Source organism: Diadema antillarum, unplaced genomic scaffold (genome assembly GCF_040938485.1).
Source record: "Diadema antillarum isolate AM-2024a unplaced genomic scaffold, OU_Dant_1.0 seq00000455_RagTag, whole genome shotgun sequence".
NCBI lineage: Eukaryota > Metazoa > Echinodermata > Echinoidea > Diadematoida > Diadematidae > Diadema > Diadema antillarum.
Genome location: NW_027271427.1, coordinates 1,427,081 through 1,499,169, shown reverse-complemented (window position 1 = coordinate 1,499,169; position 72,089 = coordinate 1,427,081). Strand labels below are relative to the sequence as shown.

The window sequence follows — 72,089 nt, the reverse complement described above, 5'->3', positions numbered from 1 at the left end:
CATAGATCACAGTGTTTGAGTCTGGCTTTGAAGATTTCATCATCTTGTCCATTTATTATATAGCCTGACACGATTTCTTAATAGTTTCAATTTTGTCAATTTTGCAGTTTTTTCGTGTTTACATTCTTTATTTTTGCCCTATAGTCATCATAAAATATGTAGCACGTTGGCGATGTCTTGTCAGTGCAACTTGTAATACGAATAATCGATAGTGGTTTAACCTTCAAGTTACAGACATACTATACAGGTTACCTTTTTTTTTCGTTCTCTCTCTCTCTCTCTCTCTCTCTCTCCATCTCCATCTCCCCCTCTCTCTCTTTTCCCTCTCTTTCACCTTTTCTTTTAATCCCCATGTTGACGTCGAATCTGTTGCCCAGTGTGAACGCACCCGTATCCTCGCTGTGGTCTCTTGTTGGGGTGCCTTGACCCCACTGTATACCGCCTTGTTGACATTTTCAATTCCATTGTCATGTTCAGGCACCGATTCGGGCGAACTTCCACATCGGGCCGTGTTTTTGTCCTCCTATCATATTTCTGTATTATTGAGCTCGACAAAAACCCTCTGATCATACTGAACTCTGGATTACGGGCAGATTCCATTATTTTGTCCCCTAACAAATAACTGTATGACATGCTGTTTGCATGCCTGTGACTGACAATATGAATAGACGTCTAAGTGACACTTGCCTATCTGACATTATAGCCAGTGTCACGTGACTCCCCCTACCTTCATTAAATTCCGAAATTTGTCTTTGAAATATCTCTCGTCTCTCGTACATCGGTTCCTACATAATACACGTTTTAAGACCAGTCTATACTTTTAGAAATCCAGATTTCTTAATTTTACGTAGCTGGTGAGCTCTTATGAGTCTCGCCTTTGGAAGAGTATTTTTTTGTCGTCTACCGGATGTCCTGAATTACTGGCAATATGGACATGGAAACCCCCAACCTACACTGAAGCGATGATCCAAGACCAGCAATTTAAAAAGCGGCCATCTTGCCGATAAAGTATAGTTACACTACACTGGCGTTTGATCGATGTTCGTCGATTTGCCGTCGTATCAAGAGTAGAGCTTAGAAAAGTTGTAGACAATTGGAGCTCAGCTCTCGACTTACTCTCATTATTAGAGATGATATTAACGTAAAGAATAAAGACTAAACAAAATTGATTCACTGTGAGAAGAGAGAGATAGGGTGAAATAAATAATGAGCAGATCGAACTGTTTCCGTTGCGAAGAAATGAAAATGCGAAGAGAGGAAAGCACAGATATCAAATATCTACCATCAGCAATGACAAGCGGGGGTAAGGTGTACTTGGCAAGGTCGTGTATACAGTGCCCAGAGACGGAGATTGGCTGCGGAAGTTTAATGATGTTTGATGCAAGTTTTGAACCTGACATTTATGACTAGTCACGGGGACGAATTCAGGGGATAAAAGCCTTTTTCGTCATTTAGCGTTTTCGTACTATATCTCCATTGACCTCCAGGATAGCCTTCGACTTGCTGTTACACGTTTCTGTGGACCGTAGCTTCCATATGATGCTTCTCTTCCTGTTTCTTCGTTTGCTTACAAGACAAACTGTCTTTCAAATGTAGGCCTACATACCTGTAGGTGCATGGCACATACGTCTATCTCTGCAGACTGGAAGAACTTCTTCTTCCTAAAGTGCTAAAACGTCACAGTTAAAGATGTTGATACAGAGAGCAGCCTGCTGTAATAAAAAATTAATAATTATGTTATTATACAATAAGATAATCAATGTTCGATTAAAATTAATTGATTGAATTAAAGCACTGCGCAGAAAGGTTTTCACCTTGCAAAAATGTTATTGTTGTTGTTGTTGTTGCTGCTGCTGCTGCTGTTTAAAAGCGCGTCATTCGGTGTTGATTGACGCCAGTGTTAAAATCCGCCAAATGCTGTTGAAAAGTGAAACTTTCCTAAACTGGCAAAATTTGCAATGTAGGCCTACTAACTGCTGTTCGTAGACATAGGTGTTACATCTAACCGGTCGGCAACGGTTTGATAACATGGCGGTATTTTTTTTGCAACCGGTTTACAAACTGCCATTTTATTGACGAAAATAAACACCAATCATTCAGTGTTTTAGTTGCAGCTATGGTAAAGTAAAAATAAAGGAAGCAAATGTAGCAAAAAAAAAAAGCTGCTGAAAACTGCTTATCCAATGAAGGCGAGCCAATGGAGTAAAGTGGAGTTAAAAGGGGCCTGATCCTACGATCAGAATCTTCGTCAGAGGCAAAATGACAAACAAGCAGGGAAAGCAATCACATATAAGGACTTTGAAATAAAGGACATACATACACGAGTGGGATTTGAATCCACTACCTCCTGACAGGCCTCATAACCACTAGACCACGAATAATCGCTGTTTGTTTACATCAGTGAAAGGATGATTTATCAGTCAGTTGCAATAAAAACTCGCGACAAGAAATCATGTATTTGAATGGCGATTAGCAAAATCTCAAGACATTAACTGCTATTTCTGAAAACATCTGTATGCTTGATCTTTTTTATACCTTTGAACACCACCATACAACTTGTAGTTACCAAAGTGTAACATTTTTTTTAATATGTGTGTAATTAAGCCACCACAATATTCAACACTCATCCACCGAATAAGTTTGTTTTTTTTCAATTCAATTCAATTCAAACTTTATTTTCACTTTTTCTTTTCAACAGAATGTACAAGAAACAATATTATGAGTTTGACATGGGAGTAACAATATACAGTGTATATATATATATATATATATATATATATATATATATATATATATAACCAGACAGGATTAACAACATGTTCATGTCTGCATGATCAGTACAAAACAGATACATAAATTCTATATACACTCTGCAAAAAAAAAAAAAAAAAAGTGGAGGTACCCACTCAAAAGACCACGCTTGTATCGTGTGAGTACCTCTGACAATGTCTGAGGGAAAGGGGAAATAAGGGGGTGAAAACCTTACAACTACAAAGAGTGCGGGAAGCTGGGAAGTTCCAATATGCTCTAATCTCGACACATCAAGAAATGAAATGGACTAACAATACCATCCCTGTCCCCATGCGTGTGAATTCTAACGTAACCTGGGTCAGTCGTCATGAAACTTTGACGATGACGTTTGGAGGCTAGCTCGCTCCCCCCCCCCCCCTCCCCCCACACCACTCCTTCCCCCTTATTTTGGGTGTAAATCAGAGCAAACAGCCTTTTACATGTTTTAGTTGTTTTGTCACATGAGGAAATGGCTATCATTTCATCACACATGATGTTCATTGTGACTGCTGAGTGAAACGTGTCATGAAAGAAATATGCATCAATTTCTTCTGTTTTCTATCTAAATGATCTAATATTTGATTGTTGATGAAACCTAACTTGTCTCAGAAAATCTAATTTTACCAAAATGTTATCGTTGCATTTTGCGTTGCGTTTTTAAGCTGTATTCGTGAAAGAAAAAGTTGCGAAGTAAGTTCAAATTGAAATTGAGAAATGAAAATATTGAATAACACAGAACTCAAAGAAATCATTTGGGTTTTTTCATATTGTCCTTCTTTCCTGCTTTTTTAAGTTTTTCTTGACTTCCCCCTCTGTCTTTGCTTCTCTCCTCCTCCTGTCTGTTGTTTCTATGAAGAAGTAAGTTTTATTTCTATATTGAATAAATGAATAATATTTCATCTGATGGCGACTTAAAGTAAAAAGCAGCTTTCAGCTTATAACTTTCCTTAGGTCCAATGTGCAAGAGTCTTCAATCTGCCCAAGTTAGAACATGCCGACTCCGTGAAAGCAGGCAATGATCGGAAGACGAGGAAAAGCCATGATTTTACTTGCATACTTGTTAATTGAGGGTGAATTTATGCCGTTAATTGAGGGTAAATTTATGCCTATAGGGGTAAGCTTTATACAATACCATTAAAACGTGTAATTTCCTGGGTATTTGTTGTGTAACCGTGTAGTACAGAAGGAACGTGGCTGGACTTTAATACCCGAAACTGCTTAATTTTCTTCTATTTTGGGGGAAGTGAATAGATTATAAGACATTGGTATTTTTAGCTGATTTCATAACTCTGTTCCATTAGCTGGAAGTAATGGAAGCTGTATTCAAAGAGCGAATATTCCGGGACGGATGATCGTGTGCGTCATACAGGGAATCCCGCCAGATTAGTGTGGTGTTATGAGCTTCAGAGTCACGCAGGGTGCACATTAACGGGTGGACATGGGAGGGGAGGGGGTAGAAACGTATATAGTCTCTGAAACAATTTTCAGGCCTTGGAGGTCATGTTCTCTTATTCCTTACTAGACAAATTTCAGGACTTGAAATCAGTCGATATGCGGCAAATCTTTGAGGTATAATTCCTATGGCTATGTTGCCTCATTTTGTTTATTTTCACATTACGACATTTGAGGCTTAAATGAAGATACATGCATTAGTAAGAATTATACAAAAGATTAAGCCAAGCAAACCTGGAAATTGTTGTAATAAACGCAGTAAAACAGGAGCAAGAAATCATGGGCAATTTCAATATAGATCGAAATTAATTATTCATTGTAAGTCATTTTTTTTCAACTCTGCGTTCAAAGACATCATCTTTGCATTATCTTACACATTTTTAACGGAGCATTCTTTTATAAGCAACACAAAGTAAGCTTCCTGGCCTGAAAGCAATGTTACATCATTGTTTTAAGTCAAAATGTATGAATTCATTTCCTTGGTTTTAAAGCGATATTGCATATAGTTATGTGTTGTTGTTGTTCTAATCATTATTTATGTTATTATTGTTATTATCATTATTACTATTATTATTATTATTATTATTATTATTATTATTATTATTATTATTATTATTATTATTATTATCATTATTATTCTTAGTATCATCGTCATTATTATTATCATCATCATCATCGTCATCATCATCATTAGTATTATTGTTATTATTTCTGGATTATTTCAGGCAAAAGGCAGCTGTTATCGCACAACACATAGGGGTATAAGGGTATCATTTCCAACAAGTCTCGTGTGTGCTTTTTTATGATTCCTCCATTCAAAATGTATACATTGTAGCAAGGCAAATGTATTCTGAATTTTATTTTGTAAATGTTGTTATGTATTGAAATGGAAATAACTGAATGAATAAATAACATAAGCACCTGCACAAATTAGGATTTCTGAGGCAAATACTCGTATACTGCGTGATAACATGTGAAAGCCGTTGAGCTGTAGGATTTCTTCAGTATACACATGAGGTTTATTGCCATATTTTGGTCTATTATCAGATGGTTTACTTCCCAGATCGTCTAACACCACTATACGGCTAAACTCACTTAGTCTACTATTATTTTCTTCTAATGTCCGTTTGGTCTACTTCTCACTTGGTCTAATGCCCCAGTTTGGCTACTTAAGTATCGTTTCGTCTAATGACCAGATGATCTAATTTACTTATGGATATGCACTGAAAGTCGTTGAGCTACAGAAATTCTTCTTCAGCACATGGTTGTATGGTTTCATTCAGTTTTGCTAGGGTTTTAAAAGCATATAGAACGTAAGTCATTCTATCAATATATATTTCTTCAGAATAACACGGGATACTGTAAGCTGCTCAGAAATTAGAGCAGACACACAGTTGTATGATTACGTGCATTATCTGCGTTTAGTGTGTTTTGTTACATTTTCCCAAAGAAAGGAACAAAGGAGACACTATCTATTATAGAGACAGAGTTTATTCCACACACAGTGGGGTCATGAGACCTGCTTTTGTCTAACTCCTATAATGAGTGATATAAGGTATAATCAGTGTCTAGATTTATACATAGTTGTATGATTATGGCCATTATCTACTTTTGTTGTGTTTTTGTTATACATATTATCCCAAAGAAAGGAGATGGGGAAAATAGACACAAAGATAATGTAAAGAAAGAGAGGTAGAGATTGAGAGTGAGAAAAGGGGGATGGAGAAAGTAAGAGTAAGAGATATGATTTAAAAAAAAAGAATCAAACGAAGGACAAAATCGTCCGACCCAAATTCAGATTCACCTCTAATTAGGTCGGAGGCAAATGCGCCGTGTTCTTCGGAGAAACCTTTTACATATAGCCTTGTTACACCACGACACACCAAGGTACTGTCGCTATGACGCAAAACTCGTCGAAGGTTCAAAATATCAGGCCGGCGTATATCGCACTGGGTCTTCACACTGGACTTGAGACATCGGCTCTTTCCAATCCCATAATGCCTATCGTTTTTTGTGTTTTTTTCCCTCTTTCTCTCTCACAATCTCACTAATGACACACTGCGGAGATTGTTATTTAATCCACGTGAGGTAGTTATTGGAGGACGGCAATGCCGATTCGCAAGAGACCCGGAGAAAGGGGGCATCGTAGACGAAGCGAATATACATGACACATCATGGTTATAGGTTCACTCGAAATGAGTGTGAAACTTCTGAGTGTAGTGTTCGCGACCATTTCACATCATAATCCAAAGGTTGTTGTTTTGTTATTGTTGTTGTTGTTGGTTTTGTTGTTTTACTTCTACAGATGTGAAAATACATAGCAGTAAATCAGAGCAATAATCGATAGAGCAATGTGATAGTACAAGAAAGACTATATCGCGGATTAAGGGATACTGTCACGATCGCAAAAGTGAGATTTCGAGGGAAGGTCAAATCTTACAACTTAAGCACAGAATGTATTTAGCTGCCTTGCCTTCTTCAATAAAAAGAAGATGAAATGACCTAAATACGCCGGTACCTATTGCATGGAGCTGAGGATTTGAGATGGTTAAGTCTTAAAAGAAAATGCAGCTATTATATAGAGTGACAGGTAAACGCCTTTCTTCGGCTTCCAATAAAGCCAGTTCACAGTTCCACTTTACCCATGAGCAGAAAAAGGGTCATTTTTGTGTGTGTGTACAATCGGGCATATTGGTTTGTTGATTCACTGAGATCAGATTTATGTAATGATTATTCACATAATCGATGCTTGCTATAGCCCATCCACCTCACAGCAAGCATGGTACTCATTGGTAGTGGGCAATATTATAGAAAAGGTTTTAGATGCATTCAATACAAGACAATTAAGATAATGGATTCCTGCCGAAATGTTATTTGACGGAACAATTTGGTCACCTGCAGTATACGCAAGTTCATTATTTTTTTCAACGTGAATTGTTTAAATCGTTACGTCGGACAAGCTTATGCATTATGCCTTTTTGAAAACCTGTGCGGTGCCAAACAGTTATAGAAAAAAAAAGAAATGTCATTTGTACCAACGTACGTGAGCTATAATTGTGAACTGAAAAATACATGTAGCAAACGTTGATTAAAAACAAACAAATACCTATCATGGCACTGCAATATGGAGCACCTTCATACACACACACACACACACACATACACACACACACACACACACACACACACACACACACACACACATACACACACACACACACACACACAACACACACACACACACACAATTGTACATATATATTGTATATAATATTATATACATACATACATAAGAGCCTATTTTTGTAACTGCATATTGTTCTGTAATTTCAATAACAGCAGAGCAAAGTCCGATAAGTGGGAAAAATTGTAATAATGATTATCGGAAATGAACCATTATTGATGGTTTTGCCTCATAAACATTCTTCCCCAGTTTTACCCCTGTATCCGCTAATACGAAATGGTATGTGTATGAAATGAATCACGTGCGCCGGAATATTTCCAATCTATATATTCATAATCACGAGTGATTGCATAACTTATTTGAAGTTACATTATGCAAGCCATACACTTTCTGTTCTCCATACTTCTAATGGTGGTATAATGTATATTTGTGTGTGTGTGTGTGTGTGTGTGTGTTTCTTTATTTTTCTTCCATCATGATTTCATACATCAATCAAAGTTCTTTTCTTTGTAATATCACAGAAAATATCAATACACAGAATACAATATGCGTCATTCGAAATATTAATCGATTTACCGAATTTCCAAATGATTGCCTGAGAAATTATGTAGAAGAATCAAATATGATTACCGATTATATACATTATTATATTACATAACTGAAAGGTGATAATGCAGGATCATTTCAAATCAAAATGTGATTGACATTGTTCAGTTTTCTGGCGAAATATATTTCTCACAGTAGAGCCTATCTCTTAAATCTATGTGAACATTTCTTCACACAGAGCACGTAAATATCCAATCACACTCTTGTCACACTGCTTTTGTACATTAACGATTAACGAATTCTCTAAGAATTTGAAACCAAGTTTCCACAAACAATAGGTTTAAGATATTATAAGTATTATGTCCTAACTTTGTTGCAGTTACTGCCTTTGTTTCCTGTTGAGTAACAAAATAACCATCGCACATGTCATATTGCGAAACAAGTGGATATTTTGAGAGGCGATCTGGCTGATTTCTATGATGGGGTGTACCCTAAGGTCTCATGGATCTCGGACTGTACAGCTGCACAGGAAGGACCAGGGTTCGAGACCTATCACTTGTAGTACGTTTTACCCCGGGGAAAAATAAAGAGGGAGAGGCTGTACAGATGAGGGTGCGAGATATGAGTTTGAACGATTGATTCATAGATTATCGATTTTGGAATCAGCACGTGAGTACCTGATAGAAGCGGACCGATTAGTAAGAACATCCCCATCCATGGAGTGGGTTAAAATAGAAAAGGAAGGAAGGGGTTTGACCGAAACGACTCGGGTAATGATACGCCGAATCACACATCCAACATTCAACATGGTAGACAATCATTTTGGGATGGGGGGGGGGTAATATTTTAATATTGTTGTTGTTGTTCATGTCAGTATTTGTTTGATAGCGATATGTGATAGGTCATTTTATGATTCACCTTGGACGTACAGCCAAATCAGAGGTTAGCAAACAAAGAGTTTTATCGCAAAAGAATCAATTCCATTCGTGTGAATTTGAGATATTTGAGATTAAAACTGATAATGTAATACAAGGAAAATAATAAAGCAATATGAAATCATTTAAATCATAACTTAAATGATATTGCTTGTTATGTGTAACAAGTGAGGTGTCACTGGAAAGATTTCATTTTCCGCTCAAGATCTCCGTCATATTCGACGCATCTTGTCTTTGTCCATCTTTGTATAGGTCGGGGGGGGGGGCATTTCATGAAGGAACTTGTCGGACAAAATATCTGACAAGTCTCTTTTATCCGACAAGTTTTGAGAAATTCGTTAGTCTGATTGGCTGGTTCCTCTGAACTTGTCGGATATAATTGACTTGTCGGACAGTTTATCCGACAAAGTTCCTTCATGAAATGCCCCCCTGGACACGAATGCAGAAGAAGAAGGCATGATGTATTGCGCTAAAAGTCGATCCAGGATGTGAGATTACTCTATACTTTAAGAGAGCTTGACTTGTGGCATCGTGATTGGGGCAAAGGCTTCTTCCTAGTCCATCATGATTCCCTTTCTATCCGGTGTGTCGGATGTGTATCTTGAGAGAGACGGCACTGTGGCGTGATTCTAAACACGTGCGTGGTGGCAGCGTTTCGCTTGACCCCTCCGCCTATACGAACACGGACCATTGCTGCGCAGTTATCCTTCCGCTGGACTCGCATACGACGAGATTTTCAATTATTTTTTTTTTCATTCCGTTGTAGATTTTACCTCGTTCGGTCATTTTTAGATTTCTAGATTTTAGATCCGTAAGGCTTAGAAGATATAGCCACTTTCTATCATGTCTAAAGTTTCGTTTTCTTAGATGTTTTTATGAGCGTTTGGTGCCTTAGTACACACATTAACAACAACAACGACGACAGCAGCAACAACAACAACAAATGGACGCCTGCATTTCGAGTAGTGGCAACTTTGTGGCCAAGTGCAAAAATGTATAGATAAGACTTCACACCTGCACTGTCGTTATCAACATTATAAATGGGTAGATATTAAGTTACTAGACACCACAATATGACAAGCGTATAACATCTATTGCTTCTGTGTATTCCGTCTAATCAAGGAGATTTACTATTCTACGCAACATAAACGTGCATGACCCACATTTTCCTCACACCTTATAACAGTTTCTCAACGGTATACTTCCCCATTCACGATACTTTCAGCTTTTTTATTCTAAAAAGCATATTCCCAATTTTCTTATGAAAAGCAAATGCTACATATGAATAATCATTACGATCTATGGTCGTCTACTGTTCATGAAAACATATTATCATCACTATGCAAGCCCGTGTCGTCCATGCATAAGTCGCCGATAAATACTGGTGCATAAGCTTTTCTTTTTTTTTAAATCAGTATGATACTACTTTTTGCTCATCATGTGCAGTTCGAAAGGACTATCACTTAGGGCCAAATGTTCGATTCCAACTTTGACTTGCATTTTGTATTTTGTTTCATCTTACTATTTACTTCATGACCTAATTTCTCCTTTCTAATTCTTATACAATTACAAGATGCTTTCATTTTTGTAATTATTATTGCTTTATTATCATAAATATTATTATTATTATTATTATTATTATTATTATTATTATTATTATTATTATTATTATTATTATTATTATTATTATTAATATTATCATTATTATTACTGTTATTATTATCATTATCATAGTTGTCATTATTCGACGGTCCTCTCGTCAATACTGGTTACAGTCATTTAAAAGTCTTTGTCTATCAATATTGAAAACTTTTGAAATTAGGGCAGTTTGAAAGTTCTCGGGTTATGATATATTCGCTCTCCTTTTATTATACCACTTTAGTGTCATCAAGTAATAATTTTCCGAGGTTTTCGTGTATAATCGATTAGATGCTCTCCAATTATCATAATCTAGCAGCTCTCATGTTGTACCCATTTGGAAGTTCTCCAGTTACATCATGCTGCTGTTGTTATTTTGAAAATTTCCAGATATCATAAATCAAATGCTCTCAAATTATTATTCCAGTTGAATTCAATTCAATTCAAAGTTTCTTTCATTATTCAATAACACATAAGATATGTTTCACTTCCTTCGATAACAGAGAATAAGGTTAACAGAGCATTGTGAAATGAAAAGACTGTACAATAATGGAGGACCCTATGGTAATTACACATTGTAGTGAAAAAGAAACAGAAGTGGTCGAAGTGAAGTACATGTATAACATTGCTTAGAGTGCGAAAAATGGAGGGATCCATTCCACTAAAAAGACAGAGCTTGTAGAATGTGGGCCCCTCTGGAAAAGAACATCGACGGAAAGATAAATTGAAGCATCGTAAATACAAAAAAAAGAGGAAGAAGTCTGGAAGTCCACTGAATATTAGATTAACAGATAAATACACTTTCATACACGCGAACAAACATGAAACAAGACTAGACGACAAAACAACTATACTGAAGAAAAGGCTGTATACCCAACGGGACAAAACGGAATGAACCAGACTAACAAACAGAAGACAAAATAGCAAACAAAAACGCACAACGGAGACAGCGATCTTCGGCAGAAGCATGTCAAGAGAAACAGATGATAGTTGTGGAGAAAAAAAAAAGTAATATTGTAACGCCTAAAAAAAAGACAAGGTCTCTTTGGTGGGGTTTATTCAGCCGACCCCGATTGGTATGCACTTAGTAATAAAACTAAAGGCATGTACATTTCTTATGTAAAATTGACACAGTTTGGTCGAAATTCAGCTGCTACAATCTCATTAAAGTCAACTCAGTTAGTAAATATCTACTAAATGATGCGAAGAAAACAATATTTCTTCTTTTGTAATGCACCCCTCCCCCACGCCCGCAATAAAAAAAAAATAGTGAAAACTTGTCTTCTGGTCAAGAGAAGACTAGCTATACGGTGAGGTGCTTAATATGTGATCATCGCCATGCATAATTTGTATGGATTATCATGAACAATATTACTGTCCGCGAAAACATGTTGAACTCTAATATTCAGTACCTTTCTTACATCGTTGAATGATTTAAACCATAATAACTCTTCTGCTTTTTTGTCGGTTTATATGCTGCTTAGGCAGAGTTGAACACGAGATGGAATTTCAAATCAAAACGAATGCAACCAAGTGCCAACAGAAGATAACTACTTAGCACTGGGCGATCGAGAACCCCAAATGGCTTACTGATTTCTTCCCCTCTTATTCTGAGCCCTGATCATCCAGGTACGTCATCTGTGACGCAAGATAGTAAACCCTTGCAAACGAAGCCCTAGTTTGAGAATTGCGTCTCCAACGGAATGATCTTCTTGGGTTTTGTCCCTTCTTTTTACTTGATTTTTTTTCTTTTCCCCTGCTGTCTTAAGTTTGTGTTAACTTCTTTTTGTTGTCGTTTTATAAGCGTATGCCCCTCGATATCCCTGATTTCTAGTGAAAGATATCACAATGTAAGGTGCATGGTGAAACTGAAGTAACAATTAACATCAAATCTTCACGCTGCAGATTAGGCCTTGATACAGTACAACCTGTGAATAAGCCAAGAATAGTAGCCCCGGAGATTTGAAATGATTTTAGGGAGTAAGTGCATTCTCATATGAGATTTAGACCTAATGTCATATCATTTCTCGTGCTCCTCGCGTTCCCCTTTTTCCTGATCTGGTACAGTTTTTTTGACAGACATAAATGAACCAGCCCAACCAGTCTGTAAACTAGCGGTCTAACTCTACACGCAAGCCCATATACACATGCACACAGCAAATGAGACGAATGTACAATGAAGACATTTCTCAATGATATCTGCATCATGTTGCAAGCCGCTCTTGACGATAAACCAATAAAATATATCGTTGTTTAAGATATAAAGTCAGCAAGTCAGTGCCACCGATTTTTCATCGTTGCTACTATTATTGTTGTAATAATCGATTGTAGCGGTATCGTTTCCTCTATCGTTCTCTTTAATAAGTATTACTATTATCATCACTCTTATGATCATGATAAATGTTGAACTGCGAACACAAAGTAATTGCAGAGATTCATGTCCAACATTCATCACTGTTTTTGTGTTTTTGTTTTTGTTTTGACCACACAAAGGGCATTTCCACAAGACATTGCTAATTCATATAGACATTCTTAAGTGCAGGGACATTACTTTCACACACACACAGACACATACACACACATATACACACAAGTTATGGAACTTTCCAATAAACTGTTAGCAGGTACTGAAGTACAATGAAATCATTAAAGTTTCTACCAATTAATCTGTTTGACGTTGTCATATGGCGGTGTGTTTTACACTTCGGCAGAGCGAGAAAAAACGTAAGGCCTATCAAGTTAAATTATTGCAACACGTCAATTACTAAATTATTTCCATTTTATGGATACTCACGATGAAGTTGTTCCTTACACTAGAAAACTTGTTTTCCCGACATAGCTTGGACTAGAATCAAAATATCGAAAGTATATAAGAATGATAAAATTGATCATTTCCTAACTAGTTTTCATAGGGGAATATATCAATGAATTATTCGACATAAGTAAACCTGCGATTTGGGTGTCGATCAATATGTACGCATGCTCCCCCCTCCCCCCGAAAAAACCCCCATCATGATAATAATAATGATAATTGAATCAGAGTCAAAAGACTGGCGTCATACCACATAAGAAGTTGGCAACCCGTTCATAGTTGGTTACCACACCTGTACACATGTGTGTTCCCTCGCCCCCGTGTAGCCAGAACTATCAGTCACGTGTCAGCTACGCAGCGTGATAATGAGCGGAATCTATGCCGCGGGAAATCAGTACACGGTAGGTGTGTCCCATACACGTGGTTTGTATCAATTCTGATAGATGAATAAGAAATTAGACAGATTGGAAAGAGAGAGAGTGAAGGAAGCAGAGAAAAAGAGAGACAGATAGATAGATAGATAGATAGACAGATAGATAGATGGATAGATAGATAGATAGATAGATAGATAAATGGATATATATATATATATATATATATATATATATATATATATATAGATGGATAGATAGATATAGATAGATATATAGATATAGATAGATAGATAGATAGATAGATAGATAGATAGATAGATAGATATAGATATAGATATAGATATAGATAGATAGATAGATAGATAGATAGATATAGATAGATAGATAGATAGATAGATAGATAGATAGATAGATAGATAGAGATAGGTAGATAGATAGATGGATAGATAGATAGATAGATAGATAGATAGAAGCTAAAACCACTAACAAAATAAATAGAGGAAGACACAAATTATAACCAATTAAACAGGTATAAGAACTCCGAATTGTCGTAAACCTGAATCAGTTTCGAAAAACAATAAAAATTCAAATCAAAGTTTGTTTCCAATATCACGTTTTTTGTTTCAATACAATTATAAAAAACAAAAATAAAATGTCCATTACGGAGGGTATTATTCCTAGTATTCCTAAAATATGTAAAAGAAACTTGTTTGTTAGTTGTTGTTTTTTTTTTACAAATGAAAAGACTAGAATTTATATTATCAGCAGTGATAAGTATGCTTAAATTATCAGTTTTTCTAAAAGCAATGTTCTAATTGCATGAATATACCAATATAATTTCTTTTCTATACGAGATTTGACTGGTTTGAGTGTTTGGCCATTCTTAATTAGCTTTTGGTTTAGCATCATTACTCAGTTTCAGTTATATATATCTTTTGAAATACATTTTACATATAAAATACGTATGTATAATTTCGAGTTTTTAGAGTCGTGTGGCACAAGAGTTCAGTTATATTTGCTACAATTTCTTTTATTTTTTTTCCAACGATAATTTCTTATGTATATAATATGAACACGTTAGTAACTCACACTAACTTTTTCCTATTCAGAGATGATTATAATCTACAACTTCACAAAGATTAGCTTGCTCTTTTTCTTTGCATAACTCAGTGTACTTCTTGAACTTTGATGTCCCTTGATGCCACATTCATTCCAAACTCAAATACGATATAAGGAAAAGAGAGAAAACACGATAAACATACAACTCTCAAGATAATTAGACCCCTGATAACATAGACCCAAAAAAAAAATGAAAGAAAACAAAAATCCAGACGAAAAGGAATGCAGACGGGAAGAAGGGGTGAAGGAATGAAAGAAAAATGAATGAAAGAGGTGTGAGAGATGGAGACGGCGTGATCTTATCATCTCATCATCAAAGTGACGCATAAAAAAAAAATACCGCAATTCATGAGCAATTGAGAAACTATAAAAGATGTATTACCAGAATGTTGCCTGAAGCCAACATTGATGTAGCTCTGCTCACGTCAATGCTTCGGCTGTGGCAGAGTTCACGCATGGCATGGCGCTCGCATCCGGACTGAGCAATAGACGAGCGGTTTCATTTTGAATGGCGAGAAAACGACAATGCGTAACGTCTTCGGAGTGGCGGCTCGGACGGCGCCAACAGTTCCTATCACATAGTCTCATTCATCCAGACCTTATTTTCATATCAGCCTCACTTTGAAACCCACAAATTGAGTGCCAAAGAGGTAAAAACTCTCCCAAAACTTGCAGAGTTTCTAACAAAAAAATGATAACTGAATTTAAAAGGTAAAGGTTTTAAGACAAAGGTTTTACAAGTATGGAGTATAGGTACCTCCATGTGTATAGGCCTACTGTATGCCACCAAAATATTATGACGTATGCGTGTAGGTATATAGCCATATTGTAAATATGTTACACTGTATATTTCAATACTTTTTCCTGAACTTGTTAAGTATTTTTATTGTTGTTGTTTGTAATACACTTATCATTGTTGAATTGTCATTTTTCAACAACATTAACAAAACAACAACAATAACAACAAAATGTACAATAGACTCATTTCACACATGCAAACAGTAAATCTTATCTTTTGGAGCCTGAAGTTTACAATGAGGAGACTCAAATTTCGTAAAACTGAAGAGGACGCTATAAACAGATGAAACATTATTTATTGTATATATCTATAAGTCACGAAATGTTCCCTCTATAGCTAGGATTGATATCAAAAGAAACTTCGCACATAATCAGCCAGGCTCCTCCCGTAGACAGGCAGCCGGTTGCTTAGCCTTGACACCGGTCGTTTTCTGACGTGATGACACTCACGTCAAACATCATGAGCTTTAACAGCATGATTCTCTGTTACCATGGGAACGCATCCTGGCCATATTAGGTGGAGACACGTTACGCTTTTGAATATTCAGATTCCACAAAATTAATTCTCAATCCGACCATCCTTGTGCGGTCGATTATCAATCGATCCTATCATCAAGAGATCCATGATGAAATAAGTCCCATGTTGAAAAAGAGTTCGCTTAAACAGTTAAATGATTGATTCTGAACACTATTATTATTATTATTATCATTATTATTATTATTATTGCGTATTGTGTATATCAAGTATGATAAATTCGAAGCATTTTTGCTTTGTTTTCAACCCTTTTTTTCATATCCTTGTAATTACACAAATATAGGAGACTGGTAGCATGTAATGTAAGACCATGCAGAGCAATTAATTTCAAGATTGTTAATTCGAGCCTTTATGAAACTGCTTACCAATAGGACTAATACTTGAAGAAATTAGCAAAAAAAAAAAAACCGATGAGACTTTGTGGAACTGAGCTGCAAATTGATACTTAGGTGGATGACAAAGAATCATACAAAATTTATATCAGACCATCTGCAAACGAAACAATTATCATGCTATAAATCACGTTTCGTTAACTGCTTACTGAGTATTATAGCACTACTATATGAAAATTAGTTTGGTAAAATGTGGTCACTGAAAGATTTGTCAATAATTTTCACACTTTCAGAAGATTTGGGAATCATTTTAATTTCTAAGAGAACGTCTTCCATACCTTCATGACAGCAACATCACAAACATTCGTATCATGTAGATTAATAGGGCAATACCGCTCTGATATTTTAAACCGAAAAAAAGTGCCTTTATGCAGAGACTACGTGGATTAAAATGCTGCAAGCGAAATATGTACGACCCTTTCAAATCGAAGTCGACTACAATAACGCAAATACTGGAAATGACCTATTTATTTATTTCTCTCCCCCCCCCCCCCCCTTTCTTTTGGCTGTATCAAGCCATGTTAAAAAGGAATATTGCTGTTTTGAAAAAAGAGAAAGGGAATGAGATACTATAGGAAATAATAGATCTCTGTTCCTTGGAGGAAGACACGAAAATATTAGCTTATTTAATGAATAAAGCGTTGCTTTGTGTCTTAAAGATCACCAGATGGTTGTAGATGTATGTTGACAGATGGCGCGTGCCTTCAGTATCATAATAAAATAGGCAAAGCTCTTCCATGAACAGCATATCTAAGTCTGTACCAGGTGTTTCTCTCAATATGGGAAGGTAAGGAAAGGCTGTCTGTCAAAAATTAGCCATTTTAAAGTTCCACTTTAATTTGCGCATGAGCAAAAATTTGCTAAGTCAGTTATGTTGGATTTTAGATTCACAGAGAAAAGCATGAAATGATTACTTATGAAATCCATATAGTGTTTGCTATATTCCACATCCACCTGACAGCATGCCTGGTATGTGTCAACATTAATTGATAACGTCTGTAGATACAAAGCGATGAAATGGATGCCTGCCGAATAAACGTGTCAACTGGCGGACGTGGTCACTTGGTCTGTAAGCAAGTTCGCTCTTTGTATGAACATAATTTCAATCAATTGCTACGTTGGGCAAGCTTTTGCATTATGCCGCTCTAAAAACGAGTGTGGTTCCCTACCAATTGAGAAATGATAAAAAAAGAAATAAAGGGACAATTGTACCATTGTGCATGTGAGCTGATTATGAACTGGTTTATTGGTGTCGTTACTAACTTCCGAATTTAGTCCTGTCACTCAGAAAATATTATGATATATTGTCACCTCTCTTGTCTCTTATGTGTCAAAAAAAAAGTGCGAAGGAGACATATATGACAGGATTTCCGTTTACAGATATCATATCGCCGATAAGATAAATTATCATGGTTTGATGTGCTACAAATGCTCCAAGGCGATACTGGACGTCGGTGTTAGCTGCGAATGGATGTTTGGGAAAGTTACTCAGTTTTGCGATTGATAATTGACAAGTTAAGCTTTGAGATGTCTTATCAAACATCAGGTAATATCCAAGAATACTCTTTTTGTGCTTCAGTTCGTTTCGCATGATGTCCGTTAAGCAAACTTTGCCTTTTGATGTCTCTTACGCTCTGATCCGAAAGAAAAAAATGAAATAATGCTTGAATTGAGCAGGGAGGTGGGATTGAGCGATGCACAAACGAGAGCCCCATGCATAAATGATGCTTAATAGCTTGAAATTGATTTCCCCACTTTTATGAATTATGTACCAGCCAAAACTTTATGATATTGTTCTATATAACCATTTAGCCAAGATATGAATGAATAAATAAATAAATGATATAATGAGAAAGATCATACTTATCCGACAAAGTTTGATTTTTTGATGTAGTCATTTGTTGTTTTTAAATCAATCGTAGCGTTATGAAATTCAATATAGACGCATGCTCACCATTACTGTGGGGAAGTCAGGTTGCCATATTATGACCGGCTAGAAAAAGAAATTATGTCTAATCGGCTGGATACAAATCAATGCAAATGAAGAAGAAAAAATATTGAAAAACTGTACAGCAATGGATGCCCCTTACATCGAACGGCTATTTGTGTGGACACTGAGTTAAAGTTATGTGTCAGGATCATTCTGAGGGCGTCGAATTCACAACCGCAACTTACGGGGCAAAATAGAAATGAGCAGAAGGATCATTTTAATAACACGTTCTGGCGACTCCTGAAGTAGCAATTATTACTGGGGGAGAACCGATAGGTCGGTATAGTATGGAGTGTTTGGCGTCACATCGTTCCCTTACCAAAGTAATCTCAACCTCTCTCTCGTCTCTTCTCTTCTATGTTTTTTTTCTTCCTTACTTTCTCTCCCTCTCTCATCATCCCTCTCCCTTCTTCTCCCTCTCTCTCTTCTCCCGCCTTTCCTGCCTAAATTAATGCCACGGGTGAGCGCTGGCGTGATGAACTAGTCGGTCATTAACCTCCCTGCTTCTTCGTAGAAGCTGCCCGATTCGTTCGTTATTGATATAGCGGAGAATCAGAGCTGATGGCAGTGCACTGCTTTCTAACGTATCCGGATCATAACCCCCTCCTCCACCCCCCCCCCCCCCCGCACACACAGCTTTTCCCCTCCCTGCTTTCTGTGGGTTCGTCTACATTGTACGCTACAATAGTTGTGTCCTTATCAGGCCATTGAGCCATTTTGTGTGACATTTTGCTTAGATGTTTATGCAAATTCCAGGAAACATCAATTCACAATGATAATTAATACTCCCGATTCTTTTCTTCACGTCACCCGTCAACGGATCCATAGAGCGTCTTTCTCGGAACGTGATACCGGAGTTCATTACTGGAAAATGTGAAAATGTACTTTCATATCTGTAGGCTAAGTGAAACTAAGAGTAATTAAAAAAATAAGAAATCAGACAAAAGGGAGGATTGGTTTGAATTCCCCTCCTTCCTTACAATATCCGGACTTTCGATTACACAAAGTTAAACCTCACGGATGCTTTTCCTCATAAAATTCTAGTTCCATTTGGCTACTGGGTATCATGGAAATATATATCGTGGTGCGTGCAAGAAGAGAAGGATGGGGAGAGAGAGAGAGAGAAAAAAAAAATAATGGTTACATGTCGTCGTTGAGGGCGCGTATCTCTATTTCGTCTTCGTCCATGAAGTGGCTAGCGCGGAAACTGGGTTGGTACTGTGTAGGTTTACGCAAAGGACTGATACAAATGATTATGTACAACTATACTTCTTTGCAAAAACAATGGTAACTGATTTCATTTTAATTCATCTTGTCCACCTGATAGACAGGCACAATATCAAAACCATACAAAAATACAAAAATGTGGCAACTCGTCCGTATATAGGGATTATGCACAATTATACTCTTACAAATGCAGCAGCAATTTATCGTCTAAAAAAAAGAAAGTTTATATGATTAAAAAAAAAAAAGATATTCGACTATCCCCACTGAGAGCGAAGGATGATAATCAATGACCTATAATAACTAAAGGGGCAGATGAACACGTGATATAAAGGGAGTTAGCACTGATTCGGCACCATTTGGGAATGGGTCATGGGGACTGGGGTGAGCGGCAAGTCGCATCTTTATCTATTTCTGTAGGGTTTTTTTTTCCCCGCCCAAACAAAGATTTAGAGAGACGGGGGGGGGGGGGGCAGATAGACAGAGAGGAGGGTAGGAGAGAGAGGGAGAGAGAGGATTTAGGGAGTCCTTATTTTTGTTCTTTAAGATCCAGATTCGGTCAAGGGGTTATAGAAATTAATGATAATGAGCGTAATGGTATCAACTTTAATGATAAATGCTAGAAATATTTACTCGTATCTCTCTCTCTTTCTCTCTCTCTCTACAAAGCTTTACACAAATAGATCTACTCCCGCATAGAGCTCACGTGTTTAAATAGCTCCTTGCTACACGTGGGCGGTCGGCGGAATGGCAGACGAATGCAACACTTCTCCGAGACAAGGCCAAAGATTTGTGATTCGGGTCGACTGGGTTTGTTTGATTGAACCCTGTCTGCCAATCAGGTTATGTTGCCATAACTTCGACATGAATCAGTGACCCGGGGCGAAAGACATTCCAAAATATCCTGCCCTCATGGTTTAATAGTCACCCCCGGTATATTGCATGTTGCATACAAGTAGGCCTACCCTAAAATTTAGTTTCACGATTTACCTTTCTAATGACGAGTACGAAGGTATGTGTACATAATATTATCATGAATTTCATGAAACACACAGCACACACACACGCACGTACGCACGAACACACACGCATATATGTCAATGTATAGATAAGACTTTATACATACAAACATACACATAGGCCTATACACAGGTAAGTAGGCCGGACAAGCATAATTGTCATAGGAATTACGATCATATTCATGAATTGTTTTGTTATTGTAAGAGACGAAAGAGAGAGGGTGGGGGACAAAGAAAGAAGCACAGATGAAGAAAAGCTGGACTCTAGATAGTGGAAAGTGGATAGATAAAAAGAATACATCAACCGAATCAATACAATTCTGTAATTGCATAATTATAACCGTAAGGACTGCAAATACTCTGGGATGACGTCATACAGTTCATACACTAGAGTCTGTCATGAATTGACCGAGGTGTCCGTGTAAGCCCTTGTTCTTTTATTATTTTAATGTCTATGCTACCGATCGGATGTGATGACAATACGGCCATGAATGTTGGACGGATCTCCGCGCATACTGCCCTGTGGCGAAAGAACTTACAGGACGTATTTCATGTTTCATTTGCCGTAACTGAGTGTGTTATAACATTTTCCTCTTCCCATGAAAGAAAGAGAAGGTATACAGAGTTTATATTAATTGGGCCAACAGAGCAGAGAGCTTCATTTATCTAACCCCATCACGAGAAGAAAAAAAAATAATTACTGTCATTGTTTGCCTTGGTAAAGGAGCATGAATGGAGGTGATTAGGACGTGTAAGTTACTGGATTTTATACGCAACTAATATATTGCACGCGCCATCCTCCGGCTAGCGAGCGTAGTGTATCGAAGGTCATACACGCGCAGTGAAGATTAGTTTTTGCCAACCTAAGCGTGCTAATGTGACCTGGTTACTTCGAGCTGGGTTCAACGCCGCCCTACATCCAAATAGCAGACGGCTTTGTACGCCGTTTCTGCGATGTAGCCTCGCCGCGGTATACCATTATACAGACTGCTCGCACTCCGCTCGGTGTATATCTTTCTCTCATTCGCTCTACACTCTCCATCCGAGGCGCACGTACACGGAACATAATTGCCAGTGCATGTTCACGCAAGCGTACACTACCAAGGCTCGGCCTTCCAGCGAAAGCCACAATAGCTTTGCCCACAGTCCACCTAAAGTTCATGGCTCTGAATAGACGTCATTGAAATCCATTCTTCTCTCTGTGTGTGGACTTTGCTGCGTTCAAATATTTCCTCGATATTTCGCATAAACACCCAGAGCGTGCTGAAATAGGCAGAGAATCCACTAACGTGCGAGTCAACTAGAATCAGCTGGACTCGAGTTCGAAAGGAGTAGCGATCGCATAGCAAGGTTTCAAGCATTACCTTCCATTTGGGATATCTCAAGACTCAAATCCATTGCCCGATATTCCCTCAAAGTCCAGGAAAACTTGTCGGTCCAACAACCACCGGTTTTTCATCGATAATTGTCGATTAAAAACCTAGAGTTTGCACACTATTGGTCTATACACGGTAAGTGGAGAATTAATATGCCTTTTATCACCCGTAAATTTTGCACACATCGTTCTGTGGGCACAAATTGGAGTATCCGTCCCCCTTTTTTACTTTCGAATTTTGCTCACATCCTCCACATGAAAGTTCATGTAGAACCATAATATGATCATAAAACCACTTTCAACTGAATGCAATACAATGTTGAGATGAAAATGGCACATGAGTGATAGCACTGTGTCAACAAAAAAGAGGGGAAAAGTTTATCATCTATAGGAGGCATATTGTGTCGAAGTGAAGTCAACCAAAATGTCAAAGTCTCTCACTACAGATTTGATTCGTGTTCGAAGTACGGAGGTGATGTGTTTGAGGCAATCTCCTTATGATTAATATATGAATATACACGATAAAGCAAGTAAGGCTAACACCATTGCCTTCTTTAACCCTGTTGCGGATTATTATGTTCCTTGCTGTGATATGCGATGTATGCAATTTTTGTCATCAGTGTCATGTACTATACAAAGACTCATTACTCCTTCCACTACTTCTACTACTACTACTACTACTACTACTTGAATAATTCTGCTACTACTTCTACTTCTACTGCTACTGATCTACTACTACTAAGTACTACTTTCTACTACTACTGACTACTACTACTACTACTACTACTACTACTACTACTACTACTACTACTACTATACTACTGGTGCTACTACTTCTACTGTGCTACTACGTACTACTACAATACTACTACTAGTGCTATTCGACTATACCTCCACTACGTACTTCTTGATCTTCTTCTAGTATTTCTACCCTTTTCCCTGTATCACCAAACCATTGCTAATGCATTACCGACTCACTGGCGGCTATAGACAACACGGGAGAGGTTTGCTCTTTCATGTGGTAAACACAGAAAGCCACGAAGTTGGAAAGAGAGAATAATATGCATAAGACTATACAGCAGCTACCATGCGTGTGGACCATTATGCAAAATGTTTCTTAGCTTGTGTGACCAAGACATCTTTGCGTCTTTATTCAACAACATAAACATTTAGGTCTTCCTTGTCTTTGATATTCTTCTTTTCGACGTATGTATAGTTGTTCTCACACATATACCCATTTACTTCATCCATCCCCTGGCTCGTTTCTGCATCCGAAGAAGATGACAGTTTGATTATGCCAATAACTTTCCTCGTATGTTTTTTCCAGCTCTAGAAGCGATCGCGTTCCAAAGATTCATTTAAAAACTATCAACTTTGTACATAACCTCCTCTTATTTCTTTGTGGTTGAAAAAAAAATAGAGGGCAAAACAAAAACAGAACGAAGGTTACTGACTTCAGAAATCAAGGTTGCTCGTTACTTCGTATGTCCGTCACATTTTTGTTTTGTTTTGCGATGTCCTGTGTCGTTTTCTTTGTTTTGTTTAACTTTCATTCTTGGTAACATGAATTCGAAAATTTTACGTCCTTTGATATACAACATCATAACATGTAGGATAGGAAGGATACTATAGGTGGTATATTCAAAGACATTTGATCTATATCTCGCATTGTTTCCATCTTTATACATCTTAGTTTAAGGACACATTTTTGGCATCATTTGACATCGTAAATGTACCCATTAGTTTTATGCTAATGGTCCGGATATAGTGTATTGAGATTAGTAAGGAAATACATACAGATTCAGTTTAAGGGCACTTTATTAGCACGATTTATTAATTTATTTATTTTTATTTATCATGTGTTCTTTATACAGGGTAGTCTCTTCAGTACATAAAACTGCTTTACAAGAGAGCCCTGTATTACATAAAAATATTAAAATACAATTTACAATTTGAAACAAATTTTAAACAGTACAATATTACAATCTATAACAATATATTACATGAAATACAATGCAAAATACGACAAGTTAAAAAGGCGATCAAAGTATAAAACTGAATATGATATAAGTTGAATAAAATGTATAACAATGTAAAATTAGATTACGTCTTACATTCCGGATAACAGTATACATTTCCAGTATGAAAAAAAAAAATCTGAGCTGCATGCATGTTCTACGTGTTACCATGCAGCCAGTAATGTGATAATGTGCAAGTTTGAAGCTGTAAATTTTTTAGAGATGAAAATGAAGTTAAATGCTTCACAGCAGTTCAACTCTGTGAGTGACCGGATTTGTCAAAATCGGTATATCCCATGGACGATGCTATAGTGTTCGAATGAATCGCTCAGTAAACGGATCATTCTCATGTTGATAGTCGATCGTAGATCCCTTGCTCCTGGACAACATAATTTCCCATTATAATTTTGCTGGTGTGGATGTCATGCACTTGGTATCAACATAGCACATCAGGTAGGAAAATTTGACCATATTTTGAAATGTAGTTACGACAATTCTAAACAGTGTTGTACTTTTTCGCTTCAGTGTTTCTCAAGTTTGGAAAGTCATATCATCATATCGGTGATTTTTGTCTGTACTGCGCTGAGGATACTCAGTAACAGCCAGAATCTGGTACACATACACCACGGTATGTAATAAGGGGGTCAGAATACCTGATGATTGGCGATCCATGCAGTGCTGTGCTACATAAGGTTTCATTAGCTGGACACTCATTTCGTCCCTTTCTTCGGAGATTTACCGCGAGACGCCACTCGTGCGTCAGATAGACGGGTGTAAACTTTTCCTGAGTCACACAGAAGTCTTTGATTTCAGCCGCTTTGGACCATGGGTATACTACCATCATCTTGCTGTATAAAACAAGCACATCATGTGACAATGCACAGATGTAATAAAAAAGTGTGTGGAATATGTGCATATCTAATACGCTTATTTTGAAGCATGATACACTCTGTGTGTGATTTATTTGGATATCTAGCAGGAATGTATAAATGGTCACAGGGGTAATGACATCGGTCAGTAATGGCCAAGATATCAAGTGTAGAAACATGGGAATACATGAAGGGATCATACGTGCAAAATATGAAAGACCGAAACAGTGATATACAGAGTGGAGGAGTGGAGAGAGAGAGAGAGAGAGAGAGAGAGGAAAAAACACATACAGAGTCTTTGCCAATTTTACCATTCGTGGTCGACCGGATGAGAGTATTGTGTGGACGGGGTTTGACTGGCTGGATTGGTTTTATGGTTCTTCCAGCGTTTTTCTACCCTGCACTTTTCACTAGGTTCAAATTCGCTTCCGCTTTCTCTCAATTCTATTTAGCAATTATTCATTTTTTTCCCTATTCATTTTATCTTTTGTGAAAACCCACATAATCACCGCCACATCAACCAGCTAACAGCGAGGAGACCCCAACCGTGCCGGCAATCTACACCTTTGTGTGAAAGAGGGGTTTCCTACCATAGCTGGGACTGGGAGCGGGATTAGACATTGTAGCGTGATGGTTTAGGACATTGCATTGATCTTCAAGTTCAATGCATGTCATTTCTTTTTAAAGAACAAGAAGAATATGTACTTATTTCAATGCTGGTTTCTGGGCAATGATTCCTCCTTACTCGCTAGATCAATCACTGATGGCAATAATGCCGATTCGTCTGAACAATTCCGTCGATGAATTTTGGTATCTTCCCCATTTCTTCTCCGGTTTTAAGAAGATGGCACTCGCAGTGGCAATGCTATAAAAGAGACTCGAAATTGACAGTTCCATCGCTTAGTTGATGACCGATGATCTCTAGGCTCGCGTGACGCTCAGCTGAGATGGTCGCACGTCTTCTTGACCGTATCCTAATCAGTTAGAGGTAGATCGGAATTGTGATCGTTCAATATACGATCAAATCACTTGTCATCATCAAAATAATGATGGATGTAGCGTCCTCGGAAATAGAGCTTCGAGGGGTGACGAGTTAGATTGATGAGAGGGCCATATGGTTGTGTGTAAAACTGACAGGCAGGGTGGGGAGACTCACTATTTTGCCGACTCTTGAGTAGTCCAATGTGAGTGTTTTGATCCCGCTTGATTGTTGACGAATGTTTGCTGAAATATCCGTTCTCTTCTAGCTTCCAGTAGTAATCATACGAGACAAGTGTGTAATATAACACGGAAAGAATATCAATCTATTAGTTCACGTTGGATTGAGGTAGCACCACGCGTTTTAAATTTCAGTGCAACGATCCTTTTTTTCTTTCTGATTTGTATTGTTTACTTTTTTATTTCACGTTTTTCGTTAAAAAACCCCAACATAAAATGGCTGTGAAGATTGCTTTATCTGATTGTTATTCAGGCCTTGCAGGAAAATATCTTGGTGTCCTACCCAAGGTACTGGTACCATAGACAATATGTCTACCAATTGTTTGTTCACAGTGACTGAAGACTGTATTCCGCCCCTCCCCCCCCCCCCCCCCCAAAGAAAAACAGGGAAGTGATTGTCGACGCATAGCAACTGTATAAATTTGCAAAAATTGTACGCCTCGGCAGTCCCTTTTTTCTTTCAGAATCTATTCATTTCTTCCCTGTTAGTTAGCAGACATCTTGTTCGATGATTGTAGGCGTGTTTGTCATTAAATCAATCAGTAACAATCGCTTAACTGTAGCGAAGATTTCTCAAGTATTATAGATGACCTCATATAACAGGAGAACATGGTGGATATAACCGTTCTTTCCTATCTTAATGCTGCTCCAAAAACTCTCGAAATGTGGTGATAGGCAAACGTATGTCTCTTTATGTACAAAGCATATCTGCTTCTATACTTTTGAAATAGCTTATGCGTATTGCGTTGTGGCCTAGGTCGCTTTTTTATTGAGCCCAAAATGGAACCGCACTTCTTCCCTGAGAACCGCTTTGCAGGTTGATAATAGGCGCGCGTTTGAAGGGAGTGTGCTTGGCGTGTTTTTCATTTTCTCCCCCGAAGTATGCCAGCCTTTTTTGGGGGGATCAATTTTCATAATGACATAAAGTATGGTGTCCTTAAACACACACAACAAAAAGGCCCGGCATATGGTAAGGTTAACGTAATACCAAACAAACACAGTGACAATAATAGGTATTAATGCCTGTGTACTTTGCCGTTTGGAACCGACGAAGTCCTAATCATTTCCCTCACAAAGTTGGTCCCGATACCCCGCGACCACTTTCAAGCTAGTCGCCCACTGCGCAGACTCTGTTCCATATCTATGTTGTATCTCTTTTCGAAAACCGCGACGGCATTCAACGTTTGATCCATCGCATTATTCCGACTAAGATTCTGCCCACCGACAAAGACACAAAACTAGAGCAAAGCAAACAAAATCAACTGCCTTTGAGCCATCGGCCCCTTTGTGAAAAAAAAAGGAAAATTGATATGAAAGTTGAAACTTGCTACCACTAACAATTCAAAGCGAAGGGTATCGTAAAGTTTTTACCACTTCCGAAATGAGCACTAGGGCAAGAGCCAAATATGTTTATAACATAAGTGCCACTTCACCAAAAGTGAATTTAATTTGCCCATCGGGCAAGCGGTCAAGTGGGTTTGTGCTAGCACCGTGAAGGTGTTGAGGACCTATGGTGACAACAACAACAAAAAAATGAGAGAGAGAGAGAGAAAGAAAAATCTTCCTCTTCACATTATACTCTTCAGTATCTTGGTGGTGTAATATACTGTTCTGTGTTAGATATCTGTTGGAGAAAATCATTGCCAGAGACCTTTCATTTCTTTCCGTTGACTTGCATGTCAGTTGAATTCTGAATGTATGCTCGGGCATGACCAGACTTCTACAAGGTTATTTTGGCCATCGGACCGATAATAATTGTGGCATCATTTCGGTTGAACACCGACCTGAAGAGGGGAAAAAAGTTCCACTTTGGCATAACATTGTTGGATGATCGAAAAACACGTCATCTTGTCACGCGCTTTATGCAGGAAAAAAGTGTCCTTTTTCGCTCGTTTTTCACCGACACTTCGTGGGTTATTTCATGATATTAGTGTGGAGTTCGTGTGTCTCTTGAGTCCGTTGACCCAATAAGGCAGTTACTGTCACGTAAGACTGTGTGTGGTAGCCGTGGTAACCGGCCATTTGTTCTAGATTGTAATAGCATGAGCGATTCCTTCTCAAAGCCATAAAGTGAAGGTATTAGAGATAAAGAAAAAGAAAAGACCGACAACATTTCAATGGGCACCGATGATCTTCTCAATAGCCATCAAGACACAGAAAGTGATAATTGAACCACTATGCATGTCAGAGACTCAATATCTCACAAGTTGGTGTGTGTTGTATGTTATGAGAGGATTTATAACGCACCCTGAAGGTCAGAAGCGAAGAGTGACTTTCACGTCACCTCCCTGCTTTGTATAGGTGAATTCGTCACATATGAAGCAATGAAAACAATGGAAAGATTTAGATTTAGATTTAAATTGTAAGTTAGGTTTGATGATGAATTGTTAAATGGCTGCTAATACCAGCCATTTTAATGAAATAACGACAATTCATACCTCGTGATTATTTTTTTCTTTGGTCTCTGCAAAGCCAATCCTTATCCTGTTGCAGTTTTGTTTTTGATTACACCAACGGAAACCTCTTTGAAGGTTGCATCACACGAGTCGATGTTTTCAGAGAATGACATTCATGTCGTCAGCAGTGTCAACTTTTGGCTGACTGTATTCTACTTCATCAGAACTGTGTTTGCAAGATTTGCCTTCTCATCCTGCCGTTCTTAGTTTGAAGAAAGGATAAAGAACTAAAGATGTTGTAATACTCGGTATAGTGTTCATAGCAGATGTCCAGTAGTTCTGGTGAAATGTTGTGAATGAGAGACAGAATACATACTGATGATTATTTTTCGGAGTGACTTGCCATGGGTTGCTTTTTAAGGATGGGTTTTGCGCTTCATCCTTGAAGCGCCATGCCACGCCCTCCAGCCGACCGCCTTGACATGTTGCTATGGTGATGATTGGTATGGACACCTCGTGGCGCAATAGATGAGTCTTGATTGAAAACTCGATGAGAATACCATGTACATAGCACCCATCCTCCAACGACACTTCGCGTTGGATATCAGGAATACTAAGATGGGATCAAAGACAGGCATGCATGCTGCACCGTTGCATTCCACTTACTGAGAAAGCAATAATTGCTCTATTGACCTGAAGCACTTACGTTAGTGTCATATCAATAATATCCGCGATTAAATTATAAACAAATTGATGATGAGTTCCGGGACTGTATTATCTATAGCCGTAAATATGGGGAAACTTAAGCAAGTCTTCATTTTCGCTTCGGTCACGTGTTCAAGGAAATGTGTTGGTTTTTGTACTGGCATTGTGTTTCTCTCTTATGTCGTGTATCTCATCAATATCAAGCTTTGCAAAATTCTTTGCAGTTAGCTGTCATAATCAAGATCACAGACATTAGCTAGAGCAACAAAACGCATTAAATTTTGCCTTGTCAAACCTACATGGATCCTTATCCACATGTTTTCGTGTACAGGCATTTTTAGATGGTAGCGAGAATCGGCAACCACAGCTCTCTGCGTTTTAGGGTCTGAATTGTGGCGTCTAGTCACCTTTTCCAATTTGATTGATAAAAGTGACACAAGCGCTGTACTTTCGGACGAGAGCCAGTGTATACCAGCCTATTCAAGGAGCGAAGGGGAACGTACTTTACTGAGCGACGGGTGCTGGCTCGCCGCACGCGCACACATTAGCTGCGGATTAAAGGCTGAATGCTGGGGCCCAGACTAACCCAGTACGAACCGCTCTCTCTCCCTCTCTCTCCCCAAGCAAAGGTGTTCTCAACCTACATTCACCTTGGAAATGGGACTTGCTCTACTTCATTCAGACATAACTCTATTTACAATCATTTATTTCCCCAAAATGCCAAGTTCTCTGTAATTTTCGCCGTATGAACAGTATTACAACCATAAAGTCAGAAATTTCCAGTAATTTGTTGACGCTATCTATGGCCGTCTATTAGTCAGCTAAATAATCATAATCGTAAATTGTAATCAACTTCAAAGAAATGAAGAGGGTAACAAGCAGATTGTGATAACCTACCGTTTGTTACTCGATACAAGTTACAGTAATGGCTGCCTCAAATGCGCAGTTTCTATCTGGAAAAAAAAACACGGTGTAAATTATAAATGTTGAGGACGCTTTTACAACGAATTGACAATCACATGGAGCTACTAAGTATAAGATGTCTTTTATTATAGCTGATAGGTTAGACATGATGCGTTCAAATTTCATCTTTCCATTGCCCGATGAATCACTATCGAACATCCCCCACAGCTGCGCGTAGGTCCGATTCGGCCTTTAACACGGCGATTAGTTGGACGTACTTTTCTGTCTATTAGCTCAGCGGTGTTAACATATGTACAAAACGGCGTCTCCCTCTCTCTACGAGGCGTAAAAGGTCGACTGGACTTTTTCCACCCATGCTATTTATCAGTGTCCTGCGAGTGGGGTTCCCCAAGCGAGTTTAGGCCCGCTGTGATTGCCCCTGTTTTGGGCTCTTTTTTGACGCAAAAGAAGATGAGAGTTTAAAATCGTGTGAAATTAACGTGCCTATCATTACCGACACAGTTCAATGTAATTACAATACCAGGCTAGGTTCTTCATGTCGTAGCCAACAAACACACCAGCAAGAAGAAAACATAAGGTCAGAGCTGGCCGAGGATCGTTTTCACACCCTGCGATGATGAATGTTGATTGTCATCTTTTCCTAGATGTTTAAAACTTTGTTAAAACTTTAAAATTTGTGCCCGTTATGTTGTCAAACGACGAGCAGAATTTATGGTAATATAAACTTTCCAAAAAGAAAAGAAAACATTGGTGGGAATCTCAAACTACTGACGTCATTTGTGGTCTTTCGGGGAAGTAAGCAGTTGGGTCTGTAAATGTTAGAAAAAAAATGTCAGTATCAATCATACACGAACTGGCCAACTTCAAAGATCATCGTATATGTACATACCATATTTTTGTACCACCATCAGACCATTGATGTTATAGTTCACTGACACTGTAATAACTTGCTTTATGTTAAGTACAACAAAAGAAGGAAAATCTCAACTATATACATTTTGGGTTTTCACTCCTTGTTAGCTGAAACCTGAAGATCTTTTGGGAAAGATAAAATATGCCATATCGATGATTTAATCATGGTAATGTGAGCGCATTACAAAAATCCATGTACATGTAGTTATGTGGTTTTGTTGTTGTATTGTTGTTTATGTTTTCCAAACTCGTCATAACGAAAAGGCATTTGTCCTTTAACTATTCTCCAGACTGAGCAAGAATTCTAAAGTTTCGGCACAGCAAGTGGTGTGAATATAGTCGTCGGAAGAATGATTGTTCTCCAACCCCCCCCCCCTTCTCTCTCTCTCTCTCTCTCTCTCTCTCTCTCTCTCTCTCTCTTAATAAGAGGAAAAGGTCGTTTGGACTTTCGCCTGCGTGGCGCGCGGCGTGAAAGCTGGAGTGTGGTGCGGTCCCAGCGGTGAAGTCCTTCTCAGCCGTTCCCCCCGTGGGTTGGGGACTACCATTTCCGCAGGGGACGTTTGACACACGCTGATCCCCCCCCCCCCCCCACCCCCGATCAGGAAAAGCAAAATGCACGTTTCAATATAATCGTACAACGTGTAATTCGGCAGCCTTGTTCTTACTTTTTGCAACTGATCGACAAATTGCCCTACGTCGACGTAAATATGCACTGATTGATCAGTGTTATAGACTTAGTGTAGCAGCCATGATATTGATAAATCATAACGGGCATATTATATTCTCTGGGGATTCGAACCGACGATATTCTGATCACCGAACAGTAGTCGTATCCACTGGATCACCGAGCTTCGGTCCGACAGGCAGTACTGGTTCTGATGCTTATACCATGCAGCGACCAAACACTGATTAATTCACGGTTTATTTACGTCGATGAAAAGCGATTTTTTAATCAGTTGCGATGAAAAACAACGCGACGCAAAAATTCATTAATTTGTTCTTACTTTTGTCTGGCAAACACAAGTTTACAATTTTTGTTGACGATCGAAGAGGCACAATGACCATTCAGACTCACTGATTTAATACTCTTGGCCAACGACATCGTTATTTTATACATACAGTGACATCCCGAACAGCAGTTCGACATTTTATTATACATGCGCGGACTCAGTTTCTCATTTTTTTTCTTTTTATCGATTGTTTATATGCAATGACGAGGTTTTGTTAATGGTAACGGACATACGTACGTATAATCTCGATATCAATCCGGTACATGATCTGCGTATCATTTTGCCATATGGTGGCACTGTAGAACGGCTGTTTGGGCATACCTTGACACATGAAATTCCCAGTCGAACTAGGGAGTTAAAGCTCCTTGGTCAAACAGGGGTTAGTCGGACACTCCCCGTGACGTAATCATAGTCACGTGACGATGCCTGCGTTACGAACATACCATCTCGATGGTTGACGGAAATACGAATCAAGCTCGGATTGTTGTTACTATTTGTCAAGGAACTATTTTTGTGGCAATGTAAATGCTAGAGGAGAGTCAAAGACCCTACCTTCTTCACCGCAGCCGGAAACTTTTTAACTTTCGAATTGTTGTAACCAGCGACGTGACCTCACCTGTTGTAACATACTTGGCTAACACCACCACCATAATGCGTACCCAACGAATAATAGCAAATCTGTAGCGTACATATCTATCTATCTGTCTATCTATCTATCTATCTATCTTTCTATCTATCTATCTATCTATCTATCCATCTATCTATCTATCCATCTATCTATCTATCTATCTATCCATATATCTATCTATCTATCTCTCTCTCTATCTACCTATCTATCTATCTGTCTGTCTATCTGTCTCCATCCTTCTGTCTATCTCTATTTCTCTCTCTCTCTCGCACACTTCTTTAGACGACCATTATCCCCTTACCCACTCAGTGAACCGTGTACTTACTTAACAGGTTGACAATAGCTGCTCATGCACATTACTTCAGTATACCTATACTGCCTTCATCCTCTATGCATATCTCATCACCCATTGCCATTACACGATATCCACCAGCAGCTTTCGACTGGCGCGCAAATGAGTTTACATGGGTGTGTGTGTGTGTGTGTGAGTCTTGAACAATACGTTAACAGCTTAATGACTGAGATTTAGAATTGAATTAATTAACCGTGAACCTCCGGCATTGCCAGCGTAGCAACCAGGTAGAGGTCAATGCACTTTGCAAGAGCGAGTTAATTCTACTGTGATCCCACTGAATTGAGTCGAGGAGAGAAAGAGAAAGAAAGAGAGAGAGAATATGTGTGTATGTGTGTGTGCAATGTATATGTGAGTATATCCTCCACGATGAAAAAACAAAACATATACATCATAGTATTCATTGATATTTTTATTAGTTAATTCAAGGTGTGGAATAAACAACCATCAGACCTGCTGAACGGGGCTGCTTTGCGGCAAGCACGTTAGGGGTGAGAATTACTATTATCATACTGCTGTTACGTTTAATACATTACATTAGCTGCTCTGATTTAATATAGATAGCTGATCGACATAAGTTAACAATTACTTTTAATGGATATTCGTTTTTCTAAGTTTTCTTTTCACCATCTTTTTAAGGATTTTTTCATAGTAATTTCTGGAGGAAAATTTGTGTAACCTCAGTCAATCACATGTAAGGCGAAAATTCAAAATGTGATGAAATTGGTTCAAAAGGAACATATTTTTTGTTTGTTTTGTATTGTATTGGGGTTTTTTGCGACCGAGACGAGACAGCAGGTATAAGCTTTAAACCATTATCCAGTCGGCTTTATTAGAAGAGACAGTTTTCGTAAATTGGCAAGGGTAGTCTCCGTTTGATTTGAGGTATATTGATATATCTATCATGCTTCCATGTCACTCATGGAAAAGTGATGTTCTGTCTCAGAGTGCTTTTGTTTTTGCTGCTGAGGATTCTTGCTATGTGAACGTATCTTAGGATTATGTTCACCACCCCCCCCCCCCTCGATCTTAAGTTGAGATAATATCGTTACCGTATACTTTTAAATCCATGTCATAAATGCGTGCAATGCACCAACACTGTGTTAGCAAAACAACCACCAGGCGAATGTGTGTGTATGTGTGTTTTATGTGTTTGTGTGTACGTGTGTGTATGTTTGTACAGATGTATTTATGTGTCTGCGTATGTGACTGAATAGTACCCAGTTAACGACCTGTAAAACGGAACGTAATGTTATCTGGATAGTGGTTTGTGAATCACCTTGCCGACAAGGTCCCGGTTTTATCGTGACTATTCGATACGATTGTTTCAGGCCACGTCCCCAAGGTGCGCTGGCCTTCGCCGCTCCCCCGACATGTAGTCATGCGGCAAGTTTACCTGAACTTCACGAGGTTGTGCTCTCATGCATTTATTTATCAATCAATTGAGCTATTTACCGAGATAGTACATTGGAAAGAATTAGCCAGTGTTAAGACAAAAAGTGCAAATCAGGGGGTGACGATGTTGTTATGATTCTGTGCGTTCCCTCTCCCACACGATTCGATCCCTGCACTACGAACTATCGGAGAACAGTGCGCCTCTCGAAAGCTGATACAAGCTGTGCAGGCTTTTGTTATACCAAGAGTTTTCTTTTGCCACCCTAGGTTAGTTGTAACATTTACAAGCGTAGATTTCAACGTCATCAACACATTGCGGTAGACTTTACAATGTGAACTTATTATCTTCCTTGTCTCGTCTGCGTTGTCTATTTATACCGCTGACAATGTCCTGTTTCTACATACAAGGAGATGATACGTTCTTGAAGTTATGGCGCTCTCGCTTTCGAGTTGTCACGTAGGGCGATTTATCATGTATGAAACTATACGTACTGCGACACCGAAAGTTATATGATCCGCTCTCGTTTGTCTTTTTACGAGTGGTAATTAGGTCAAGAGTGTTATTTTTTGAAGATGACACTGTGTCACCCTGTCTCTGACGGAGATGCAACTCGTGGTAAGACGGCTCGATATGAGTGAGCATGAAACCAGGGTTGGTTGTCATGTTCGTTGGCAAAATAATCCACTCTTTCACATCTCACGTCTGATGGATTACTTTGGTCTTGTCTCATCTTAACTTGCCGTTGTTTTGAGTTGCGACAAATTCGAATTATGTCAACACTCCAACATTCATCAGTTGAAATTTGCATTCACCTAATTTAATCATACATTTTGAAATTGCCTAACCATGTGTTCATTTCAGTGGCCAAGTACAAAAATCCTGCAAACACATGTATTCACACTTCGTTGCTTTCTCCCTTTCTATCAACGTCTTTTCAGGTGTCTTGCATTTCCCATCTATGTCTATTTTGCCTTTCTCTATCTTTATCTTTCTCTTCCACTACACATTCTGCAATCCTTCTATCTGTCCTAAGAATCTATATATAATATTCCATATCTGTCCACGTATCTCTCTTACACGTTGTAAACCTTAAAGCGCATTAACTCTGGCAGCACACATCGTTGGCATCGTCAGTGAGAACAGCTCGCCAGAAAAGGAATTTCTGTCGGTATAAGAGTGGACTTCAATAAAAACACTTACGGAGATGAAATATTTACTTCATGGCTGAAAAGTTCATATCATCGCTTTGACGCTCGGCAATATCTGTGGGGAGAGCGAATCATGCACGTTCTCGTTTTGCCGATGTGTGAGATAAGCAAAATTCCCCGCCGTCTTGAAAGAAAGTGATAGAAGTAATGTTGGCGGAAAATAGGAAACGCGTGGTAAAGTGCAAATGAACTTTATTATTAAACCATCCTTTTCACACTCCGCGTCTCTCTCGCTCTCTCTTGTCTGCAATGTATTCCGTTTTCAGTTTCATTCCGTGAGTTCTGGTAGTTGACGAACATCTCAAGGGGGTGCTATCACCTTTGGAGACAGGCGAAGGCTCATTTGGATAGAAAATTGATCGATACTCTTTTGACTCCCTCGATGAGCAAGAGGAGGAGGAGCGCCAGCGCAGTACTGCTCTTATTGACCAGTCAGTGCTGGACATCAATGGACTACTGCTGAGTGTTTCAAGCTGTGTTGATATTTCAAGTATTAACTCATGAATCTAACCTTCATATTGAATGCTATTCTAAGGCCTCTGAGCAGGATATCGCCGTATTTTGTATGGACGAGTTCTTTCCTTGTCGGACTGTCCTTTTGTGTTCAAACGCCTGACCTCGGAAATCTATCCGTTTGCATTTGTCACCCAACGTGTCACTTTCTCCCCCATCTTTAGCTATCTTCTTGAATTAACCTATAGGTCATTCTGAGTGGAGAGGGTGCAGGTATTACTATAGCTCGTCGTGATGTCACAAGGGAAAAGAGAAACTGGCTTTTTTTTTTAGATATTAAAGTTTTCCTTCCAACTTTGACACTCCTTTTATCACCCAACCCCCATAGATACCAAGTGTGATGTCATAACCATTCATCGCTATGGAAACTGGTTCGAAACGACCTCACCTGGCCCTAGTGTTAATGCGCGCACCTGGTTCCATCCCAAGCTATACGAAAAACTGTGACGTCATCACTTAGACGCCCCATGATATACTGTCTCTCTCTCCCCCTCTCTTTCTCCATCTATCTGTGTATCTATTTCTCACACTCCCTTCTGAAATTATAATATGCAAGGACCTGCTCATCATCTGCCCACAGAATACGAACTAATTTGAAGGGAGTTGTGGTGTGAATGAAATTGTAGTGTGAATGGAGCCCTGGTGTGAAGGGAGCTCCGACCTTGCGCGAGCAGACCTCAAACGCCTGCCGTTCTACCTGCTCCTATCTCCAAATCTACATCAAAGTGTTTCTCTGCACGGGCTCAGAGCAGAGGTATTACAAACAAAGAGCTGGACACTTCTGTAACTATACAGGTGCAGAGAACTCGACTGATCACACAACCGACGTGAAAAAAAGCAACAAAATGCACTTTAAAAGCTCTTCAAGAATCTAAATTTAGAGGTCTACACAGAGAAGACTGTTTGAATAATATCATGTTGTCTGAAGAGCCTATATTTAGATTTTATCTAAAAATCAACAGAAGATTACTCTGGCGTGTTCCTCGATGACAGGTGAGGCTATAAATACAGAAGGGGGGAAAACAGCTGCGCAGATTGATCAAGTAGCCGATATAATGTCATCATAGGGGTTCGCCCTGGATCGACAGAGCGCGATCGGCACTCCCACCAACTCATGTTTTTGTGATTATTACGCATCTCAAGAAAAGAAACCATCAAACTGTCGTTGATTGTCGGCCATACTTTCATTCTTCACTTCCTCGAAGATAGTCGAGACACCCTCTGTCTTTGTTTCCCGTAAGGGCTGCTTTAGCAAGCTAGCCATATACCCCTCTTTTGAGGGGCTATCATCCGCGGTCACGGAGAGGACTTCATGAAGAACACCATCTGATCCCTTCGTGGGGAGTGTTCTTGCGAACGATACAGAGGTTTTCAGAGGTCTGCTGCACGCCACATTGCAGACAATTAATAGGTTTTCCGGCTAATTATCTATTGTTTTCTGCAACTTTAGTGCGATGTCCTTTTTCTTTTTCGAAGGGAGTAGGGGGGACGCATCATAAATTTATTCTACGGTTCTTTTGCTACTAATCATGGGCATCACTCTTTGATCAATCAGTCACTGGACCGCCAAACATTACAACTGTGCATTCGCGCAGGCGCGCAAGTTGGTGTTTAGCGTCATCGGTGTGAATTACTATAGTTCAGTAATGCAAACGTGTAACGCATGCCATGATTGTTAAAGGGAAGATAAACCCCAAGAGCAATGTGGATTGAGTGAAAGCAGCAACATTAGTAGAACACATCAGTGAAAGTTTGAAGAAAATCGGACAATCGATGCAAAAGTTATGAATTTTTAAAGTTTTGGTGTTGGAACCGCTGGATGAGGAGACTACTAGAGAATATGACGTATGAGTGGACAACAATACCAAGAAAATATAAAGAAAATACTACAAAAATCAATTTTTCATGAAAATTACAAATTCCATCAACTTGATATGGACATATGTTAAGGGTAGCAATTATTCCCCCTGCTTTCTGAAAGCGGTTGGTCCATTGCTCTTTCATAATTCTAGAAAAGTGAATTTTTGTTGAATTTCCTTTATATTTTCTCTGTATTGTTGTCCACTCATACGTCATATCCTCTAGTAGTCTCCTCATCCAGCGGTTCCAACACCAAAACTTTAAAAATTCATAACTTTTGCATCGATTGTCCGATTTTCCTCAAACTTTCACTGATGTGTTCTACTAATGTTGCTGCTTTCACTCAATCCACATTGCTCATTGGGTTTACCTTCCCTTTAATCGTTTGTGTGCTTTGAGTCCTGATTGGCTCAAAAGAGCTCATAGCGTTGTACACAGTGTCCAAAGTCCCTGGCACGGGAAGGGTTAAAGATGTAGCTCCATGCGTAGACAGGTAACATAGGCCTGTGAGGACCTCTCCAGAGCGTTGTGCGTGTGGTGTGCATGTGTGTGTGTATGTATGTTTGTGTTGTTTGTTGTCTGCTCGTTTGTTGACAGTTGAATAAGTGTATAAGACATATTATCAATTAGGTGGCTGCCATATAGGTCCATACACCTATTGCTGGTGCTATGTGTTACACGCTTTGCTTTTCTTCACCTGAGATGAACAAAATGATGAACAATATAAGTAACAGTTGGCACTAGTTTTTCTATATTTTATCTCGTACTCTTTGATCAAATTGCCTCTGCTCAATTACACGCTGTCTCATTCTTCGCTTGCTGCTCTTTCGGGAAATTCATGTCACTGTCGTGACTGTCTGTTTCGTTATAAAGGGAAGCTGAGTAGGGATTCCCATTTTTTTTTTTTTTTTTTTTTTTGCTTTGCCTGTATTTCAAAGCATTTTGATATTCATCTTGAAAGAGTGACACTAATTCCTGTCTACCTGTCCCGTCTCTGTATGTACGTTATGAACATCCCGTTCCTGCCATACTGGTTAATAAATTAATGGGCGTCAGCAGTTACCGCCATAAAATAAATAAATAGGAAAAAACCGCAAAAAGTACAAGTGCACCATACAGCTGCTTCCACACAGTTGCACAACAGCCGTCGCCCACTCTCCACTCTACACATGAGGTATATAATAGCAGCCTGTAAATACTAGATGAGACAAAATAGATCAGCGCGCCGTTCGAGCAGTGGCCCGTGGAATGCCCCGCCCAACCCCGGTCGACTTGCTGGTATAGACACCTCATTCGCTCCGCCTTTAACCGATCCGTCCAACATTCGTGCCTACCAGCACGAAAACTTGGCTAACAGTAATGTTTTTACAGAGAATAGACAATTGGACACCAATGCAAGCGCCCGCACACACACTCACCCACACTCATTTTATTGTCATTTTATTTCTTTGCACTTTTCAGTGGAATATGATATGTGTAGATAAAACATACATTGACTGAATCGTGGAATTAAAAGGCTTCGGCATCAACGCTGCGCATAAGAGAACACTGGCTTCACAGTAGACAATCGCATCAAATACAAGCACCGTTGGTCATGAATGATGAAAAAAAAAACAACGACAGTTCAGTCCACGTTTCTGTATATTTTATTTGCCCACCTCTCAAAAGGCCAAGTAACGAACTGTATCTAGCCGATGGAGTGTGACATGCTTTCCCCTGTCCGTGCAATCTTGCGTGGAAACAGGTATTAAACATTAGGGTTTGCGAGAAATGTGTCGCAATTTTGAGAACGGCGGCATCGACAAAAAAGATTTTATCACCTCACATCATCTCGAAAATTGATTGCCTATAGCTGGGAAGCGTGAAATCCACGACCAAAAGCAAAACTAAGACCGAACATCATGCATGATTCAGGAATAATAAAAACCAGTTTATGGCCCTTTTTGAACTATGAACCACTAACCCGCAGCGCTTTCGAGGCAAAAGTGCGAGTTGAGGTCACGCGCAACGCGGAACTTCCTGCGAGTGGCTAGGCCTCTTGCCTGGATAGCGTAATTAAAACGCGAAAGTTTGAGCCAAACAAAAATGATATGCCGACTTTTTTCGAGGAAGAGGAAGTGTGGATCGCCTCAGAGAATGAAAGTTAAACATGACATTAATCCCTGCAGAAACAATGTTGGACGAACTGGTAGAAGATTCCCAGGTCTCGGGGGTATTAAATCTTCGTTGCTGTGACCCAGTGACTGGATCTTTACTCTCGTCCGGTGCCATGCGAGACAAAGGGACCGTAAGGAAAGGGAAGTCACGTGACAAAGTAGCCCAAATCCACTGCGTGTTCTTGTTTTCTTTCGCACAGAGCTCTTATTTAGAGTGGCAACGTGACAGACAATTAGCTGAAATCGAATCGATAACATAAACGAAATAAAACTACACTCACACCAACAGTCCCTCGTGTCTCGTTATTGTGTATACTCCCACTGATGTTGCGATCATAAAAATCATAAACAAAACGTGTATTAAGTCCGAAATAAACAGAATATGAATACACACACAAAAAAAAAAATCTGCTTGTTATTGCCGTACAACAATGTCAATACATGTGTAATATTAGTCAAATTATCTTGTATATAGGCAAAATTTCCCCTCTTAAACCTACAGGAAAGGTACATTGAATGAAAACCGAAAAGGAAGCTATTCGTGAAAATATTAAGTGCAACTGGACAACCTGTTCAGATCGTTAAAACGTCACAGGGTCATTGATGTCCGTGCGAAAATTCCTCTCATTAATTTCCTCACAGTCATGCATCATTCATGGGCTGGTGAAACGCAACACATTATGGTTTTAAAGCAATGTGTTCCCCTTGCAACTGATTAACACATTGCCTTACATCGACGTAAATGGATGCAATAAAGACAACCCGGCGCAAGAATCTTATCAATTTGAATGTGTACACCTCAAGGTATGATAATGATAACAATTGATACAGTCCCTTTTTAATGTTTTCATTGTAGTTAACACTTTTTGTGACCCCTATACCTGCAATCACCCCCCGGATATAACTTCATGTGGTGCAATTGTACCAAGTTTTTGTCTTCTCTTTCCTCCTCTTCCTCCTCCTCCTCTTCTTCTTCTTCTTCTTCTTCTTCTTCTTCTTTTCTTATTCTTCCTCGTCTTCTTCTTTATGACCAAACAATATGAATGAACGAAGCGCAATGCACTTTGAAGCCATATCATTTGAATATGTCTGGTATGAAATCGGCTTTAATCAAGTATTTTTTATTTCACTGTCAAGTACGAGCTCCTGACCGTTCGGCCAGTATGATCAATATGAGCATGGTTGATTAATATCTTATATTTCTTCAAATCTAATTTTAGAAATAACCTCCCAGCAGTCAGTAGTTCGAAGCATTGCTGATTTCGTTCTCTCTCTCTCTCTCTCTCTCTCTCCCTCTCTCTCTCTCTCTCTCTTTCTCTTTTTATTTGTTCACCGGAGTGTCATGTCGAGAATCTGTCACCCCTACTCAAAAAGCAAAAAGTGCAATACACGATTCTTAATTTGAGCCGACATCAGATCATAGACCCTTCACACACTTCCTTTTTTTTTTCTCGGCGACTAACGAAGCAGAATACGTTAGGAGTGCAGTAACTAGGAAAACACAAAAACGGATTAACGATTTCCATATCCGCTCCGGTGACTTTTTACATACTGCGCACTTGCGTTACCTTCTCTTTCGTTCATGGTTGTAGCCTCTGTTGAATCGTGGTAAAGATAATTTATGCTAGTCAATCATATTTCCAAAAGTGACTTGACTTTTCCCGTCATGCATTGCGACCTCCCGGGCGTACTGCGAATATCTCCCCAGTTATTTCCGAGAGCGCAGTGAGGTTTAATCGCGCGAATGGCCATTTGATGAGCTACGAGAGTGTTGAATATATTTTCCTTTTATTCGGTTTTTCCCAGACGATTGGAAAACTCGTTACCGCTGAGACTGGGGAACGCGGTGCTTGTTTAGCTCTGATCGAATGTTCTCTGTCTCTGTCTATATGTTTGTTCGTCTTTGATTCTGTTGTTGTGACTCCACTTTTTCTCTCTCTCTATCTCTCTCTGTTTTTTTTTTTTTTAGTTACTATATGTGTCTTATTCTATCCATTCACTTATCTATTTATATATCTATGCATTGTTATACGAACTATTGTACTTGTAGCGTATTTTCATTCCTGTGTTTAGTGTTCGCCATTCCCTTCCTATCCCTCTGCACAATACGTGTATTTACGCGTTTTAAAAAGTCCAGAGAGGTATGTGTGTATGTTTGAGTTTTGTTTTGTTTTGTTTTTTTGTTGCTTCAGAGATGTCGACAATGATATTACCTCCGAACGCAGAGCAAACAAGGCAGGGAGGCGAGTGCTTGCCGCCACGCGAGCAGTGGCGGGCAGTGCAGCGAGGATAGTGCGACCTTGAATTTACAGCATTGTGACGACACTACACGTTTGATCCTGAAAAGTTCATCGACACTGCAGCGATCACACGGCCTGGCCATCGGGATGTACTTTTTGCACCCTACCACTTGCGCCGATCTTCTAATTTAGCGCATTAACCAAAGCTAACAATATCACGGATGGCTGCCATGCGTCACTTCGACCAATGTCACATGTTACCCCGAATTCAGCACTTTCACCCACGTCACCAAACGGTGCATCGGAAATCACGCCCCTTAATCAGATTGGAATCGCCCAAATCTGCGCACATTACAGACAATTTGAGTGTTGAATCGATTAACGGTGCTTTGGACTTTGTCTAGGTAACAGCATGGAGCTACCAAAAAGCATGGTAACAGCGAGCCGTTCTACTTTCTGGAGTTTCCTGTTTGTTTCCACCGATTCCCAGAAAGTTTTGAAATGCAGGCACATTTCAGTTGCTTTCAGAGGTTTTCGATAGGCCTAAACACGTGCTCCCCTCGGTCTAGGGGCAACTGAATCGCAGCTACCAGGAAAACTACAACACACCAAATTTTATGCTTGAACCTTGGTGGTAAACAATATTCTATTGGTTCATTTTTATATCTATAGGTAAGATATAAGATATGCACCATCATTAGCTGGAATACTCATGTGTCATCATGTATGTGTGTTGTATTTTGATGTCCAGCGATACGTCACTGAAAGCAGATGATGAAAGACTGCGCGCTTATCTTAAAAGAGGGTGTAAATATAAACAAAATCAAGACGATTTCAAAAGTTTGTACACGGAAAGTCTACATAGACATAGTAACTTATGTCTGCATCTCTGTTGTGCCCACAAATGGACGATAACTAAAAATCATCGGTTATTCCATGTTTGACCGTGAACTACAATACGTAGGCTTAAGATTGATAGAACTACTCATATGCTGATCTTGTACAATTCAGTTTCGAAGCTCTGATTGGACATAACTTGCATGCAAATATTATGCAAATTGCTTATCTCGGAGGAAATCAGGCTAAAGACGTAAATGGTAATTTGGTCTCTGAAGATCGAGTGTTTATCTCCCTCGAAAATCTGTCGGAATTTCGTAGATTGTTGTTGTTATCGTTATAATACCTTTATGACATTCCCCGTATACTGGGTATTGGTAGTCCCATCACGTGAGTGGAAATGATGGCGTAACCTAGGAAACGAACCTCTTTTCATCCAGCTTCAGGATGCGCAATCTCCCACGAGATAACGACGCCGTGGGAGAACATGAATATTCATGAGGTTGGCATCCTGATAGGTGTGGTCTTGTTGACCTAGATGACAGGAAAGATGCCGTTTGTTGTCTCCGATCATTTCTTTGCATTTCTCGCCGTCCCGATATCCGGAGGTTCTGCTTTTCTTCGCTATCGTCTTCCTTCTCAAACATCTCACACCTCCGAGGAGCACTGATTAACACTTCTTATTTGCCGCGGGCGACGATATTGCTGAAAGGTAGGAAACAGTATTGCGAAGCGGTGAGTGGGTTAAAATGATTTGCAATGTCACGTGCACGATGTGGATATCTTAACTCTTACCGTACGTAGTGACAAGAATATTCCTCTCGTAACGTGACGGTAAGTCACGAAGGTCTTTCTTTGGTCAGATGACGGAATTATCAAGTGCTGTTTAGTTTCGTCATCATTTTTCTCTGTCAGTCTGTCGCGGCTGTTTCCGTTTTGTTGATTACGCAATGTCGACTATCACATAGAACAGCTGTAGAAGCTATTAACCAGACATTGCGGTGGCATTACTAGTTATCATTTCATTATTGTCATATGAATTTACATAGAGCTTTACATACAGAACTTCCCCAGTGTAGTTTACTGTGGTTCAATTTGAGCTATCCACCAGAAGTTGCATACCTACTCAAAGGGTTCACTACATTAACATGTTACAACGATAATTAGGACAAGTCCTGAAATCGAAAGAAAGCGATACCAAATTGATGACTACAAAGTACTCGTATATGACGCCCATACGGATAAACCTCGCTGACCATTGTGAGCATTTAACAAGTGTTTAAGAAAAGAGAGAAAAAAACATTTTGCGGCCGTTTTTAGCCACTTCCTTGGATATCTAATAAGACCCCACATGGCATTAGAGCAAGGCAAACGTATTTTTTATACTGGATATGTTTGGAAAATAATATGTGCTTCGAGAGAAACTAATTTATCGCACAACTTGGCATATTATCACACGCCACATGGATCACACAATAATGGAGCAAGAGCCTATTCTCCATACATATCAACCACTTTTATTTTAGCTGTTGTCTGGAAGAATAGTCCCATTAGCACTTGAACCCTTCTAAAGAAAACAGCCCATTGAAAGCACAGATGTTTCCAAAGTGAAGTGCATTCTTGGTTGTTTGGTGAATAGATAACATTAACAGTTTAATTGCATCAAGTTGATCAACGTTTATTGCGTTACCTGCTAAACTCGAGGAATAGATGAAATGTATGAACGCGCTGTCCTTGAAATGAATAGTCAGGTGACTTAACATGGCAGGTGTTGAACTCAGTCACGTGTGTCATAAGGACATTGACCTGGTACTAATTCCGGGGGCGTGGCACCACAGGCGCCCATTTCACATGGTTTTACCATTCAAGTGTAGTCTGTGTAGGACAGGGACCTTCCTTTTCCTCTACCGCTACATTCCTTTCCCATACAAAGTTTCTTATTATGGGTGAGTTGGTACCAACGGAGTTTTACTCCCGTCGTTTCCAGCTTAAAGCACATTAACTTATAACGTTTGTTTTTATTTTGTATCTTTATCTGTTTTGGTGTTAATGAGAAGTCAGCTCACATCTGCAGTGTGTGTTAGTCAAAAGCAAACACAAAAAGTACCTACGAAATACTTCTTGGCATTACATAATGTAATAATCCACAGCTCTGCCTGTCTGTCCTAGACGTGAAGATGTTTTCAAGACTACGGGCTCGAGCCCGTTTAAGGTGCTTGTGTTCTTTACTATCCGGAGATGTTGTCAATGACGCTCTTCTCTACCAAGATGTATAAATATAGGTAGGCCTACCTGGTACACCAACACCGGTTCCCGATGGGTTTGTCAAGTAGAAGCAGGTGGATGTGCGTATGATTTTGATTCTGACTTCCATGGCGTGTTGTCCTGAAGTCATTGTTCGAATGGAGGCTGCGACCTCGACGTTGATGCTGATGATGACCTCGATTCACGAGGACACCGAAGGTGTGCCCATGAATGCAACGAGCAATGATGAGGCAGTATGAGGACAGCGCCATTAGCACTGACCTCAGTGGGGGATACATTAGACTCATCTTCAGACGTTTTGAGTAGACTTTCAGGCGTTGATGAATACATGCAAATACGTTCATTTTGATGTGCTGAACACAAAATGCAGGATACCACCGTTATACTTGTGTGTTTTTTATACAATCTTAAGCTCGTGTTTCGTGTTAGGTGGTAGTCAGGGGGTAGAAGCTTGATGTAAAGAACGACTAAAGGACTATCAGAGATGATTACGGTCGTTAGATCCAGCCACGAACTCGTAACTAAGTAAATGGGATGTGCGAAGGGTGAGGGGGAAAAAGCGGCCCCTGGATATCACTAACTGATGGACATGGTTATAGAAAGTGACAGCAATAGGATAGCTAACCTTTCAGATAGATCTCATACACAAGTTTGGTGTGATGTTTTAGTAACAACAACGACAACAGCAGCGAGAAATAACAAGAAACCATATCTCATACTGACGGCCTGCTGGAACAGCCGTCATCCGTGTGATATTTGCAGACGGTATTGTGGTTGATTACCCAACTAACAACATCATTACGGTCCATGTTCCTTCTCCCTTCCCTTGCAACACCGCTTAACTACAACACTTGCACACACACACACACTATCTTCTTTCTTCTCTTTCTATCTCTTTCTCTGTGTCTCCTTCTCTCTCCCTCTCTCTCCAGCGTGGAAGTCGGGTCGAATGAAAATGGTCGAAACAGTAAACTGGATTAGAAATTGTCCCTTTCATTCTCACTTCCGTAAACACGTACGTGGCTGACAGTGCGTTCACAGGTCGTCGCTATTTGTACAATAGGGTATAATCATCGAATATTGGGATTAGGCGATAAAATGTGTGTTTGTGACAATGGATGTCTGCGTGTCTACGCACGGGTGACGACGGAGTCATTCGCAGCGTGTTCTCACAGTGCGTGACCCGCGTCATATCGAACACAAGCAGTGGCGCCACATTGCTAGTCGGGAAATGAACGTGTTCTATAAAAGAATGTTGCACCCAAACGTGCAATATCACCCCGAGAAGTCTAGACAAAGGTTAATAGCTGCTGAGTTCGGGATTCTTTGTTACGTATTGTACGGAGAGTGTCGCCGCGGCTTCACTATGATTAACCTTTTTTATGCCATGAATGCTGTATGGCACAAAAATCCCATACCATTCCTGGCACAGAAAGGGTTAATTTCAATTTATGAGTTACACACGGGTTATACCTTGTGCCTGAAAGAATCATCCTTGGGCAACAGTAGTAGTGAGAAAATCACTGTCACTGTCTTCTGCGGCAGAATTTTCTACTCAAAGATGAATTAATGTTGCCATTTTTTAAAACCTTTTCCAGTGTTCTGGTTAACTTTTTGCCATTTGTCAAGAAAGAAGGCAAAGAAGGATCCAAAATGATATAAAAGTCAAATTACCATTTGATTATCTGAACGTATTAGAAGCACTCTTTTAAGTGACTTGCTATTTCGTGTTCAGCTATTTTGCATCGATAGACTTTATAGAGTAAACTCAAACATTACGATTGAGGATTTATTAAAATCGCACATAAAATAGTCCGGTAATTAGCTTTAGAGTTTTGGTGTTTCAGGTTTTTTACGAAACGATTATATTTTTCACCACAGTAAATCAAAGTAGATGTAGCAATAAAATCATCTCTTGCTGACTTGTGGAGAGAAAATGGAAACTTCATGTTTTGGTCGATAGTTTCCACCTAAAGATAAGGCCCCAGCAACGATGGAGACATTCGTAAGCCGTAATGGAATGCAAGGCGCCACAATTAATAGAATCGGTTTACTTCTTTGAAGTTGTTGAGAAGGCCAGGTTATTAGACCCTCTGACACGCTCTAGTTTGCTACAAGGACGGGGAGAATGGACAGTCATGCACCATGGACCCCGCCATGTCATCCTCGGAATGTGCTCCCTGAAAAATTAATGAAGTATGAAGTGTTACGTAACATGATTTAGCAACGTCGATAGTGGTAATTAAAATGGAACATTGTGTTGATGGGGCTTCCTAACCTAACCCAGGTTTGACCCTCGTTACGACAATTAGAGTTCAATTTGTCATCTGTAATAAAATATCGTGATTCATCATAGGCCATGATAAATAAGTTACGCTTGCAACTTTCCGACTGGGATATTATTGTGAAGATATTAATGGACAACTACCTCTGATATGAGCTTTTTAACGACGAATTTCTTTTCGTTGACGGGAACCAAACACATGGTATGTCATGTCACTCAGGCGCAGAATTTGATTAGCTCACTGAATACGAAATCAGTGCTTTTGGTTTTACTCTGTCGATTTATAATTCTTCCGAGACGAAGCGCGTAGCAGTACATGAACGAGATAATGTTGGTTGTGAGACGGAACAGCAGGACCTTGGAAACCACTCGGAGGTCCGAGGTGCACTCAGATAGCTCTGGTCATCCGGGCTTTGAGGCGCCACTCTTTTGGTTTCCTTTCGGTCCATCTCTGCTTCTCTGATCTGACTAGATGTAGATCATGGGGAAGAGATCACTTCACCGGGTATCCTGAAGCAGTCTAGACGGTATTACGTAATCATCCCTGGCCTTTCCCACACGAACACTTCGATATCGACATGGACCCAGACCCATGATATCGAGCGCCTTACTTATCATGACTCATTTCACCACTTAAAAGAAACCAAGGAGCCTGGTGAAATATTTCGGCACAATGATCGATATTAAAGTGAGAGGATGAGACTTGTGCACGACTGAGAAACTTGATACCATTTTAAGAACATTCTTCTTCTTTTTTTTTCTTTTTTGCTATCACTCGACAGAGTGCTGTGATAACATTTACCAACTTATTCCGGTATTCACTCGTGTTTAGTGGCAACCTTGCGAGACACACTCACGTGTGTACAGTAGTTTTGTTGCGGTCTGTTGTAAATCGGCGCGTGTGTATAGTTGCTACATCGGGCTATTTTGAGCATTTTCTTATATTGAAGAGTGACATCGGCGCCAATGATTAAACGACACAGTATTCACCCACCCACCCACCCCCCCCCCCCCACACACACACATAGGACAGTTAACATGTTTTCATGTGATATCTTATCATCGAGGGGCCACTGAACGATAGCAATGGTGACGACAAGCCATGAGAGAGGATGGGGCACGGTTTGTCTGATCGCGAGAAACAGGAATCGTGTCAGAGGAATGAGGAATCAAATCGAGGTTGAAGGGTTTAGCGTGGACCTAATGGTCTGTCAAACACATCAACCTCGGCGTCATTCTCCTAGTCTCAAAAGCGTATACACTATAAGGTAACCTATACATGTACTTACACCAACTCGGGGACATAAGAGCTCCAACACTGTGTAAAGTCTGCGTACCTTTGGCATGGAGGTACTATACGGAGACGTGAACTTTATACACAATACACGATATAATATTCTGTTACACGTTGATACTATGATAGTGTGAGAAAGGAACGGAAGGATTAGCGTCAGATGAAACCATGGTATAACACGCACTCAAACAAACTCACAAGTACATGAAACACACACTCAAATATTACCATAAAAAGATAAGCCATAGTCCACTTTCCCTGATACCGAGTACTCATCTAGTATTCATGATATAATATGGAGGATACTCACGTAGAAAAATATATGCAGACCAATAATACATCTACGTTACATGATTATTGTAGCAGTCTTACACGTGTTACTCCACCAATATCAGGAGAATCGATACAAGAGACCTTTACAGTATATCTGACTTCGTGATGTGCCTTGAGGAAGTATTAGCGTTTCTTCAATTCATTATCTATATTTTGTATATTGTCCATAGTTATTCATCCGTGATACAAAAGGATAACTTTAACGTTACAAAATTATCAGAAGTACTGCCCCCAAAATTTGGGCATTTCACGACGCTTCGTTCTCTAAGAAAATCAGACATTTGAAAGGAAAATCCAACTATCAGCAACGATCCTCTTATCCTGAGGTAATCTATCGGTCGTCCTTTGTATTCGTTTTTGTTTTGTTGTTGTTGTTTTTTTACTTGTTTATGCTTTGATTTTCTTTGTATGTGTTTGTTTGTTTGTTGTTGTTGTTTTATTTTTTTTTATAGCCGGCCCGGAAGCATTATTCTTCAATGCATGGCACTCTTTCCACGTGACTCCTCTGGACGGTTTTTTAATTAACTTTGCTAACTATATTAGCAGTGACAATGTCTAGTCTCGGCAAGAGAAACTTGCCGCAGCCTTGCAAGAAGTTTGTCGTTACTTTCTTGTATGGTGGTCTTTGTTGGACAATCGTGCCTGTTCTAGCAGGCTAAAGTGATTGGCATGGTTGCAAGTTACGTCCACCTTTTCTCTGGCTGAATATCTTTCTGCTCTTAGTTTCTGTGTTTCGGTCCTTTGAGGGGAAAGAGATGAAGGGGAAAGAGAAGTATGAAACATTACTTTGAAATGATGCCTTTTGTCGTAACCATGGCACCCTGTGGGGAGACATGCGCACTAGCCTCGTCAGAAGTCCGCTGCCCGCTGAGACGTCCCCACTCCATCTCTCCTCTTGGTAATACCATCATCTCTGGCGCTGCGCTCCTCTCTGCGTGGTATTCACAGCCCCTGCTGTCGCCGTTCAAATCCGCGTCGATTGCCCTTCAGCGCCGGGTCGCACGCCGCGCGCACTGGCGACGCCACAGCGATGGATCCAGGGAGACTGTACTTAGTGGCCAAGTAAGCGTGAGAATCGTTTGGTTACCAGTTGGCGGATCACTCAATCGAACAGCGTTCCATCGAAGGTCGCTGCTTACTACCCTTCTCACACACGGTTTCATGTTGCGGCCTGATGTTGGGCAGATCTTTCAGAAAAAAAAAAACAACAACTAAAAATAAAGAAATTAAGCAGAATGAGCAGTAGGAAAGCAAGAAAGTAATGGTAGCGCATAATTGCAATATCCTGCCTCTACCTCGAAAACGAACAAATCTTGGCGCGCGCCAGATGGCTTGGCTGGGCGCGTTCTTTTATTTCGTGCTGCGTTGCCACAGTCATTAGAAAGTAACGCGAATCTCTTACTAAAGTCATCATATTTCTATTCCTTGGAAGGAGTTTGCATCGTTTGCTCTTTCTGAACGTGATCATGAAGGATATCAGACAAGAACGAGTCATTATTGGTCTATAGGCCGTGGTGGTGGTGGTGGTGTGTGTGTGAATGTGTGCTGTTGATGAAGTGTATCATGTGCAAGGAGGTGGTCCCTCCTTCCAATAGTGTTTGTGAAGATGTGTCTGATAAGTGAGCTTGAGTATAACTTTATAAATACGGTATGCATGATACTTAGCGTAAATCCGTGCTTTCTATCATATAGGCCCTATCTTTAAAATAATAAACACATCCACGCATTTGATACACATTGTTTGTATGTATGGTAAAAGAAGGTGTACTCCTACGACGAGGAACGTTTTCGAACATTCACAATACAGTATCCATTCAATAGACGCTGGGGTTACCTTCTTTTGTCTATTTTAATTCATCTGCAGTTTAATCCTATATCTTCAAGATTTGAAAACCTTATTTTGATTTGAAGTGTTCATTGAAACCAGAGCATCTTGACCTGCTAATCTAGCCTTACCATTTGAAAAAGGCTAGTGATCTTGCCAAAATAAAGATGCAAAAATACATATTATGCCTTAAAAAAAGAAACTCTGGTGGGCATTTCTTTAAAGTCTTCATAAATCTTTAACTTTCATATTTCGGACCGTAGATATGAGTGTAAGGATTTGCATGTGTGTTTGTAGACGTCATTTTACACTGTTTGAAATAGCAGCAAATACTGTACTCATATATGTTTTACAGTTTTAATGATTGATATGAAATTATGACTGTAACGTGCTTTACAAAAGAAACCAACGCATCAAGCGCCATCTATTTCATTAGTGAGGCAAGGCATATCCCGAAAGATGTGTTTGGCTTCTGCTCATAGCTAAAAGGGGGAAAACTGAGTGGTGCTGGCGTCTTTTTCCATGTACACTACGTCAACGAGTTGATCTGATTAACACGATGGTTTCATCGATTGAAACTGATTACGTAACGCGTTCTGAAAAGTTTGACCCTGTTCACCGTAGCGCGAAAGAAAGGCCATTCACGTGGGTATGGTACACGTGAACGGGGTGCGTAAATAATAACAACGCGTTCAGTGGGCCACCACTACATGCCGCATCTTTCAGCTTGCAAGTGTGTTTTGATGATCGACAGAGAGGTGAAAGTAATTCTACCGGCGATTTCACCACAACTGCACAGGTTATGTGTATTCATGTTTTTTCGAAAGACTTCCGTGCGTCTCTAGGAAGCTTTTGACTCTATTTTTAGCCTTTTCTGGCCCGCTGCCACAAGTCATAGAGATTCACCTCACGGAGCTCACTTTGGTGTTGTTGTCGTAGTTTGTTTTTGTGTTGGCGTTGCGGTTCTTCAACAGTTTCCAATTTTGAAATCTCGTGATTCTGTTGATTTCTGTTGCCTTTTATTTTTGTACGCCACAGTCATTCAACTGATAGGCTTGCTATCTTCTTCATACCGTAAACTACCTGATGGAAACATCGAACATATTGCTTTGGCAAGTAAAACAAAACCAAAAGCATACAAAGTAAAAAAAAAAGGTGTCATGAATCAGTATTTCATACAGTCTAGGGAAAGTAGAATGATAGTTTCCGTAACCCTTAAAAATCCACAGGTAGGCTTCTTTGTGACCAATCCAAAGGCGGGCATGAATCTGATAGTACCCTCCTAAATCTCGTTCCGTAGATTCCGTAAGTAACCCCCCCCCCCCCTCCATATAATGTCTCGCGCAGGTGATCATGTGTCGACGCTCCTTAGGTTTGAATTATCTAAATTGATCAGATTCGCTGTCCTCCAGCAGAAGGTGTTTGTAGGCCAATGAACTTTAACAATGTTTCCTCTCTCCCTCTCCATCTATCTATCTGTATTTATCTATCTGTATACCTCTTTCTGAAACAGGGCTGTGTATTTCTCCTAAATTCTGAGCGAACAAACTTCCAAAATGTCAGCTGCTCCATCGTGCATCCAGTCTGAACACGCTCTATTTTGTGTCGTTTCTTGAATGATTATTTTGGTAGTGATAATAATGATGATGAGTCATTTCTATGAATCTGCATTATTATTCGGATTCGAACCTAGCTAGTGTCGCCCGCGTACGTGTCAAGAACCATAACATCACAGATATATTTCATTGTTGTTGTCGTTGTTGTTCTTGTTATGGCTTGTGTCAAAAGAGATGGTGTAAATTTGGCAATGTTTAATAAACTCATTATCTGCGTACTTTTTTTTCACTTCACTCAGATCACATCCTCGTCAGACAGCATGAAGGTAGGCGAGCTACCCTTCAATCCTCACCGGCGAAGCTGCCCGTGGAGCCGAGTGGGCTTGACTGATCAAGACGTCAACAGCAACCCATCTCCAGCACTCCAGCGACCGTCGCCGCTAACAGCTCTCCTATTCGAAGCCAGCAATTCAGCGCCGTCATCGGCATCCGACTCGACGTCGTCGACGGAGCATGAAACCGCAACGACACCGCTGCCGACGCAGCCCTACGTGCCCCAGAGGTGTACCTGTCCGTGTAGCGACAGCGTGAAATTGGTGCGCGACCCGACGTGTGGTATGGACATGGACTTAGCGAGATGGCTGACAAAATGTGCAGAGTTTGGTCACGGGCACACAAGCCCAGCCAACATCAACAACGTCCATGACAGACAATTACTCGTGTGCTCAGCTTGGAAGGACATCGTCATTCTGTACATGGCGCAGAACAAGTTCGATTTCACCGTAGTGTATGCCGCAATACGCGACTACATGCACCATCTACCCCAACAACAGAGTAGTTACGTGCAGTCATATTCTCCACTCTGTACAACTGGCGAACAGTTCCAAGGGGATGTCTTTGGCAAGACAGGTGGTGTCACGCAGACCTACGCGCACCCGTTGAGGAGGGGGAGTGACTTTGGGATCCCTACCATGAGAACTGTTGAGCAGCTCAGGTTTACCCTCTCCAAGCTGCGCCAAATGCAGCTGGACTCCAAAGAATACGCAGTACTCAGGATCCTGCTGCTCCTGAATTCAGGTAAAACCATCGAGTGCTGTGGTCATGAGTTACTCTCAATGACACTATTCCTTAAATCCACCATAGTCATGGATATACCTTGCACACATATTCTATGATAATATTAGACAAGCTGTAAAATACTTCATTTCTTCCATTGCTGAGTAGAGTCCTTGAACATATAGTTGGTACAATGTACATGTCAGTGCCCTAAGAGACTCATGTCCAGTCTTAACCTATGTTGATGTTGCCGCAATTATCCTGAACGATATGGAAAACCACACCACGCCGGAGTATGTGCAATTCACCTTATCAAATATATGTAATTTGCGTATACATAGTAGGCTATGTATCTATTCACTTTAGCTAGTGTGTTATGATGGATCTATTTAGCCACGGTAGCCTCATTCAACGTAAGCAGTTGGCGAGATTTGAATCTAGTCCCGTCATTTGAAAGCCAAGTCTTATCCACCATACCACAGTCACCCCCCCCCCCCCCCCTGCCAAGCAATACAGGTGTTTCCTATTTGGAAATGTTTCAGTGTGTACATCTGAGTTCAAGCTGATATAGAAATGATTGTAATCTTACATTCGTTCGTCTCGTACACTGCAGATCTTCACTCGTTGAAGGACAGCAGAGCTGTGGAGAAGGCTAGCGAGAAAGTGCACACGGCCCTCATGGAGTACGAAACGCTCAAGTACCCGGATGATCCTTTGCGTCTCTCCCACATGCTGCTCTTGCTGCCCGGTGTGCGAGGCTTCAGCGCCGCGGTCTTCGAGAACCTTTTCTACCACCACCTCATCGGGGATACCAGCGTGGCTTCGGTGCTGCGAGAACTCATGGTGCGGTAATGGAGCCACGCCCACAACCAGTCGGGGGAATTCCCTCCTTCGAACATTCGCCTATAGGGATGGGGGGGGGGGGGGCACTTTCTGTTTGTTTAGATGATCACTTTCAAGATATTGTCAAATGATTACAGAATCAAGTCCACCTCTCGTGGGTCTGCAATGGAGTGGAATTTGTCTCTTAGCATTTCAAAGTACCGGCCGATAAGGACCTCATTGAAAATAGGTTAACCAAACAAGCAAACAAAAGATAGAAAGTAGACTTAACACAGCGAAAACCATAACTAAGTTTTATTGTTCAAGCAAAGTAATCGCATTATTCCTTAACAACATATACATAGTTCTGTCTGAGCAACTAAACAAATAGTACGACGGGGTGGGACAGAAGTTAAGATGGAAAAAAATAAGATGAAGGAAATAACACTTATGAATAGTATACATGACAATCAGTAAATATATCAAATTCAACGTGACAGGCTAATATTAGAGCCAAGACGGGCAAAGAAAAATGACCCGGATGTTATTCATAGATCTCATCTAACCTGCACGACACTGAGACTTTTTTCAAGAGAAGATAGTCCGTGGTGCTGTGGTTATCTCGATTATAACAATGATTATCTCTTGACTAGGTGACAGGCATCTTGTAACTACAAAATAGATTTGCCTTTTGCTGTATGATCTATCTCCTCCATTTTCTCCTATTCTACACTTCTTTACTTAACAAAGATGTAACCTTTGATGAAAATCTGAAATATTGTTTTATTTATTGAAGTATTTGTATGAATATGTAATAAAACACTAAAGCTGTGAAATGTGCGCCTTCTGGCGGCGTTTTTTCAATACAACATTAATCTGCTTTCATGTGTAGCATTTAAGTGATACGTCGTTCTAATGATTGCATTTTCGCACCCTTATATTACTATGTAAATATTTTATTTTGAAGGAATAATCTACGTGCTTGTTGCGTTCCGAGAAGAATTATTAGGTAGGAAACTATTTCCAGATCTTATCGCGATTTTTCGTGTTTAATTATTAACATGTCCTATTTCCAAAACCCAAAGTTGTAATGACGATAAATTGTGTGTTTTTTTTAAGATTTGAGGGCAATTTGCGTGACATTTGATGAGTCAAACCTTCCACAGTTTTCAGGGTTACCGAACGAATTTCCATCCTATCAACTTTGTAGAGTCAAAAGTACAGTGTAGTCTCTGTAAGTAAACGCCAAAGCTAACAACAACACGCATGTGTTTTACTTGGCGACCCATTGGTTTATCCTTCAAACACAGACCATAATTATTGACTGTGGTATCCGTCTGTGCGCAGTTGGTAACTTCAATGAAAACAACATGCCGTGGTATCAACACTGATTGTGATACAATTATAGTTGCGTATGATCTTGTACAATATACCTATGTTATCAGTATCGCTGGACGATTGTATTTGAAAAAGAAAGATGTCATCTAAAGTAAACCATCTGAAGCCGTGTCTTGTAAGGTTGTCAGTGTATACGAAATGTGGAGGGCTCGTCGCAATTTCCATAATAAAGATTCACGTTCCATAACTTGAACGATGTTGTATTGCAAAGAAGAACAAAACGTTACCATTTGATGGCCTTGTATTCTAATTTATTTCTTATCAGAAGTATATTACCTGTTCTTGTCTAGAAATAAGAATCTGCTCATTGCCGTACTATATCATCAACTTTTGTTTTAAATATATTTTGAGAAAGATGGTGGAAATGCGAAATATTCCTTCTCCTTGCTTGCGAATATCTGGCCATTCTATAAAAAAAATCAACATTTTGTTGTCACTCACCATTAAAATATTAAAACCTACCACGAATGAAATGAAAGCAATGACCTAGTATCAATATTTTCGTTTCATTCATAATCTGTAACTGATGTTTTAAGACTTAAAGACTTAAGGGTTAAAGAACATAAGTAAAGACTTAAACCAAGTAGGCTAAAGACTCAGGCAATGGCGTTTGTATTTTGACATGTTGAAGATTTTTCACTTAACGGCCACCATAGTGTGATGTCACGTGATCATGAGAAGGGAGATGGGGCTAAGAACGGATGATTATCATTATAGACTTCATCACAGCATGTAGGGAACTAAAATGATTCTTTGTAGTCAATTTATACTTTGTCATGGCAATGTTTTCTGTGTATGATGACGCAACAGAAGAGGAGGGATTGGGTTTGTAGGGAAGAGATAATGAATATCGACCTTATGCCCCAGTCACATATAAACACGGATGCTCAAGGATCAACACGGTGATCCGGGGACGTCCGGGGAGATCCGGGGAGATCCGGGATTTGTACACACGGTATTAAAAAGGCAGCTACACGGATAAGGCCGGAAGAGCGCGGCGTCTACACGGACAAACACGGCATCTACACGGATCAACACGGCAGCTACACGGATCAACACGGCATCTACACGGCAGCCACACGGACCACCCCGGATTGCTCTGCCAACACGGCAATCCCCGGATGACGCCGGATGTTTTTGACCTCCAAAAGTTGCCGTGTTGGCCTCCCGGCGTCAACACAGATCTCTCCCCGGATCAGATGGTTCGGGGTGGTTCGGGGTGATCCGGGATGTCTATGTGACTGGGGCATTACTGTGTCCTTTTTCCTCTAATTCACAACCTGTTTGTGCCAATGTTGTCGCTTTGCTTTCTTTATAGCAGTTAAATCGAGATTTTGCCAGTGGCGTCATGTAAATACAGAGTTATATCAAGAGTTTAATCGACAAATCTAGAGGGTTTAAAGGAATCTTACAATGCTGCTGTTGATTATAAATGCACCTGTATCTTACGTATCGAAAGGAATGGACTACAAGTCTATCTTTAAGTCGCTGCTGCACAATCAAAATTTTATTTTTTGTGTGACGTCACACATACAGAAGTTGTATGTGCTCCCGTTCAAGCGGGCGTCTCTCGTTAAGCTTATAGAGAATTACTTTTCCTGAGTGTTTGTTGGTGTCCGTAATGGACTTTTGTAATGTACTTTGTTTTGTTTCGTTCGTTTTGTTCTGCAGCTCTGCTGTGACAGTGGTTTGAATGGGTCCTCTGAGTTGGTTATCCTGACGATTAAAAAAAAGTCGCAGACATGCATTGATCTGGCTGAAACTCTTATGTTTGTTCGAAAAGTCGGATCTTTCAAGTGTAGAAATAACTTGAAACTAGAAAATTTTCGGAAACATGTTATTACCTGAATTTTGTTCTTACTCACTGATTCAATACCTAATGCTCTTCACGTTTAAATGCACTGCAGCTTTAAAGTTGATATTCTCCAATTTTTTAATGTCTTCTGGTAGACAGCCTTTTCATCGTGTCTGTGGAACGTTTTTTAAACAAAGTCAGACATATTACCATGCATCTTTGCGAAGCTTGGATTCGAGCAAATTTGATTGTGATCAGAAAGTTATTCTCGGCCACTTTATATAAAACTTTCGTGACGAAGTGTGACCCAAGATATATCACAGAAGAGGTCCTTTAAATCATCTTTATTACCTATCATAATTATTATGGTTATGCTGTGATACATCGGATAGGGTCCTTTCTGTTTTTCAAGTTTTATTCTGTGATTCGTATACTTTTGGATATCATTGGAGCAGAGCTATTCCTGGTGTAATCAAATTTCGCGATTTCCTTTTGATAATTATGAAATTTACAGATTAGCATTCGTAACAACGTGAAACCATATAATTATATGCTATCAAATAACGTTGCGAAGTAAAAATGAATTATAAATGCTTATTAGCGTAATCACTAATTTGAAAGGAAACAAACAGTAAAATCCGGTTATTTGTATATTGTAAGAAGCAGACTCGGGAAGCCCAGCAGCTTTTTTTATCCAAACTTAGAAAATCTACTGTAGATGAATCGCAGTGATGACATGAATGTCGATTTGTTAAAATTTTTCCTTCGTCGCCTCGTCATTAGGCGAGCTTGACGACGCCGCGCTTCACACATTGTTGTCAAATAAGAACGAACGAGTTCCGCCTGCTTCTCTTCACCAATGTGTCTATGAATGTTATTGAAATCTATCAGACAACACTCGACCTCAAATCGTGCAATGTTTGACAAAGAGGGAGAAGACGTCTGATGTATCGTTCTACTGAAGTAAATAATTAACGTCACGTGCTGAGTTAAATGTAACGTAGCGTGAAGAATTGATTTCTGTGTTGTATCGACTTTCATAAATTCGTCATGCGAGAGATTTGCTACACGCGTTTTTCTGGAAAACTAAACAGAAATGTTTCTTTTTCACTTAAAAATACATACATATTTTCTGATGTTTTTCCTAGTTATTGGAATGTTGAGGAGAACGCATCATGATAACTTCTGTTATGTACAGTTCTTATTTCTTCGACTCTTCATGGAGCCCAATGAGGCCGTGGCTGCAGTGTAAAAGAATCGGCAAGAAAGTATCACTGGGTATTACTGCGAAAACAAGACTGAATGTGCTTGACTATGTTTCATGATATACATTTTTGTTGTTGTTGTTGTAGGTGTCGGGATTGACAGAAATGACTTGTTTGTACATAATATTTCACACAATGTCTGAAGATATAAATTATACTTGGATTTACTCACTTCAAAACTCTGTCTGTGGCGTTTTGTTCGTATTGTCAGTGCGATGAAGTATTCAAGATTCCGTGACAGTACAGTATATGTATAGTACTGTACAGTACTGTATATGTTTTCCTAAATTAGGACAATCATACTATGGCGAATCTTGAGCGAAGATTTTGTATAATTGCGTACGTACGCGTATGTGCTAATCATGCATGTTGTGTGCTTTACGAGATGGACACGGTGTGAGTTATGTGATAATAACCCCCTGAAAGACAGAAACATCCGACATAGAATTTGGCCGCGGACACAAATACAGTACATATCAACAATTTAGAAAAGTTATTTCGCATTCTGGAAGACAGAGACAACCGTTAGGCCCGATGACACCTTTTACTGAAAGTGAATTTTGGACTGCACTTTTACCATCGAAGTGCGAATCGCAACACAAATACCCCTGTGCCGTATAATGTGTTACAGATTCTAAAGTGTATGAAAAAGCTTATATAATCTGTAAGGAATACAAAAATTACGAAATTCTAATTTTGCCGCAAATTTAGCTCATTTAGTATACGCGTACCAGCCATAATAACGACTCTAGAATTGATGATGTGTAGTGGCGGACAATAGTGGATTGATATACCAATCAGTGGCCTTGAAAAGTGGTCAGACGGTGTCATGTGTGTGTGTGTGTGTGTGTGTGTGTTGTGTGTGTGCGTTGTGTGTGTGCGTGTGTGTGTGTGTGTGTGTGTGTGCACGTGTGTGTGTGTGTGTGTGTGCGTGTATGTGTGTGTGTGCACGTGTGTGTGTGTGTGTTTTTTTTACGTTGGGACAGGTGAAAGTTCAGTCTTATATCAGGTGCAAATAGTCCGTTGATCTCTACGATAGATGAGACTAGCCGTGATCTAATCTAATCTAATCTAATCGCGAAGAAATGACGTCATGGTAATGGACAAGTGATGGAGGTGGTGATTGTAATTACGATGATGGTGATAATAATGATCAGAGAATCAAGAAGTTGCAGTGGTAGTAGTAGTAGTATAGTAGTAGTAGTATAGTAGTAGTAGAATAGTAGTAGTAGTAGTAGTAATAGTAGTAGTATTGTAGGAGTAGTATAGTAGTAGTAGTAGTAGTAATAGTAGTAGTGGTAGTAGTAGTAATAGTAGTAGTAGTAGTGGTAGTAGTAGTAGTAGTACGTGGTAGTAGTAGAAGTAGTAGTAGTATAGTAGTAGTAGTAATAGTAGTAGTAGTAATAGTAGTAGTAGTGGTAGTAATAGTAGTAAGTAGTAGTAGTATAGTAGTAGTAGTAATAGTAGTAGTAGTGGTAGTAATAGTAGTAGTAGTAGTAGTATAGTAGTAGTAGTAGTAGTAGTAGTAATAGTAGTAGTAGTGGTAGTAATAGTAGTAGTATTGTAGGAGTAGCATAGTAGTAGTAGTAGTAGTAATAGTAGTAGTGGTAGTAGTAGTAATAGTAGTAGTAGTAGTGGTAGTAGTAGTAGTAGTACGTGGTAGTAGTAGAAGTAGTAGTAGTATAGTAGTAGTAGTAATAGTAGTAGTAGTAATAGTAGTAGTAGTGGTAGTAATAGTAGTAGTAGTAGTAGTATAGTAGTAGTAGTAGTAGTAGTAGTAATAGTAGTAATAGTAGTAGTATTGTAGGAGTAGTATAGTAGTAGTAGTAGTAGTAATAGTAGTAGTGGTAGTAGTAGTAATAGTAGTAGTAGTAGTGGTAGTAGTAGTAGTAGTACGTGGTAGTAGTAGAAGTAGTAGTAGTATAGTAGTAGTAGTAATAGTAGTAGTAGTAATAGTAGTAGTAGTGGTAGTAATAGTAGTAAGTAGTAGTAGTATAGTAGTAGTAGTAATAGTAGTAGTAGTGGTAGTAATAGTAGTAGTAGTAGTAGTATAGTAGTAGTAGTAGTAGTAGTAGTAGTAATAGTAGTAGTAGTGGTAGTAATAGTAGTAGTATTGTAGTAGTAGTAGTAGTAGTAGTAGTGGTGGTAGTAGTAGTAGTAGTAGTAGTAGCAGTATTAATGGTAGTAGTAGTAGCAGTAGTAGTATAGTCACAGTAGCAGTAGTAGTAGTAGTAGTAGTAGAAAGTAAGTAAGTAAGTAAGTAAGTAAAAGTTGTGGTAGTACTATAGTCGTAATTGTATAGTAATCATACTGGCAATGGTGATGATGAGATGATAATGATGATGATGACGATGATGATGATAACGATGATAGTAATATTGATGATGATAACAGGGTTATGAAGAAGAAAAAGAAAAAAATGTCCATTTATCAAGGACAACTTCCATCAACATAATTTTAGCAAGTTTGCATCCACGGCACCTGCTAGTAACAGCAAATTCACAGACTTATTCAGAATCTTGATTGAAAGTGTATTATTCTACAATGTGAGTGTCTACGTGTAAGTGCTCGTGTTCATTCTTTACCCTGTTTTGAATTCTATGATATCGCGGTAACTATGACGTCAGAGCTGTGACGTCAGCATATATTTATGGTAGGGTTTGGATCTTTAAAAAGAAATGATAGTAAGAGAAGAATGAGCGGGTGATATTCTCGCTGTGATACACACAAAAAGGAGAGAACAGAAAATGTTTATTAATTGGTCAAGAGAAGTTATTTGTTTAACTCAGGTATCCAAAGCTACCGTCCTTCTGAATTCCCTTACGCATCCAATTCACCGAATCATTTGCCAGGTCTATCCCATAAATAAAATTGCTTTGTTATTCCTGAGCTTCCCGTGGCTCAAGCCTGGGGGAGGGTACAGTTCATTTCGGAAAAGTGTTACCAGTACCTTTTAGTACGGTTCACATTAACCTTTCGTAGTAGTAGTTGATACTCATTGAGTATTCAGGGCCTCCGCGGTCTGAGCGTATTATTAGCAGGAAACAAAATTAAAACAAAAGGCTCTCTCCTGTCGTGCCTGTCAAAGTTTGAATCCCCACTGAAGGGCCGTGTTGCTGACGTGTTCGCAGAGAGAGGTAGCTGCACGGGTTTCATCACTCGCAACGTATGACAATGACGAGCAAAAGTGCAGTGACTGCATGTATGTCATTGACGATAAAGATGGAACGCGACGGCCTTCGAATGTCTGATAAACGTAAAAGCCGTGCCGGTAATATCACCGATGACAGGGGTGGTAAGATTTCCTGGTACTGAAAGGGATGATGATGATGACGATGATGGCAGTGGGAAAAACGACATCGGGTGTGATGATGATGATTATGATTATGATTGTCCTGCTCGGAGGTTGGAATTTTCCCGCAATGGGGAGAAAAAAAAAAACACATGAAAAGCCATAGCATTGTATAGTGAATACGAGATATCAGTCGGTGTTTGATAGGTTATCATAGAACACATTCTCTTATGATAGTAGGTAAAGAAAAAAAAAATGGGAATAGTTGGAACAGGCAGCCGTCATGGCAACTTGCCTGAGGAGGTCATGGACAGAGAATTCTTTGGCTAAAAAAGGAGAATACCGAAAAATCAGAATCAAAAGTAGATCATATACATTTATATTATATGTTAATATACAAATATGCAATTGATGAGTATCTTATCATTATAAAAAGCAAGGGATATAATTCTTAATAAATAAGATAATAATGAAAAAATCCGAAGAAGAAGAAACTTTAGTGAAGCACTGATGAGGAGGATCGAGTATACAGAATTAATAATAATAATAATAATAATAATAATAATAATAATAATGATAAATATCATTTATAAAGCGCTTATTACAACGTTATTAATGGTAGTAGCTTCTCGTAACGACACCTGAGATCACAAGACAGAGAGGACTGAAAAAGATTAAAGTAGATGGAAGCCGGTATAAAGACGATGACGGCCTCCATGACGTGCACGACTTCGATGCCGACGAGGAGAGGAATTACGAGCACGGTCATGAAAACATCTTCCTTTTGTTGTATGGAAGCAAAGACAGGTTGTGCTAGAGCACCTCATCATTTTACATTTAGACAGAGACTCCCTGAGATACAATACCTTTGTTACCATGGCGATGATGTTGATTTTGTTTAAAAGGATGCCCCAGAAAGAAGCGTGATGGGGGAAAACGTGTCACCAACACAAAGATACCGCCTGGAATCCACTCTACATCCGGTCGGTAAAAATGGGAGAGGTGTGGCATAATACGGACTACCGGCAGTACACTGGACTTTTATCATTAATTCAAGACCCCGAGTATGAAAAGGATATCCAATGCATTCAAAATTAGATTATAAATATTCATCGGATGTATTTCTGTCAGCAGCTGGACTGTGGGCGCCGGAGAGATGTTTAAAAATCCCATCATGATCTTAATCTGATTAACGCCGCCTGCTAAAATATTGAAAAAGACCATCGACGGCTTTTTCGAAATGTTGCGATAATTGTTACCCGCATTCCCTCGTCTCTGATGATCAAAGTACAAGTGCAAAGTGACGCTCACCCCCAACATGAGAAAAACAAAACAGCCAAACACACACGCCAAATTGAAACAAGTGAACGCTCTTTCTCCTGTACTTTTGAACCTCGTCTTTGGCGATTCTAGGCGTAAATTTAATCCACAGTGCGTGGCAATTGGTTACATTAGAACAAGTTTAGAGTGATAAACAAATTTGCATTTCATACCACTTCTCTTTATCCCCTATGTAGTTTCTTCCCTGCTGTCAGTAGTTGCGACTCCCCTCAATTTACACTGTCGTTAATGGGCGCAGCTTGCACAAAAGTACACATGCTACCTGGCAAACTCTCTAGACTAGACGCAAACTCCAGTCTCTGCTTGGCATCTTTTTTTTTTCGGATCGAACTTTTAAAGCGCTGCCAATACTCCGTGACTCACTGGGTTTCTACGAATTTCTTTACTGATGGATTGAGGAAAATGATAGGCTCATGACTATAAACACATACGACCTACTTTAGTTCCCAAGGTGAACGAAAGCAGAAAGACATGTAAACAAACAAGAAAGAAGGTGACTCTCCAAGAGATGATTTTTAACAGCGATTTGGCTCAAATCTCTGATAGACAGGTATATAGATAGACATATAGAAACAACAAGCTGTGATTATGAACATAATAGATTGAACAAACACACACACACACAAACACACACACACGCATACATATATGTATATATATATATATATATATATACACAAACAGATGAAAACATATAATTCACATGCATGTACATAAGTGTAACAATAATGATAATAATAAAGATGATAATGACGATGATGATAACAATGATAATAAATATAATAATGTGTTTCATAAGGCGCATTTCAACATAAAAATAGGTTTTCATTGCTCCTTACAAACAAGAATATTTATGTTGGTTATTCATGATTTTTTAAAAAAAAAGAAAAACTCGGCGTAGACATTAATAAACCGACAATTATTAAAGAGAAAGATTTGAGTAATTTCATCAATAATAAAGGAAGCATGAAAGAAATTAAAATTCATACATGGATCCTCAATCATTGTCACTGCCAGTTTTCAAGATTTCACATATACGAACAGCAAGTTATTAAGAATGATTGAAGATAGACGTTTTCAGAGTACGAGCACCATGGTTATCCTGAAACAAACCAAGCTAACAACTGGCGCAGAGTCTGTCTTCACATGGCCTCACACCCAGTAATGTTCTGGCGGTAATGATGGAGTGAATGAGAGACGTCAAGGCGGGGAAAGTACTTTGACCTCTCTTGTCACTGCCCCCCCCCCCCCCTACACACACACACACACACACACACACACGCCACCCAAACAGTCACGATGCAATGTGTGGAAGATGATTAGACCTATATTCGTTTGCCTCTCAGTCACACCGGGTGTATCGGCATGTGCCACCGCCTCGTCCTTCGGCGAGAATGATCTGCGACTGCCTTTAGCTGCTGCTGCTGCTGCCAAAAGGGCAGGCTTGTGTGAATATATGAATAGAAATATAAACATATATATATATATATATATATATATATATATATATATATATGTGTGTGTGTGTGTGTGTGTGTGTGTGTGTGTTTGTGTGTATGTGCATTTGTTTGTATGTATGTATGCGCATCTTTACATACCTGTCTATGAATATCATATAAATTATGTGTGAATTGTGTGATTTTATAGATTTTCATGTTTTCGCATAATGTATGATATCTATACACATCATGATTATAGGCCTACGACATACAGATATACATTATGTTAATAAGATGTGTTACGTATAAAAATGTATGATGCCATGTACTGTACTATAATCTTTACATTGTCATGATTTATGCTTACACATTTGTATATGGTATACATATTATCTAAAATTATATATCAGTTTTACACACAACATACATAAAGAATTATATTCGTCAACATAGTAAATGTATGCAAAGAAAGATGATATATATCACAAGTAAAGTATATCATCTTGGATGTGCTGAACTATAGAGTACCTTGATATTCGTATAGTTGAAGTTCAGCAGGGCATGTTATGGTAGATACAGGTTATCTTTATCAGGGTTAACTCAACTTTGAAGGGATCGTATAGTTTTGGTTGAGACCTAATTTCAGGTTTCTAACATTTTTGGTGAGATAATGAGAAACCTCTTATGAATATGAAAGAGCATGTAATTCTATGAGGAATTTAACGTTTATTCGATGAAAATTGTTTTTTGAAATGGCTGAGATATCCAAAAAAGAGCGATTCTAATGAAATATGGGACGCACACTTTATTACAATCGCTTTTTTACTTTGTTTTTGGATGTTTCAGTCATTCCAAACCCGATTTTCATCAAATAAACTTTGAACTCCTCTTAAAATGGTATGCTCTGTACTATATCATAAGTGATTTCTTGGTATCTCGAAAAAAGTTCAAAGCCCAATTCTCATCTCCACCAATACTGTACCATCCCTTTAACTCAACTTTAACTCTGATGTAACTGTCACAATAATACAAGCGCTGGAAGAATTCATGGGCAACGTACTCTGTAAAGAAAATAGTAAATATAACGTGGTTCCATTTCGGCGTTACCCATAATTGTTATGTTTGCGCGCGCGCGCGCGCGCGCGCGTGTGTGCATTCGTTTGTCTGTCTGTATGTACTATGTCTGTATGTTTTGATGGATGTACACTCTAAAAAATGAAATAGTAATTTAACATTTGAAATGTTGGCACTCCTCTAGCTTTTTTTTTCTAATTTTGTAAATGTTAAATATAACACTCAATATGTTGGACTTATTATTTCTGAAATGGTATTTCATCATTTTGAGTTCTGAGTATAAGATTTTGAGTTAAATTTGAAATTTAAAAAAAAAAGGTTGGAAGAGTGTCAAGATTTCACTTTTTAGAGTTTGTGGATGTATATGCGTGTGGTGTGTATATTACTTGTTATTGTGTGATTATAATGTGGTTATAGTGTAATGTTTCTATATAGTTGTTCTGGTGTGGAACCCTCTGAAAACCAGCCTTTACCTGACAAGGGCGTTCTGTTCCACGAGTGGAAAACAAGGATTCAATCGAAACAAAAGAAAAACAGGCACACGAATTGATGTACGTAATAATTGGAATATTGCGAGAAGATAATAAGGTTCTGTCAAACAATGCCTCTTCATTCTGACTGTTGCGGAAGTTATGACGGACATGATAGCGTGCATATCATTAAGCGAGTATTTATCGCGGGTTCGTGTACCTCTGTATACGCAGAAACCGAGTGATTATCTTGTATTCTTAGAATCGTCATTGACGGGAGCAATTTGTCGGATTGGTTCATGGTGGAGATTTATGACCTGCATCGACTCGATACATCATGGGCATTTCAAATTAGTTCCAAGAATGGCTGTGAACCAACGGGAACAATTCCAAGTACTCAGAGAAAATCCTCACGGTGATAGTGTTAGGTGTACGTCCTGTATGGGAACAATTGATATTGGTCTTGCTGGCTGACATGCGGCGGAGCGAGGGGAGGGGTAAATGTGCAGAAGTTTCCGTCATCCATACTGCTGGATGCGCAAATAACAGAAAAAAAAGAGTGGTTTAGGGAGTTTGTCCTCTTGTTTGTACAGTAAAGAGCCACTGCATGTTAGCGTAAAATAAGACCCGTCAGGTGCAGACCAAAATGTGCAATAATCACGTGATATTGTTATTAAACACAACATATAAGAAGAGAAAGTTATTGGAGTCATTTATCTTTCGTTTTCTGATAAGACAGGTAAGTGATTTCTCTTAAGACAATATTTGGGAGTACTGAATTTTCTTTTCAAAAGCTAAAAAAAAGTAAAGTGTGAAGTGTTTCATCTGGGTAGAGCATTCCATAAATCAGATCCCTCGTGTCTGAAGGATTTGTGAGCCTACGTGATTCTTGGGTTAATAATGATAATAATAATAATAATCAGACAAATTTGTATAGCGCAGCTACTATGTAAATATACTCTACTGCGCTGTGATGTAACAGAGCTCCAAACATTGTTACTGATTAGACACACAACATTTATCTAAACAGTTATTTAAATAATGTTATTGGATACGTATTGGATATGAATGAATGTTTTTGTTGTATGAATATTAGTGCTAAAAGCTTCCTTTGTATGTAAACATATTTGTTGCTGTTTGCAAAGCGTTCTAATAGCATCTAATTTGAGAGCTTTTTTATGCAGATGATCAGTTTGTATTATAAAGGGGGAAACTGTAAAAACTTTTACAGCCTCCTTTTGTAAAATGATAAACAAATGATAAACATTACTTTATTTGGATCTACCACAATTTCCCCCAAAATGAAATTGCAATATGAAAAATAAGATGAAAGGTGTTATAAAGCATTAAAAGGGATTTTGAGATAAGAGATGATTTACTCTACACAATACAATGTATTCATGTATTCGGCTAATTGTGAAAATATGTTAGCTGTACAAGGAAGAGCTTGCTTCCAAAAGGCGCTAAATCCATCATTTGTCAATGGATTTAGCGCCTTTTGGAAGCAAGCTCTTCATTATTATTGTGATGATTTCAGCTGAAATGATTTTCAGTTATTACTCCTAAGAATTTAATATATTCTTTTAATGTTTAATAGTAAACTACCAGCCTTTATTTTACAATCAATTTTTGGATTAACATTCAAGTAAATGGTTTGAAATGCACAGGATTTGTCTGACCAGTATTCAGACATAATGTGTAGCATTCAAACCAAGCTGATATTTCCTGCAGTTTTGAATTTGATATCTGAAAATAGATATGATGTTTCTTGTGAAAAGCTTAAACAGTATATCCGGAACCGTGATCCGCAAACATAAAAGAATTAAGAGTCGATGAGTTTATTATGTCATTGGCATATATGTATCATATGTATTATAATATATATATATATATATATATATATATATATATATATATATATACAACGCTATATTTCCAGCCATAAGGGGAAATGCCTAATAAATGATAGTTCGGGGGAATTTTGATATTAAAAAGCATGAAAATATTCAGAAAAATGCAAATATTGCCCTTTTTGAAAAAATATGCATTAAAGGCATAATTTACAATTTGCAGATGAAACAAAAACCCCGAATTAGTGCTTTAAAATAGATCTAAAATGTGAGTTAATAGGGATAGAAACAACCAATGTAAAAATTTGAATCAGTATAATCAATGTTAAGTATTGTTAAATATACAAAATGTGAACAATAGTTATAATAAACATGTTTCCAGACTAAACCGTATATATACAGTCATGGTTTATTGAGAAAAATACTGATATCTTTCTATATTTTAGGCTTTATTGCGAAAGTTTTATATGGTAGGATGTTTTGTGATACTACAGACCTGCACATATGCATCAAATGAGATATCTTGAACGTTTTTAAAATCACTGCTCCCAAAGGTAAACAGGACCTTTAATATGGGCTCAATGCAGAATTGAACTGGCAAGAGTACAAAATGCATCTTATACCACTAAATTCTGTATGTTAATGTGGAAACACAAATCTTTTTTTAAAAAAGCAGATATACCTAAATTCCCACATGACCCTTTTTCTATCATAAAAATGCACATCCAATATTTTTTTTTTTGCATCCCTGCCAATCTCCCCTAAATTGTATTGATGGTGTTATTATGCCATCTGTACCCTACTGTGGAGTAGTCCTGAGGCCCAAGATCAATGGTAAGGCTTTGACAAACATTGTTAAACCCTGAAGTGGAATCAAAAATTTCCCCTTAGGAACGAATCCCCCTTAAGGTACTTCGTTTTCAGACGTACGTATATTCCCCCTATGGACGTTTTTATACTTATATTATATATATATATATATGTATATATATATATATATATATATATATATATATATATATAATATATATATATATATATATATAATATATATATATATATATAATATATATATATATATATATATATAATATATATATATATATATAATATATATATATATATGTGTGTGTGTGTGTGTGTGTGTGTGTCTGTCTTTCTGTCTGTCTGTCTGTGTCTGTACGTGTGTACTTTTAAAATAGAGATCAATAATAAGGTAGTGCGAAGATTTTTTTTTTTTTGGCAATCTTTAGTCAAGTTCAGGAATATACCATCCCATATAGACATATTGAATACATAAAGGGAGATGGAAGTGAAAAAAAAAAAATCAGTTTGAGTAACTTCATACATAATCCAACATATCAACTTGAAATCTTGGGCTGAAATGATATGATATTCATGATTCACTTTGTGTTGTGGTATTAAAGAACATTGTTTTAGTTTATAATGGACGTGATGAAAATTCAGAAAAATGAAAATTATCACCGCTGATCACAATAAATATTTGAAGCTAAATCAAGTGCGATTTAGGAAAAAACAAGTAAAATGCATTTGCATTTTGCAAATCTTTATCATTTACATTTATATAAATGAGTAATACTTCAGTGTGGTTTTACTTTACTATTTTACACATAACTTTGTCACGTTATCACTTTCTGCTTTTTGCAGTTCTTGCAGGTGAAGAATACATTATTTCAGATTTACGAATTATTTTATGAAGTTCATATTTAAATATTCTTTATACTTACTAAAATTCAACACATTTATTTTACTCATCTGTAATATATAAAACTTATTATTGGTCTTTAGTGAATTTGCCATTCCTTGGGCTCTTTGCGGATTTTTATTCTTTTTTTTTACACTGCTTTAATTGTTCACCAAGGTATATTATTCTTGTCATTATACTGTTTTGATTTAGCTATAAAATGTTCATATATATGCTCTGTTTACATCTTTTTCTTTACAAATATCAAACCACCTCCACCACTGTGTACATACTAAATCATCATTAAGAGCTGTTACCTTTTAGGTACAATAAAACAAAATTGGTATCCACTTCTAAAAGTTATTGAACCATTTTGATATTGTCTCCGAAAAATTCATTATCATCGCATGTCTCCCTAATGTGTAATCCAGAGTTATATATATATATATATATATAGTAAACGAATCAGTAGAAAAAGAACGCCGTAAAAAACAATAATAAATCCTAGATCTTGAAGATCTTAAAAACGGAGCATAGCTCTCAAATACTGAGAGGCAAGGTCACACTCTTCATCAGTGCCCATGGTGTGACAAAAGATCTTAATCAAACCCGTTTCTGAAACAGACATGAAAACACGTCTGATCATGGGCAGACGGATTTTGAAACTCACCTTTCAAAGAAGTCACTGCGCTAAACAGATGGAGGTAGCGCACAGTGTCCATAGTGACGCATCCAATGACGCGTAGTCATGACTGCAAGATGACATGGCAAATCTCCGGCTCCAAAACAGTGAATCTGAAAAGGGCCTCATCGCCAACAGTCGGAAGAGTAGCAGAAAATGTACACAGTACAGAAACGTAATAAGAAAATTGGTCTGCTCGGCATCTTGATGATAATAAGTAAACGAATCAGTAGAAAAAGAACGCCGTAAAAAACAATAATAAATCCTAGATCTTGAAGATCTTAAAAACGGAGCATAGCTCTCAAATACTGAAAGGCAAGGTCACACTCTTCATCAGTGCCCATGGTGTGACAAAAGATCTTAATCAAACCCGTTTCTGAAACAGACATGAAAACACGTCTGATATATATATATATATATATATATACATATATATATATATATAATACAATTACATATATGTAATCATTATAACTACACACAGACATAATGTCTACGCCACGATGCAAACAGAAAACAAAGTTAAACATGCACAAACCGTAAACACACACACATGCTGATACTTGACTCTGAATAGGAAACGTCTCTGCAAAGCTTCGACCATATACAAGAGCTCATGCTTCGATATGACTCGCAATTGATCGGGCACGTTCGTATGCGTTCGCCGCTAGCCGAGACCCGCAAAGTTTTCTCGCGAGCAATCAATGTACAACAGTGCAGACGTCACAAATTGTGAACTTGTTTAGTGGGCAGAATCTGTTGAATCCTTCTCAATATCACGTGATTAATTCCCATGGACGATCACCGCGCAGGCAGCTGTCTGGAGTTCGAACAACTGTGTGTTACTGTTTTACGTGAGTCAACCGCAAAATGGGGTCGTGGTGAGACATACACTAAACATATTAATGGTTTTACAAG

General features: G+C 38.9%; 1 protein-coding gene across 1 annotated transcript; it reads left to right on the top strand.

The window, feature by feature from the left end:
- Window positions 1-21,779: 21,779 nt before the first annotated feature.
- LOC139732903 (uncharacterized) lies at window positions 21,780-54,955 on the top strand. The gene is made up of 3 exons (XM_071643740.1): window positions 21,780-22,319; window positions 53,282-54,059; window positions 54,652-54,955. The coding sequence occupies exons 2-3, from the start codon at window positions 53,303-53,305 to the stop codon at window positions 54,888-54,890; spliced, it is 996 nt and encodes a 331-aa protein (XP_071499841.1). The 5' UTR covers window positions 21,780-22,319; window positions 53,282-53,302; the 3' UTR covers window positions 54,891-54,955.
- The last annotated feature ends 17,134 nt before the right edge of the window (window positions 54,956-72,089 follow it).

Coding starts and splice junctions, on each gene's coding strand:
- LOC139732903 (XM_071643740.1), top strand. CDS start 53,303: ATGAAGGTAGGCGAGCTACCCTTCAATCCTCACCGGCGAAGCTGCCCG. Junction 54,060..54,651: donor CCTGCTGCTCCTGAATTCAG/GTAAAACCATCG, acceptor CGTACACTGCAG/ATCTTCACTCGTTGAAGGAC.